Raw genomic sequence first — 72,089 nt, 5'->3', positions numbered from 1 at the left:
TGCACCCTGAGGGGAATACAGGATGTAGAAAAATCTAATGAAATGTTCTGTATTTGGGGTATATGGCCCCTGAAGAGTTAAGAGGCATATCTAAGGAGAATTTCAAGGACCTTAGATGCTTGAATCTTCCCATACATAGAAAAACACTGAAATCGTTAACTTGAGATGTCTAGGGTCTTTGGTGATTAGCAATATCTTTTACCAAGATGTATATTTGACTACATGTATTTCCTAGGCCCCCCAAAATCATATATTCATACACACACATACACATACACACACACACACAAACTGGATCTTAGTAGGGGACTACTTCTTTGGAGCACTTCCTCAGAGCTATCTGACAAACTATGTCCTGGGCTATAATCCTTGGTAAGTCCTTGAATAAAACTGAAACTTGCTGCTGTTATATTGTGCATTTTTTCCAGTCTACAGGTTTTAACATATGAATAGGGGATACACAAAAATTCAAGCCATAACAATGGCGAGTAAAAAAATGGCATGTCAATTGCATATTGATGTAGACAACCTGCTATATAAGAGAAAAGAAAAAGGGTGAAGAAGAAAAGGGATTATCTTTTATATAAGTGTTTAGTTTCAGTATGTTTGATCAACATTACTAATGCAAAATAGCTATTTATGGTGATAAATTTAAATAGGATAAGGTAGTTCTCAAGGGACTCTGTTTATTTATCATCTAACAAGATGTTAGATGGACTTTAATTGATGTGGTCTGTTCCCCTTAATTTTGAGTCTATGAATTTAGCATATATGCCAGAAGATATCAGGGGCTTATTCCATGTGATACGTGCAATACGGCTTCCCCAACCTAGAGATTATTTAAAAAGCAGAGATATCCTTTTGCTGACAAAGGTCTGTATATTCAAAGCTATGGTTTTTCCAGTAGTTGTGTATGGATGTGAGAGTTGGACCATAAAGAAGACTGAGTACCCAAGAAGAGATGCTTTTGAATTGTGGTGCTGGAGAAGACTCTTGAGAGTTCCTTGGACAGAAAGGAGATCAAACCAGTCAATTTCCTAAAGGAAATCGACCCTGAAAATTCATTCAAAGGACTGATACTGAAGCTGAAGCTTCATTATGTTGGCCACCAGATGCGAAGAGCCAACTCCCTGGAAAAGACCCTGATGCTGGGAAAGATTGAAGGCAAGAGGAGAAAGTGGTGACAGAGGATGAGATATTCGGATGGAATCAGTGACTCAATGGACATGAGGTTGAGCAAACTCAGGGAGACAGTGAAGGACGGGCAAGCCTGGCATGCTGCAATTCATGGGACTGCAAAGAGTTGGACATGACTTAGTGACGGAACAGCAACAACAACCACAACCTAGAGATAAAGGGGGCTATCTTTGGTGGAAGTCATAAGCTTTTTTGAAGTTATTGACCCTCTCTCAGAAACAAAGTGTCCCTATCACTATCTCACTTTCAGTTGATCTCATCAGAAAACAGACCCCTGCATCTACATGGCTGACCCAGGCAGTTCAACCACACTCATGATACATTCCACAGACATGTCCCCCCAAAAGAGTGTCCTTGATCTGCCCAAGTTGGAGTCTGGGTTCTGTCTCCTGAGCAGGATGACTAGGTCTGCTTTCACTTTGGAATATGTGCTACCGAGGCTAAGATAATTATAGCAGGCACGATTAGTTTTCAGCTTAACTAAAAATCAGTCATTCAGCCCCTGCCATTCAGTGGAAATTCTATGGGTCAAGGATTCCAAAAGGACCAGGATCTTAGCCTTTATATCAGGCAATAGAATATGAGATAATCTCCTCTCACTGCCATCCACCTTTCCCCCTCAAAGATCACTGTCACTTTCTCATGTGAAGCCAAGAAGTTGACGGGGATAAGTCAGCCATGGTCATCACTAGACCACATGCTGTGGGAACATTTTCTAGATTCTTGGTCATAGACTTCAACTTGACTCACAAACTAAAAGTCACCAGGCTTCTATGGCTGAGGCTCCCAGTTTAACAAGAGTTCATTCACAAGCTGCACGCCATAAAAGAATGTACATAGTAGCTCTTTAAACCCAAGTCCAAATCACTCAAGATTACCTGCCAAGGTGCTTCATCCTTTCATAAATTCTTCCTTTGTGAAAGTCCCCCATCAGCAAAAATGATCACCACAGAAACTTCTCCTATTCGCAACACTCAGAGGGTTCAACAAATTGACTGAAGCTCATATTAAATCCTAACAAAACTATTGGTGGCAAAAGGAAGGTGAGTTTGTCCCATTAACTCAGTCATCTATCCCCAGCTTTCTCCTTGTCTAAAGTGTTCCCTCAGTCGCTTATGAAATGGATAATTTTAGACAGATAATATTCAACATCAAATCTATACATACAGTCAACATACAGTCATTCATAAAAGCAAAAATCAACAGTCATTTCAATCTCTTTTGTTTCTTTCCTGCAAGTCTTGCTCTATTTTATGTGTTAAGTGCAGCATTCTTGAGGTTACATTCATAGTTCCCAGGAAATCCTTTTATATCCTAGACGGGGATTTGAAAGTACTGGAGCTTAGGGGAGAAGGTTTAGAGGCAAATCGTGGGCACAGCTCTAGGAGACTCAGAGAATTTTTTCCTCTTTGCCTAGATACCTGTTCACTTACCAGTACCTAAGCAGTGCCCAGGTTCAAGGGCTCTTTCTACCTCTCACCATGATTTATGTATGATCAGGATTTTGCCCTATATTCCATGGCACCATCATCCATTTCTATGCCCACAAGTGGGCAGAGCCATGAGTTGGCTGTCTGTTTCAACAGAACTATAAACTTTTGAATCCCTCCTATCCCTGAAGTCCCAACATAGCTGGATGACTGTATAGGGCCTTCAGTCTTCCTTGGGTGAACACTTTGGTCTCACCCCCAACCCTTAAATCTCCTGAGATCAGAATAGAAGCAAAACAAAAAATAAAGGGGCACATAGATAATTTCTCCACTTTTGAAAATGAATGGGTTCACCAAAGCCCCACTGGCTCTCAAAACTCCTCGACTTGTTTCCTACTGCTTGGAGAAAAGAGCAAAAAATGAAAGCACTATTCAGCCTCCTTGTTCCAACCCTATCCTCTGTTGCTGGCCTCCAACTGCCTTCCCAATTCTTAACAGACAACAGGATGGACCAAAATGCATTTTCCAATGATGAAACACTTTTCAACATATCAACTGCCTGTTTACGTTGACTCACAGGGTCACTAATCTTTCCTTTTTGAGAAGGTCATATCTGTGCAACTGTATCCTATATTTGTCTTTGAAATTGTAAGTTAATTAATGTATTGATCCTGACAGGGGAATGCACTGTTTCTGGACCATGGGACAAATCAATTACTTGCAAGGTATCTTATTGCCTGTTCCCCATGACCCAGTTCTCTACAGGACAATGTGATGAGGTGTGATGTCAATTCACATGCAAGAGGACTTATACTATAGGACAAGAACCTGGAATAGATGCGTGCATAAGATCAGGAATGAGGTATTAGAATTTAAGGGTAATACATTATTCCCAGTTCTAGGTGAGTGAATCTTGGTACAGGGAAAAGAAAAGGCTTTTTGAAGAAATCTCAGTTTGAACTTGCTTTAGTGAGCCATATCTTGTATTTTCAACATCTTTTCCTCCTTTCCCTTGCCTTTATAACATAAAAATATTGGGCAGAAAATCACTCTCTCTCTAAGCAGCCCACATGGCTCAGAGGTGGCAACCCCAGTTCCAGGGTCAGAGTCAGATAAGCCTCTGATAACCATGTTAATATCTTCTTGATAATATTTATATAAGAAACCAAGGTTTAATTCAAACACAATGTAAGACTTATTTTAAAGACTGTCTTTGCTTTAAGAGTTTACATGTAACCTAAGTAGACACAGTCAGACTCAAAGGAAAGACTTCTGTTAGGATTTGTATTAGGACATGAAAGTACCCTCTTTTATGCACTCCTCATGAAAACAAGAAAAAATTTAATCTATTTCACTATTGATAACTATATTATTATGACAAGATGACCCGGCCTTAGCCAATAGCTGTCACTGTGGACAGCAGACAGGAGAGGAAGCAAGAATCAGAGTTCTTGATGACACGCTGAGTAACTGCTTTCCAGCTTATGATAGATAAAAATATCCTTAATATTTAATCCAGGGTGAATTATATTTGCTGTTATTTGCAGTTGGTATCACATGACAGATACAAAACCTGGTGCAAGGAACTGGGGAAGTAAATCATCAAATCTACTGTTTGAAGACAGCATGGTGGTGCATTTCTGTAAGGATAATGCATTATTTCACTTCACGGAGCGCCACTTTTAAGGAGTATCACGTCAGTCTTGCACCTAGAATTGTGCGCTGAGGTGAATATTTTAACCACTGCTTATCATATCAGTAAAACTACTAGCTTTGATAATATTTAGCATTAGTTAATAATGCATGCCATCAGAAACATTTCACATATGTTATAGCAGTGATTACATCTGAAGACAGATTAAATGTGATTAGCAAATAACCAAATGGATTAAAAAAAAAAAAAAAGATGTGTCCATTCCTGTAGTAGTTTTCTATTGCTATTGTCCCAAATTCCATTCCAAACTTAATGATTTAAAATAACCCTAATTTTTTGCATTACAGTTCTGGGAGACAGAAGTCCAAAACGAGTCTTAAGGGACTAAACTCAATATGTTGGCAAGCTGATCCCTTCTGAAGGTTTCCTGTCTCTTGCAGCTTCTAGAGACTGCTGTCTTTCTTGGCTCTTGGCCATATCACTCTAATCATTGCTCTTATTGGCACTCTGCTTTCTCTTTCACTGACCTTCTTGCCTTCCTGTTCTAAAGTCATTCATGATTACATTTAGGACCCATCAGGAGGATAATCTCCCCATTTCAGGATTCTTAATCACATCTCAAAAGTCCCTCTTGCCATATTAGGTAACATATTCCCAGGTTCTGGGGAAGAGGACAGGAACATCTTTGGCGGCCATTGTTCATCTTACCACAATTGTGTTAGGATATTTTATTAATGATATAGCTTCTTTGCTTTATTTCCTAATGATCTATGGTTTGAAGGAGATAACACAGTGAAGTAAAGCAATACTTAAAGTTTGTTTAGCCTATCAGTATGATCACTGCTGTGTTCTCAAGTGAGAATAAACTGCAAGAATAAAAAAGATACTTGTATAACAGATCATGTTTTTCTAACCATGCTAATAAATAATCAGATATATTTTCAAAACTCATCTTCTATCTTAATTCTAAGAAAAAAGATTATAGTGGTATATTTATAAGCTTTACTTAGACAATATATATTGTAATTTTTTGTTTCAAACATATCATGAACCCGGCCAAGAAAATTCAAATGTTCAGGTTTTTTTTTAAGTGGATATCTACTGTCTATTAACACTTATACTGTTTACTTATTTTAGTTTCTCAATGTAATTTTAATACTCCATGAACTGATAAGACATTCAGTGACATCATGCAGTCAGTACTGTACTCTATCTGCAAGGTTGCTTTCTCTTCATTAGTATGCAAACTCAGAAAACAGGATTCATATGCATGTTGCAGTCCCCATGTAACTTGAAGGATATTAAATATATGATATCCACTATATCATTTTTGGTTGTCAATAAGAAAATTATCATTGTTGAAAGAAATGGTTAAGCAAATTTTCTTCTGGTTTATTAGAGTCCATGGCAATTCAAATTTTAAAACAGACCCCACGTCAAGAAGTACTTTTTTAAATATGTAATGGTTTTAAAACCATGTATAATGATTTTGAATTTCATATTTTTCTCATTACCTCAAATACTTTGCTTGCTTACAAATATAGTACACAGTTGGAACAGACTTTCAGAATTACTAATTGGTAAGATATATTATTGTCAGTATGGTGGCTTCCACTCATCTTCATTTATACAACTTTACTTTGTACTCAAAAATCATAATGTCATTTCATTGTTAATCAGCAAGTTGTATTATAATTTTCTATTATATGTGATGTTCACAATAAAAATCATTTTTGTTTCCTAATTGACATTTTCATGGTAAGAAGTAGGACAAACTAAGATCTAAATTAGATGTGAGGGCATGTTTTTCCTTCTTCTGGCATTAAGATGGTGTGACTATCACTATATACAAAACAATTCTCAACCATATACTAATTCAACGGCAAGTTTAGCTGCAAATTTTCAAAGTCTAACAATATGCTTGTTCTCTATTCATTCAGATAGAAATAACTAATTCTTTTTTGTTTGGAATTAAGATTAATCACTGCTATCAAGAACCTGCTATTTGTAAGTTCAGTAATCATAGACTCTAAACATTGTTAAGTACCAATTTCAACATAAAAGGTGGTTTTATTATAATATATTGCATAGGTAGGCTGTTATGAAGATTTGACAAAAATAAATGACCCCAATGTCACCTCTATTGTGTTATTCTTGATAATTTGTTTTTATACCTTACCCTCTGGCCATAGCTTTATGCCAATTTAGTCTTCCAGTCCTATATGATCTTTCTCTTTCCTTGTATTTGCAAAACTGAAGATGTGGCAAACTTTGGGCATTCTAATGGTAATCATCGCTTGTCCTTAAATGTAAAATCCAAATATAAAAAGAACAATTCAAATGTCAATATCCTGATAGAAAAGTATGTCAGTGGTTTGATAGCCACTGAGTATATTTTGAACTTCAGAAGAACAGTATAAACTTAAATATTTCTTAAAAGCACTATGAACCCTGACAAAGACACTCAGAATTCAAAGAAGGGAATTCTCTGAAATGCAGATTTCCATTGGCTAGGCGGGTTATTTCATCTGTCTCTTCAATAGACTTGGTCATTAAGTACTGTCCACAGTGAATAAAACTCAAAAAGGAGTGACATAATGGTTTCCAAGAGCTACTAAAAAGGAATAAAAATGGGAGGAACACTGCTAAGTAAAATTCTGGTAGGAAGTAGCATTATAAGTCCTAAAAGTACCCCCTAAATTATTTTTAATGCAACATATATGGATATAGTCTAACATTTATATTTTACAAAGATGGTAATTATATCTGAAAAGGAAGTTTGACTTTATTTGAAATACTCACAGAAGCAATAATTAATGTATTTTATTATGTTACTAATTATAATAAATCCACACTTGAAATTTTATATTTCAGTCAGTTATCTTGACTCACTGATGTTTCAATGTACCATAAATTTAATATGAGGTATAAGCAAATCTTCAGAGCAGCAGATTCTTAATGAAATTATATCAGGCAATTAAAAACTTTTCTTTAGAATTTACCCTTAAAATCTTCAGAGTATTCATATGGACTGAATTCTAATCTTCCCTACCCCTATTTGTATGTTGAAATCATAAATCCCAATGGGACTGCATTTGGATATTTGATCTTTAGGGAGATAATGAAAGTTAAAAAAGGTCATAGCATAGGGTCCAAATACAACATAATTGTCTTTATAAGTAGATGAAAAGATAACAATGATCTCTTTATGCATGCACAGAGAAAAGCATATATAAGGACACAAAAAGGAACTGGCCATTTACAAGCCTGGCTAACAGCACCCTGATCTTGAACTTCTTGTGAGAAAATAATTTTCTGTAGTTTAACTCACCCAAACTGTGGTACTTTGTAAGGGCAGCTGAAGCAGACTAATACAGAGTATCCACCATTGAAGATAATAATTTCAAAGTTAACTGTAAGATTTAGTAGGCAAAAGTCTTACAGTTACATGAACTTGGGTATAAATAATTGTAATAATCTCTATTTCTCTGAAATTTTTCTTACTGTAACAAAAAACTCTCATTTTTGTATCTTAAATTGTAAGTTAGCCATTGTAAGGTAAATTCGGTTTTCCCCAATACTTAAGGTATTCAGTTAACTTGTCCTAATTCTCCCTTAGTTGACACAGAATTTTTAGAGGGAGAGCTGTCTATTATATAAGATTAAGTCATAGAGTCCCTTGGTATAAAGACACTCTCTCCCTCCGACAATGGGAACAAACTCATCCTATCTTTTCATCTATGTCTTTTTTATATTTTCACTACTTTTCTGACACATCCAATGACTCTAACCTGGGATGTGCTATGGTAAATTCAGATACTCCATTTGGGAGTAGGGGAAACACAAAGCATTAGAAGTAAAGGTTTTGAAAGGAGATAGTCTCAAAACTCTTGGTTAGACTCCCTTTGCCGCTATTTCTGTGCAATGTTAACATGGAAAATCCCTCTCAAAACTCAACGTATCCACAGCCTTCATACAGATATTGAGGAAAAGTCTTTATCTTCAGTTCCTCCAAACCTATCTAGGGTTTTTATCTTCCACCCTCTTCTCTGAGGAATCAGCTTGTGGCAGAGGAAACTAGAGCACTTATGATCTCACCAAACAACGAAGCATATCTATATTTTTTCTAATAATTCTAGTCACTCCTACAAAACAAGTTATTATAAGTTGACTGGGTTATCTCTTTCTTTACCTACTGTATTCCTTATTTATAAGAATAATCTGTTTTTTGAAACAGAACAGCTCAAGTTCTTACATCTCATACAAAATTTATCCTATCAAGTTAGCCACCTCAACCCAATTTTTATCTCATTTTGAAATTCAGTTAATTTAGTTTATTAACTTTAAACAAAACATCTTTCCACTTTGATTTCTGCTACACTCACTTCTCCATGCCAGTAGAGAATAGAAAATGTCCCTGATAATTACTGAACCAAAAAGGACTTCAGGTAATCTTTGTAAAGTTTTGTATTTTGCAGAGGTTTGGAATTGCATTAATATCTCAGAATTTTACTATGTTTATTTAGTATATATTTATCATCTTGATTTTCATATTTTTGTTTTTGCACATTCAGCATACACACACATATAATACAATTGGAAGAGTGTCTAAAATATTCTAATGGAAAGATCTAGCATGTTTCTCAAGAAAAGCTATGATGATATGAAAAGTAAAGTTTATTGACTATATATTATGATTGCAGCCATGAAATTAAAAGATGCTTACTCTTTGGAAGGAAAGTTATGACCAAACTAGACAGCATATTAAAAAGCAGAGACATTACTTTGCAAACAAAGGTCCGTCTAGTCAAGGCTATGGTTTTTCCAGTGGTCCTGTATGGATGTGAGAGTTGGACTATAAAGAAAGCTGAGCACCAAAGAACTGATGCTTTTGAACTGTGGTGTTGGAGAAGACTCCTGAGAGTCCCTTGGACTGCAAGGAGATCCAACCAGTCCATCCTAAAGGAGATCAGTCCTGGGTGTTCATTGGTAGGACTAATGTTGAAGCTGAAACTCCAATACTTTGGCCACCTGATGTGAAGAGCTGACTCATTTGAAAAGACCCTGATGTTGGGAAAAATTGAGGGCAGGAGGAGAAGGGGAAAACAGAAGATGAGATGGTTGGATGGCATCACCAACCAATGGACATGGGTTTGGGTGGACTCTGGGAGCTGGTGATGGACAAGGAGGTCTGGTGTGCTGCAATTCATGGGGTCGCAAAGAGTTGGACATGACTGAGCAACTTAACTGAACTGAATTATGTATAAAGTCAATTACATAAACTTACAGAATCTTTGCAAGTTAAACACTATGATCTTCACTTTATAGAAAGCGTAACAGTAGCTTAGAGGAGTAAAATAACTTATCCACATTTAGACAGAAGTGCTTTAAGGAAAAAAACCCATTCTCTTTTCATTCTATAATATGTCTTTCAACCTTTACCAAAATCTGAAAATATAACTATTTTATTATCATGTGTATGCTCTCTTCGTGACTCCTTTGTATGCTGTGAGATAGATACCACTTCAAATTTGTAAGTGCATATCATGAAGTTTAGTAAGTTGAAGTTACATGCCTACCATGGGCTATTTATAAAACAGCAGGATTATCTTGACAGCAAATCTGACTCTACTACTTCACAGTGGGAGGTATTATCAATCTCATATGGATTTAAGCTCAAGAATAAATGGGAATTTAAAAATTCAAACTTAAATAATGTTGACAAATTCATTTAGCAATTAAAATAGTCAAAACCTAAAAATATGCATTTTATAAGGCAATTATAAAATATTAATACTTAATTTGAAAATAATATATGGGGAGGGAGTAGGGAGGAGGGTTCAGGATGGGGAGCACGGGTGTACCTGTGGCGGATTCATTTCGATGTTGGGCAAAACTAATACAATATTGTAAAGTTTAAAAATAAAATAAAATTTAAAAAAAAGAAAATAATATATAATTTTTATTACTTCCCTGGTGGTGCTAGTGGTAAAGAATCTGCCTGTCAATGCAAGAAACGTTAAGAGGTGTAGGTTGGATCCCTGTGTTGGAAAGATCCCCTGGAAGAGGGCATGGCAACCCACTCTGGTATTCGTGCCTAGAAAATTCCATGGACAAAGGAGCCTGGCAGGCTACAGTCCATAGGGTTGCACAGAGTCAGACACAACTGAAGCAACTCAGCACACATGCACGCATATGATTTTTAGACTTATAGAAAGATTACTCAAAAGGAAAAACTGTGTTTGATTTTGTCTGTTCAGGGAAGTTGAATAATACTGATGAAATGGGATGAATGTGTACCCCTACATTTATAAGGTAACCTCCAGTAACTCAGAATATGACTTATTTGGAGATAGGTTCTTTAAGGAAGTAATGAAATTAAAATGAGGTTATTAGTGTGGGCCATAATCCAATATGGCCAATGTCCTTATGAGGAGATGAGGATACAGATACAGAGGTTAAGACCTTGTGAAAATACAGGGGAACGATGGCCATGAGCAGTCAAAGAGAGAAGCCTCAGAAGAAACCAACCCTTACAACACTTTGGTCTCAGACTTCTGACCTACAGAATTGTGAGCAAATATACTTTTTGTTTTTTTACCGTCCAGTGTCTCTCTTATGGTATCCCTAGCAAACCAACACAACTAGTTTTAATAAAACATCTGAATTTTTAAAAATTAAAAAAAAAACTGGTATTTATCTCTTAATAAATGGGACAAAACACATTTTCCAAGACCCAATTAAGTATCTTGAATTAGACCAGGCCAATGGATGTTCTGTTCATCAGCTCACCTATATCAACTGGGTACCTATGAGAGACAGAGAATGTCATTTCCCAACCCAAGACATAATGAGTCAGAATCTAGATTTTAAAAAGATCTCCAGAGTGGTTGACTTTCACAGTAAAGTCTGAGCAGCCTTGCTTTAGGCTGAGTTAAGATTGATATTCACAGCCTAACACCAAAATCTAGTTGAGCTGCTACAATTGTGTTTAGTCTATGTTGTCCAACACCTGAATAGGAGGCTTCAAAAAGGGAAAATTGTAACCGTTTGGCATTTCAGAGCTTGTAAACACTGTATTGATGGCCACTGTGAGAACTGTAGGTTCATCCAGATATGTGCGACAGAGGACTGTTGTTCAGAAAGGGACTCTAAGAAGTTCAGACGGACTTAAACAAAAGTCAGAAGGACAGGTTGCCTGGTTTATGTTTCCTTTATAATTTCTATCTTGGCAACAAGTGCCTTTGACTTTTGCCAGCTCTTTCTGCTATGCCATTGCTACTTTTAATATTTCTACCCTACTCAAATTCATCATGAAGATGGATGGAGAGTCATAAGGAGCCAATATATTAGTTTTGTGTAAACCAATATTGAATACTATGATCTTCGAAACATATTTTCTGGGACATACTACAAGTCTTCATTTTCCTACACAAAGATCAATAGTCCTTTTTCTGTCATTACAAGTGGGTAAAAGGTTAAACTATGAATAAACTATACATTAGGAAATTGGAATTGTTGACTGCTCCTGAAATAAAGCAGGCATCAGTAGCCTGAGAAACAATAACGTACTGATGACATCAACAGTAAAAGAGAGGAAGGTGCCTAATTTTACAGATGTCGGTATCTTGGCAACAACCAGCTCTGTTGATGTGGTTTGGACATAGATATTAGCTGCCTACTGAACATCCATTTTCCTCACTTCCTTATTCAAAAGTTCCAGCTTTATCCTGGTTATCATTGTGGCCAGATAAAAACAAAATAAACAAAAATACATTTCTCAGGCTCTCTCACACACACACACAGTTGGTCTAAGAAACACATGGGACAGTTCCTTGGAGCTGTCGTAGATTTTGTAAAGGGAGTCAGTCGATCAGCTGTCATGTGCCTTTTCTCTTCAACCCACCCTTTCCTTTTGAACTACAATTCTGGTACAGTGTTAACTAAAGGACTGTGGGCAGAAGTGAGGCTCAGGAATTCTGTGTCCAAAGCTGGAGGTGACAGCTCCAGGAGGATAAATGATCCCGTGTGTCCAGGTCACCCCTTGAATGAGAACCCTCCAAGAGAATGTATACTGGACATTTGATAAATAAAACATTTCTTGTACTATGTTTCAGCCATGATGTATTTTTTTATACTTCTCTACAGCAGCCACCAAAACTTTAGGAAATGTGGTAAGGATGGGGCAACAGAAAGAGAAGCTCTGATCTCTCATGAATGGTAAAGCCATCAAACCTTCAAGAAAAAAATAATAAATAAAAAATGGCTCTCCCTATTCAAATAATTTCTTCTATTCTACACAACTCATAGGCAAATGGAATTTCTATTTTTATAAAGTCTACACACTCATAGCAGGCAAGTATAAATCAGCCTATAATCATTAGCTTCCTTCTCTATAGAATATGATTTTCATTGACAATAGGAAACTTAAGCAGCTACATCTCCATACACAAAGTGACCTATCATTGCAAACTCATTAAAAATTCTAGTTGTTTGGATATATTTGCCTGAAAAAGGAAAATTTAGTGCATATAATTAAGTCAGATTTTTTTCCATTTTCTTATTTATTTTCATTCTCTAATTTGAGGTGTTAAACACAAGGCAATCTCAATAAAATTAAAATGACTATTTCCATGTATCTGGAAATATTTATTTTTATATAAACAGATAATCCTAGGTCAAAAGCAGTAAAAGGAAGTGCATTTCGACCTGCACATAGAAGCCATTTCAGTGCACTATGACCTAGCCAACCTTCCCTCTCTACCTCACTTATCCAAAAAACCTGATTTATTTGAACAACCAAGAAGTGCAATGTTTCAGTTCAGTTAAGTCACTTAGTCTTGTCTAACTCTTTGTGACCTTATGGACTGCAGCACACAAGGCTTCCCTGTCCATCACCAACTCCCAGAGCTTGCTCAAACTCATGTCAATAGAGTAGATGATGTTATCCAACCATCTCATCCTCTGTCGTCCCCTTCTCCTTCTGCCTCCAATCTTTCCCAACATCAGGGTCTTTTCCAAGGAGTCAGTTCTTTGCATCAGGTGGCCAAAGTTTTGGAGTTTCAGCTTCAACATCAGTCCTTCCAATGAATATTCAGGACTGATTTCCTTCAGGATGGACTGGTTGGATCTCCTTGTAGTCCAAGGGACTCTCAAGAGTCTTCTCCAACACCACAGTTCAAAAGCATCAATTCTTCGGTGCTCAGCTTTCACAATAGTCCAACTCTCACATCCATACATGATTATTGGAAAAACTATAGCTTTGACTAGGCGAACCTTTGTCTGAAAGTAATGTCTCTTTTTTTAATATACTATGTTGTTTCTTCCAAGGAGCAAGCATCTTTTATTTTATTTTTTATTTTATTTTATTTTTTTGATTGCAGTTATTTTTTTTTTTCTTACATGATATTTTACATGTTTCAATGCCATTCTCCCAAATCTTCCCACCCTCTCCCTCTCCCACAGAGTCCATAAGACTGTTCTATACATCAGTGTCTCTTTTGCTGTCTCGTACACCAGGTTATTGTTACCATCTTTCTAAATTCCATATATATGCATTAGTATACTGTATTTATGTTTTTCCTTCTGGCTTACTTCACTCTGTATAATAGGCTCCAGTTTCATCCACCTCATTAGAACTGATTCAAATGTATTCTTTTTAATGGCTGAGTAATACTCCATTGTGTATATGTACCACAGCTTTCTTATCCATTCATCTGCTGATGGACATCTAGGTTGCTTCCATGTCCTGGCTATTATAAACAGTGCTGCGATGAACATTGGGATACACGTGTCTCTTTCCCTTCTGGTTTCCTCAGTGTGTATGCCCAGCAGTGGGGTTGCTGGATCATAAGGCAGTTCTATTTCCAGTTTTTTAAGGAATCTCCACACTGTTCTCCATAGTGGCTGTACTAGTTTGCAAGCATCTTTTAATTTCATGGCTGCAGATACCATCTGAGTGATTTTAGAGCCCCCCAAAATAAAGTCTCTCACTGTTACCATTGTTTCCCCATCTATTTGCCATGAAGTGATGGGACCAGATGTCATCATCTTAGCTTTCTGAAAGTTGAGGGTTTTCTGTTATTTTTTTCCCCAAATACTTTTTAAAATATTTAATTAATTTGTCTGGTTGGGTCTTGGTTGCAGCACACATGCTCTTCATTGTGGCACTCTGGCTTCTCTCTAGTTGTGGTATAAAGGCTGTAGAGCACATGGGCTCAGAAGTTGCAGCCTTAGTTGCCCTGTGACACGTAGGATTTTATTTCCCTGACCAGGGATCAAACCTGGGTCCACTGCATTGGAAGGCAGATTATTATTATTATTTTAGTTTTTAAATTATTTTTTTATTGAAGAATAATTGCTTTACAGAATTTTGTTGTTTTCTGTCAAACCTCAACATGAATCAGCCATAGGTATACATATGTCCCCTCCCTTTTGAATCACCCTCCCATCTGCCTTCCTACCCAACTCCTGTAGGTTGATACAGAGCCCCTGTTTGAGTTTCCTGAGCCACATGGCAAATTCCCATTGGCTATCTATTTTACATATGGTAATGTAAGTTTCCATGTTACTCTTTACATACAACTCACTCTCTTCTCCCCTCTCTCCATGTCCATAAGTCTATTCTCTATGTCTATTTCTCTACTGCTGCCCTGTAAATAAATTATTCAGTACCATTTTTCTAGATTCTATATATTTGTGTTCAGTTCAGTTCAGTTCAGTCGCCTCCGACTCTTTGCAACCCCATGAATCACAGCACGCCAGGCCTCCCTGTCCATCACCAACTCCCAGAGTTCACTCAAACTCATGTCCATTGAGATGCTAGGATACAATATTTATCTTTCTCTTTCTGACTCACTTTACTCTGTACAATAGTTTCTAGGTTTATCCACCTCATCAGAACTGACTCAAATGTATTCCTTTTTATGGCTGAGTAATATTCCATTCTATATATGTACCACCATTCCTTTATCCATTCAAGTGCTGCAATAAACAATGGGATGCATTTGTCTTTTTCAATTTTGGTTTCCTCAGGTTATATGCCTAAGAGTGGGATTGCTGGGTCATATGGTGGTTTTATTCCTAGCTTTTTAAGGAGTCTCCAAACCATCTTCCAGAGTGGCTGTATCAATTACATTCCCATCAACTGTGCAAGAGCATTCCCTTTTCTCCACACCCTCTCCAACATTTATTGTTTGTAGACATTTTGATGATGGCCATTCTGACAGGTGTGAGGTAAGATCTCATTGTGGTTTTGATTTCCTTTTCTCTAATAATGAGCAATGTTGAGCATCTTTTCATGTTTGTTAGCCATCTATATGTCTTCTTTGGAGAAATCTCTGTTTAGGTGTTTTCCCCACTTTTTGATTGTGTTATTTGTTTTTCTGGCATTGAGGTGTATGAGCTGCTTGTATATTTTGGAAATTAATCTGTTGTAACTTGTTTCATTTGTAATTTTTTTCTCCCATTCTGAGGGTTGTCTTTTCACCTTGCTTATAGATTCCTTTGCTGTGAAAAAATGTTTAAGTTTAATTAGGTCCCACTTGTTTACTTTTGTTTTTATTTCGATTACTCTAGGAGATGTTTCATAGAGGATCTTGCTTTGATTTATGTCATCGAGTGTTCTGCCTATGTTTCCTCTAAGAGTTTTATAGTTTCTGGTCTTATATTTAGGTCTTTAATCTATTTTGAGTTTATCTTTATGTATGGTGTATGATGTTCTAATTTCATTATTTTACATGTAGCTGTCTAGTCTTCCCAGCACCATTTATTGAAGAGGGTGTCTTTGCCCCATTGTATATTTTTGCCTGCTTTGTCGAAAATAAGGTACCCATAGGTGCATGGGTTTATTTCTGGGATTTTTATCTTGTTCCATTGGTCTATATTGCTATTTTTGTGCCAGTACCTCATTGTCTTGATGACTGTAGCTTTGTACTATATCTGAAGTCAGGGAAGTTGATTCCTCCAGCTCCATTCTTTCTCAAGACTGCTTTGGTTATTCAGGTCTTTTGTGCTTCCATATGAACTGTGAATTTTTTTGTTCTAGTTCTGTAAGAAATGCCATTGGTAAGTTGATATGGATCCCTTTGAATCTGTAGATTGCATTTGGTAGTACAGTCATTTTCATAATATTGATTCTTCCTACCCAGGAACATGGAATATCTATCTGTTTATGTCATCTTTGACTTCTTTTATTAATGTCTTACGATTTTCTGTGTATAGTTCTTTTGTCTTCTTAGGTAAGTTTATTCCTAGATATTTAATTCTTTTTGTCACAATAGTGAATGGGATTGATTCCTTAAATTTCTCTTTCTTATTTTTCATTGTTAATATATAGAATTGCAAGTAATTTCTGTGTATTGATTTTGTATCCTGCAACTTTGCTAAATTCACTGATTAGCTCTGGTAATTTTCTGATACTATCTGTAGGGTTTTCTACGTACAGTATCATGTCATTTGCAAACAGTGAGAGGTTTACTTCTTTTCCAATCTGTATTTCTTAATGTTGAGTTTTAAGCCAGCTTTTCACTCAAAGTGCAATGTTTAGGGAGCAATTTGTTATTCTGCTTTTTAGTCTTGGGGTGATGACTTTGAAATAACCCCAAAATGCAAATATCTCTTAGCTTCCTCTTTATTCATAACCTTTTCTTACATACAGAAGTGAATTATTGGGGTGTTAAAAATGCTGCCAATGGATATCTCAATAAAATTAAAACTAACATAAAAGTGGACCAAGTGCTAAAAGGAATATTGACTTTCTCTTTATTGCACATTTAACAATATGAAAGATAGTAAAATATAATTTTATGTTAGATAATAATAAGAATGTGTTCTACAACACCATATATTTATAGCATGCTTTCCAGTCCTCTGCTTAAAGTCTGCATATGAGAACTAATAATGCATTTTCTTCATTAGGTGTGTATTTCCTAGGTAAAGTGATATTTATTCATCACTGAAGTATTAGCAATTTTCTTTTGCCAAATTATTACTTGTAACCAAGTACAAAAATATACATAATACATTGTGATCACTACATAAGAAGCTGAGATGAAATCGGATTCTAGAAATGTTCACATACGTTGCTAAAGGCTGTATTTAGGTGTACAGATATAGGATAAGCAGATGAGGTAATTTCCATGTTTAAAGAAGGTAACAGATGATGATTTTATGTAAACCTTTAAAAGATTTAGCTTTAGATAATTAATTTTATATTTAGCTTTAGATACTACTTGTAGGTATTTTCTTTACAGCTTAAAGAAAATCATAGTTTCTACAATTTCTTAATCATTTCACTTTCTTCTCATTAAACTGCACCATATTCATAACACATTAGTATTGTGATGAATCCCATCTCATCATTTAATATGGAAAATATTCTTGGTTAAATACCAGTTGCTCTTCCGAGAAATTATTGATCTTTCTTTTAATCTTGCCAAAGCAATTTGGCTTTAGGATGAAGAAACAGGCTTATAAAACAAAGATGTTGATAGCACCATAAAGTCTGTATAGCACATATTCTCAAATTAGAAGTGTGTTTTAAGAATGATTGCCCTAGGCATATAATAAATACGATTAGTGATATCAACATAAAGAAAAAAACTAATCTCTTTCATTTTATATGTGTGCAATTTGGTTCTTACTCACATTGTTTGCTATACATCTTTTGTGTCATAATCCAAATAGCTTTTGTTTTAAGCAATTGAGAATATTATATTTTATATATTATTTTCCTGTTTGTCAATTTTGTTTTAATAGTGGCTATATTTCTCAGGAGTGAGGATCAGTTTTAAGTTAAATACAGACATAAATATTTGTCTTTCTATAGCTAGCCTAGTGACTTTAACATGAGACTGTGCTTTAGAAGTAGTAGCTCATTACTCAGTAACTTTTCAGCAGCCACTAAAATTGCTGTTAAGCAGGTTTAACACTCTGTATCAGTGTCTGCAGTTTCCAAGAGCAGTGGTTGAGGAAGGCCTGCCATATTATATTTAAACATGTGGTATCACTTTCCTCTTTTTTAAACAAATTCAGAATCTATTTTCAAGAAATAAAGTTAATTTTTGTCAAAATGTGATTATTGAGTTATACTTGCTTAAAGCGATGAATGAGGTGAAAGATCATTTCATCTAACCCTGATACAAATTATAGAGACTGCATAAATTGAAAGCAGTTTTAGAGTTGCTAACTTGTATTCCTGTGAGAAAGAAATTTACCAATTACGGTATAGTGTAGACACATAATATTTTATCTTTAATATTAGAGTTTCCAACAAAAAATAATCTATATATACTGTTGCTAGAGTATTTAAGGTAGTTCTTTCACTCTACCTTTCTAAGACAGCTTGAATTCTCTATTACAACAGAAAGTGAAGAGAAACTAAAGAGCCTCTTGATGAAAATGAAAGAAGAGTATGAAAAAGCTGGCTTAAAACTCAGCATCAAAAAACTAATATCAATGGCATCCAGTCTCATCACTTTATGGCATACTGATGGGGAAACAATGGAAACAGTGACAGGCTTTATTTTCTTGGGCTCCAAATCACTGCAAATGGTAACTGTAGCCATAAAATGAAAAGGCGCTTGTTTCTTGGAAGAAAAGCCATGATCAACCTAGACAGCATAATAAAAAGCTGAGACATCACTTTGCTGACAAAGGTCCATATAGTCAAAGCCATGGTTTTTCCAGTTGTCATGTATGGAGGTGACAGTTGGTGACCATAAAGAAGGTTGAGTACCAAAGAATTGATGCCTTTGAACTGTGGTACTGGAGAAGATTCTTGAGAGTCCCTTGGACAGCAAGGAGATCATACTATATCCTAAAGGAAATCAACCCTGAATATTCATTGGAAGGACTGATTATGAAGCTGAAGCTCCAATATTTTGGCCATCTGATGGGAAGAGCTAACTCATTAGAAAAGACCCTGATGATGAGAGAGACTGAGGGTAGGAGAAGAAGGGGGCTAGAGAGGATGAGATGGTTGGATGGTACGACCAACTCAATGGACATGAGTTTGAGCAAACTCTGGGAGATTGTGAAGAATGGGAAAGCCTGGCATGCTGCAGTCCATGGGATCGCAAAGAGTCAAACATAACTAAGTGACAATAAATTCAAGACCACAAGAGAAGTTGAAAAAAAGGACAATTGGAATGACCAGCAAGAAAATTCTTAATCCACACTGCTTATTGATTTGAGATTGAAATAAAGGAAAACCTAATATTGGAAACTCTTAACATATGTTGCTCATGGATGACATTGTCTGCTATAGTAATTTTAGGTATGATGACTTACAGTAGTGGAATAATATTTACTTTGAAACTGAAAGGGCAAAGCACAACATTATTTCACTATTGTACTAGTATTCTGGATCAGTTTATTTTTTTTCCTTTATTTATTTTGGCATAAAGAAACTTATGAAATGCTAGACACCTTAAATAGTACTATATAAAACAATAAATGTAGCATTTACTTTATTTCATGTCTAAAAGATACACTAAGGTCAATTTTAGGTTTATATTGGCAAGTCGAGTTTTGTAAGAAATAAACTGATTTTAAGAGTATTTCAAATGTTCAGACTTATTCAGTAGAGAGTAATGGCTTAAATGAAATGCTGATGACATTGAAAATTTTGCTTTGTAACTCTGTGCTTAAAATTTAAATAAATTGATGCATCAGACTAACAGAATATCTAAAACAAATTAGATGTCAAATATATACTCGTGTATTTGTATATCATTGGACTTTGAAAGAGAGCTTTGGATCTGGCTATTTTTTAAAAATTATATAAATCAACAGTAAGTTCTGACACGATAGTTTTAATCAGTTCAAAATGCCAACTACACAGATTATCTGATTCCATTAGCACTTGTCTCTTTAAATCTGATTTTTGCTAAATATATGACTTTCTCTTCTGCACGTATGCACTGTCTTATCACCTAGGGAAGTTTGTCAGTTTTCAAGATTATATGAGTTTCTCCTGTAACCTTTTATAGAAAGGTGCCACAAAGCTCCCTTCCTTTTAGTTTCATATTAATTACAGCTATTTCCTTTATATTTGTCTTCATTTCTTGTTATGAGATATAGCCAAATAAATGTATTTTGGATACAACTTGTTAGGTAGCAAACACAAAAGTGAAAGCCACCCAGTCATATCCAACTGTTTGTGACCCCATGGACTGTAGCCCGCCTGTCTTCTCTGTCCATAGAATTATCCAGGACAGAATACTGGAGTGGATAGCTGTTCCTTTCTCCAGGGGAGCTTCCCAATCCAGGGACTAAACCTAGGTCTCCTACACTGCAGGTGTATTCTTTACTGTCTGAGCCACCAAAGACAACTGGACATTAAAGCATACTATTCCTCCATGTATTAGAATCCTCAAAAAAGTTTCCAGAAGCCAGGCAATCCAATTTATTCATATAGGTATATCAATGTTATATTGTCCTGTCCTTTGTACACCTGGCTTCAAAATAAATCTATCAGGAATTAGAATTAAAAGGAACAGTCCTAGTTTTACTTAAACTGCCATGCCTGTGAATATTACATGTCCAGACAATTTTTTTCTGCTTTGTGTGAAACCTTTAAGGACTGTAGCAAATGTTTAGCAGAAAACAAAATGATCTGGTATTTCTCATTTCAAAGCTAGAGCAAAGATGCACTTTCAGAACGAAAACCTCAGTAGGTTCTGTTAGGAAAATAATATGTATTTTTAAAAGACAGACTGCTATTAGGGTCTACTGTGTCAATAAAATATCCTTTGCTCTATATTTACCCAGTGATTTTTAGTGAATTCAGAGAAAATCTTAACATTACGATCAATCAGGTCAATTGCAGGGTTGAGGTGGGGTAAACCACAGTATTATTTGCATGATAAACTTTCTTTCATCCTTTATACTGTTTCAAACCTGCACCTGCTTATGCAGCTGCAAGGGGGGAAAAAAAGGCAACAAAAGGCAGTTTTAGAAATATGGTAAATTATAATGACAGGATGGGGTTAAACAGAACAAGATTCTAGGTTATGAAGTTCATTATATCAACTAGTTATTAGTCTATATTTGCTTCTGTTCAACTTTCTTTTGCCAGAAATGTATGGAGGATGGGTGTGATAACAAATACAAAACAGGTGTTCCATAATACGATAAAATGGAGTCATTACAAAAACTGTGTCCAGAGAAGTATCAAAAGCACATCTCCATGCAGATGAGCAGAACAAATGAGATCACTGAACCAACAGTAATACATTTCAAAAACTGATATGTTTTCTATGAGACAAAGCTTTTATTTCTGATGAAAGGCACTGGTGATCTATTGCTCAAAATATTTCAAACTATAACAGCTTTTAAAAAATCAGACATTTACTAAAATGGAGATTACCTATATAGCCTGTATAAAAAAGAATATATTGTCACACATAGAAGATAACATTCTTACTTATGGTCTATAATAATTCTTAGTTGCATCATCTTAAAAATATTACATGGCTGAAAAAAAATCATTAAACATTTCAAAAAGTAATGGTATCACTGTTCTGATACATACGATAGAAAGTTTTTTGTGTTTTAGATATGTGTGTTTCAGATAAGATACTGTATATTTATATAAAATAAATAAGAATGCAGTTAAATAAGAATACAGTCATTTTCTAATGATAAAATAATTTTAAATGTATTAATGATCAATTTTATTTGACACAAAATAAAGCTATTATTTATAATAATATATATGTTATATATATAATAAAGTATACACACACACACACACACACACACACACTGATATATAGAGATAGATAGATATCTCTGTCTATATATACATCTGTTTCTATCTATGTATATGTATATCTATCCCTGGTGGCTCAGTTGGTAAAGAATCTGCCTGCAATGAGGGAGACCTGGGTTTAGTCCCTGGGTTGGGAAAATTCCCTGGAGGAGGGCATGGCAAGCCACTCTAGTATTCTTGCCTGGAGAGTTCCATGGACAGAGGAGCCTGGCGGGCTACAGTGCACAGGGTAGCAAAGAGTTGGAAACAACTGACCAAATAAGCACATCTATGCAATACACAGTTCCAGCTAAGAAAAAGGAGCAACTGGGATCAAACTTGTCTTCCCATCATAAACAACTATAAACTGAATGAAAGGCAGTGGTTTTTAGATGTTGACAACAAGAGCACAGAATTATAATCTCTGAGAAAAGGAATAACAATTGGAGAACCAGATGATGCCCTGAGCTTCTGCTTAGAGGTACTTTCTGGATTGAGGTGTACCAATCAGAGCATGAGATCTTGCTGAGTTAAGGAGATTGAAAATCAAAGAGGAAACAATGGCCAGAATTTATAGGCAGAGTAGCAAAAAAATAGATTTACACAGAGAAAGCAGCAGAAATCTGCAAAGGGGGTAATCTTGATATATTTGCTGAATGATGATGCATGCATGCACAAGTAAAGAATAATGACAAAGATGTTACAAACTGAAAAATACCCAGAACCCACAGAGAATTGGGCAATAACTTGAGTTCTAGTTGGGCACAGTAACAGTATTCCTCAACTCTACAGACCTGAGTAGATTCACAATTTAGTAGTAGGACTAAAGTGTTCCTGGATTAAAAGCTACTCTAGATTAGTCCTAATAAAGCTTCAAAGCAAGTCTCAAATTGTTAATGTTTCAAAACCCTTTCAAGGAAGATAGTATAACTCAATATTCAATAATACTAAATATCTCATCAAAATTAAGAACCGCCTGTAACTTCATGCTTAAAAGAGATGAAAAGAACAATATTTGGAATTTAAAAAAAGATCTTCATGGAATTAACTGACAGTTTTCACAGAAGAAAGGATCTTGACAACAAAGCAATAGAAATTATCCAAACTGAAATGCAAACGCACAGCACCTACTAGGAAAATAACAGAGATTCTGATTCCATGACTAATGGTAAAATAGAGGACTAATCTAATTAACAGAAATAATTGTGGACCATGAAGGCAATAAAGAACTATAGGACAAGAACAAAGATAACATACTAAGAATCATTTAAATCACATTGCTGAAAATCAGTAATAAAAAAACAAATCTTAAAGGCTGATAAGAGAATACATAGAGACATATAAATAGAACAAATTATGAAAATAATTACTGAATGTAATTTTTATCAGACATATGAAGCCATAGGCAACAGAACAATATCTTTAATGTTCTAATGTTTTTTTATAAAATAAAAAAATCCACATCAAAATGTATACTACAATATTCATGGACGCTTTATACATAATCACTCCAAACTAAAAATAACTCAAAATCATATTCACAGGTAAATGGATAAACAAATTGTGATATTCCCATACTTAGATTATGCATATGATATGAAAGTCACTCAGTCGTGTCTGACTCTTTGCAACCCCATGGACTATACAGTCCATGGAATTCTCCAGGCCAGAATACTGGAGTGGATAGCCTTTCTATTCTCCAGGGGATCTTCCCAACCCATACTTAGATTACATTCTGTAATAATAATAAATCACTACTATGTGAAAACATACAGATTTATCTAAAAAACAACATGATCCCCAAAAATATATGGCCACATGAATGGCCATTTCTATGAAAATCTAAAACAAGAAAAATAATTTATTAGTGATAGATATAATATCAGCATTGCCTTAGTCTGGGGATTGACAGCAAAAGGTGATACAGGAACTTTTTAGGGTGATAGAAACAGTATTAATATTGATTACATGGGAATATGCATTTGCCAAAACTCAACCTCATACATCCCATTACAATAAATACAAGTAAAAATCTATTATCAAAAAAATAAACAGAGGGAACATCTGGGGATCAAGTAATACAATTGAATGTTCCCAATGTAAAAGCAGGGTAATGTAACTAGTTAGCTGAATCTGACATTAGTGATGAGAACTGTCGGCTTACAAAATGCTAATACTACCTTAATACATTTTATTCCCATTTTATAATGCATGCTATGAACTAAGAGTAATGTTTGTGGAATTCGTAAATTCTCATAACTTTACATGAAACTAATTCATAAAATATGCTAATTTGAGTTATTAATGCTGTATCAGTCCTATTGAGTTGCAATAACAAAGTGCCATCAAGTGCACGGGTGGCTTACAACGAACAGAAATTTATTTCTCACAGTTCTGGAGGCTGAGAAGTCAAGATCAAGGTCATAGTCAGTTCAGTGTTTGGTGACAGCCTGCTTCCTGATTCATAGACAACCATTTTCTTTCTTCATTCTCACATGGCAGAAGGGGAGAGAATACTCTGTTCCACGGCTATGATTAAATTACCCCCAAGGTCCCACCTGAAAATAACATCATTCTGATTGTCTGTTTCAACATATGATTGGGGGCATAAAAGTGACATCTATATCAATTCTTTAATATTGCCATTATGCGTTTGCATACATCCCTTTGTTCTGAATTTTATGTTGTGTTGAACAGATCAATCCATTTGTTTAATTCTATTTGGCCTGCTCTTCTGAGCTCTTTCCAAACAGAAACCTGTGCTAGCATTGCATCAATCCCAATCCGTTATAGTCTCTCGGTTAAGAACCTCAAGAAACCTTTGGTGTATACGGCTCATCCAAACTCCTGCACTAAGAGACTTGACCAAACTCTAGCATAACTTCTAATAGCTTAAGACCCTGTCACCAGGAGGAACTCAGCCCCTTTAAAATGCCTGATTGAGAAGGCACAAGGCTGTCCAAAGAATTTGCCGTTTGTTCCAGTCAACATCTTCCTTTCCTAGAGCATATGTTTTAAAAGAAAAGCTTAAAGTTTTAGAAAGATGATAACAATAACCCTGTGTTCGAGACAGCAAAAGAGACACTGATGTATGGAACAGTCTTATGGACTCTGTGGGAGAGGGAGAGGGTGGGAAGATTTGGGAGAATGGCATTGAAACATGTAAAATAGCATGTATGAAACGAGTTGCCAGTCCAGGTTCAATGCATGATACTGGATGCTTGGGGCTAGTGCACTGGGACGACCCAGAGGGATGCTATGGGGATAGAGGAGGGAGGAGGGTTCAGGATGGGGAGCACATGTATACCTGTGATGGATTCATTTTGATATTTGGCAAAACTAATACAATTATGTAAAGTTTAAAAATAAAATAAAATTTAAAAAAATAAAATAAAAATAAAAAATTATATCACTGTTTGAGAGCTCCATGTATTTATTACCAACAAAACAGGATTGTCTTTCTCAAGGACCTGAAAGTCATTCCTTTGAAATATCTATTAAGAAATACCACCACAATATTGTAAAGTTATCAGTTTCCAATTTAAAAAAAAAAAGGATCAGGTCCTGTCTACCAGGCTCTCTGGCAGGATAAAGTCCTAATAGCAACAGAAACAGCTGGCCTAAGTACATGTTTACTGACCAACTCTGACTGAGCACACTGAGCCCTAACTAGCCCCTCTTCACTCCCTTTTTCTCCTTTAAAACACCAGTTACCTCTGCACAAATTGGAGTGAAGCTCAACTCTTTCCCCTATTGTCATCATTGCTGCTGCTACTGCTGCTAAGTCACTTCAGTCGTGTCCGACTCTGTGCGACCCTATAGACAGCAGCCCACCAGGCTCCCCCGTCCCTGGGATTCTCCAGGCAAGAACACTGGAGTGGGTTGCCATTTCCTTCTCCAATGCATGAAAGTGAAAAGTGAAAGTAAAGTCGCTCAGTTGTGTCTGACCCTCAGGGACCCCATGGACTGCAGCCTTCCAGGCTCCTCCGTCCACGGGATTTGCCAGGCAAGAGTACTGGAGTGGGGGTGCCATTGCCTTAGTTGCAGAGTAAAATCTGGTTTCACTGTTCTATCTAATGTCTAGCTTTATTTGTTTCTGACCAAAAAGAGTCAAACTGACGATGCCATATAGTAAGTGGCACAAACAGTCCTTCAGAATGGACAAAATGGGTCAACATTAAGACAGACATCATTTTACAAATTGCTTTCATTTTTAAGCTTAAGTTGTATTTATAAAAGTACTTAAATTAGTGAACAAAATAAAATCAAGGTTTAATTAAAGCTGATAACCTTCAAAATCCACTTAATTGAAAATCTACTTAATAGTTATTGAACATTCAAAAACTTTGAGTTAACCTGCATAATACTTTTTTTTTTCCCCGACTGGAAGCATTTATGAAGCATTATGAATATCTGTTGACTTTATACCATTACTTATTCCCAAGAATCTAGTGACGGCAAACATAACTTTACTAAATATAGAAGAGGAAAACAATCAGTAAAGCACTTCTAACAATTCTAAAAAGCAATGCATTGTATATTACTTAAAAAGCATATTTTTAGAATATTCTTATAAATTGAATCATGTACATGAATTACTTGTTTTATATTAATCAGAAAATTGTCATTAAAAATAGAAATAAAGGTAATTATCTTACAACTTCTGATGAACAAAACATTCTTTAGGAATTTTTAGATACATTAAAAATTATCCCAAGGCTGCTAAACAATCAGAGGTAGTTACCTTGACTCTTCCTTTGTGCTATTTTCATATTTAATTCTAAATCCTAACCCCATCCTATATTGATTATTTTAAATATATTTTTTATTTTTGCATATATTTCATATATATTTCATTTTAAAATGAGTTTAATCAGGTTAGTTTATTGTTTTAGAGTAAATAGTAATCGAGATTTATTTTTTACCTCAAATGACAGCAACTTTTGCATTTACGAGTGAAAATATAGGGAGATGGATAGATCAGATAGATATTGTATAGTATGGATAGCAAGCAATTATGATAAGAGAAAAATAACCTGATTGTACTGATTAAAACATTTCTGCAAGATAGAAATTATAATTGCTTTGCTGAACTTAAGCTGTACTTTATACCCTGAATAAATTAGGCCATTATTATTCTATGTTCAAATTCCTAAGGGTACCTTGCCTTTGGTTTGTATCTATTTAATTCAGATCAGTTAGTGATCACCTTTGGTTAATGTCATGATATTTCCATTATGGAATTCAAACTCTGCTGAAAGAAGTGTGTCAAGTTGCTACCCTTTGGTGAAGGTGCATTCCATTAAAGACTCTTTGATTTTGGAGATTCTTTAGAACGTGTTTCAAGAGCAGAAGTTATTAAAAACCCTGTACAAAGGTACAATTGATTCATAGAATCTCTTTCTTGCTAGCATGTGCTATTTCTGTACATTATCTCTTCTAATAAAGTCTTTCATAATTTTTCTTTTTATTCATTTCAACTGTCCTATTCCAATCCATCTTCCTGCACTCCTCTATCCAATATATTTACCTGTCACATTTTTATTATTTTCCAATGAGTCCTATGAAGAAGAGCTATTTCAGCTGAGTAGAGCTCACAATATTCATTATAGCCAATCAATTGTGTGAGTAGTGGTAATGAATAATCAGAATATGTGAAAAATTATCAAAATAGCAAAGACTAATAAATATAAATGAGACAGGATTAATCATTCCCTGAATATTACCAGAATAACATTGCTCTTGATTTCATACGAAATGAAAATTACAAGACATTTATCAATTTGTTCTATCCTGAATACAAATATCAGATTATATAGGTTGGTCTTGTGGGTACAGAAAATAGAAAATACAAGATAAAGATGGTGTATATAAAGTCTAAGTCATAAATTTAAAGTGTTTGCAGTCAATAGGATTTTTGGTCTCAAACATTTCAGAAATCACACTTAGAAGGTTGCAAACACTTGATGAGCTAGAGAGTTTATTCTTTCTTAGTTTAACTAAACTCATGGGCAGAAATCCCACTGAGAACAAGAGTTATTATTATTCATTAGTTCACTTTGTTGACCTTGAGATGTCAGCACCATGTCAGCACCATAAAAAAAGAAGACAGAGGAAGTACGTAAAATGCATAAATAGGAAGAAATGTTAAGGAAAAAGTTCTTTTCTCTAGGCTTGAGGTAAAAGATTGTAGTTTGCAAAATCAAGGGCACACAGGAATGGCACACAATGATCATGATTTATGGGAGTATTTCAGTAGGCAGAAAATCAATATATATTCTAAAAGTTCGGTTTTGTTCTGAACTGCTCCTTGTCCTCTCACATCACACTGGTTTAGTGATAGTGATTTAAGATACACACACACATAATATCAGAATACTCTATTCTAATTAAAATAAAGATTTTTGTATGCATTTAGTTTCAGGCTTAAATATAAAAATCATCTCTAGAATACTTATATTTAGAGTTGTGAAATTTGAATACCTTAATAATGTTTGGCCCTGGAAATTTTAAGAATTAAAATTGATGAAATACTGGTCTACGTTTAAAATGCTCTGAATTGTTAGGCAGACTACAACCTCAATTCTAACTTCCTGTTGTTTCCTTTTCTCCAAGACTATATGAAATCATTAATTACAGAATGCAAAAGAAAAAGAAAAAGAAAAAATACTGGTTTATGAGGTCACAGGAGCAAAGAAATGATAACATAAATCATCTCATGAATTTGTAAGACATATTCTGAGTCTATTTCATGGCAGAGGGTATCTTATATAATGTTATACGCTATATGTCATTATTTGTATTCCACAAAAATATTTAAATGACTTAATTGTCTTTCTGTTAAGGTATTTTCACTGGGAATGTTTTGAATTATTGTTTTTGTGTGTTTCATTTTCCATGGATCCACAGCCAAACATTTAAAAAAGTAATAGCACTGGCATTTGACCATTCAGAAGTCTCTATCTTCTCAAGAACAAAACAAAACAAACTCAAATTTATAAACATATTTCTTTCTACATTTCCAAATGTCAGTTGTCTTTCAACAATGATGAATTCTTAAAATATTAGCAACTATGCAATTTAGCTGGGTAGATAACAACACTGGCTGTCTACAATCAAGCATTCTAAATGGAATAGGAATTTTTTTTAGAGGGTCATCAGAAAAGAGCTGTCAGCAAAAGAGACACTGATGTATAGAACAGTCTTATGGACTCTGTGGGAGAGGGAGAGGGTGGGAAGATTTGGGAGAATGGCATTGAAACATGTAAAATATCATGTAAGAAACGAGTTGCCAGTCCAGGTTCGATGCACGATACTGGATGCTTGGGGCTAGTGCACTGGGACGACCCAGAGGGATGGTATGGGGAGGGAGGAGGGAGGAGGGTTCAGGATGGGGAACACATGTATACCTGTGGCGGATTCATTTTGATATTTGGCAAAACTAATACAATTATGTAAAGTTTAAAAATAAAATAAAATTAGAAAAAAAAATAAAATAAAATATTAAAAAAAAAAACAAAACCAGAAAGTTGCAATTGAAATATTAGCATGGGCATTATTTAAATTCATTCATGTGGGATACATCATAGGTATAGTTTCTAAAATCCTACGGATCAGTAAACAACATGTTTTCATCTTGATTTGTGAGTAATATTTTATCTAATTAGAAAATTCCTTGGTGTTGCTGCATGAGAAATATAATGTCAAACTAATTCTCCTGTTTTTGATGTTAACTTTTTTTTTTAACCTGTCTGGCAATTTTTAGTTCCATTTTAGAACTATTTTTGCTTCCATTTTAGAGTTCAAACATTTTCACCAGTATTTTTGCTCAACTCTGCTAAAACTAAATTACTTTTTTTGATTCTTTTGACTCAAAATCTTTTTAAGTTAAATACAATGGCTTCTACTATTTCTGAAAAGTCTGTTTCCATCATATATTTTTATAGTAAATGTCCATCCCTCACATTTTAGTTTTTTTGCATTGCTCTTTAATTTTCTTGTCCTTTCTGTATTATTTTTATTTCTTTATATTTTTGTATTATTTATCGCACTTGGTCTTTCAGCATACTAATGTGGGTCATAAGAGTAACATCTACTGAAATGAATTCATGTGGACATATTACATTGCAAAATTATGTCTTTATACCATATAATACATTACAGTGTAGTAATGGAATGCTCAATCTTCTTCCCCCTTTTCCTCTTCCTATTCTTTCTCTTTTCCCTCCTTCTATTAGTCAGTTTGTTACCTGGCTCTTCCAAAGCTTATTCCACTAGAAACCACTTTCCTACTGTTTGTTTAAGTTCCTCCCTGAGCCCTACATGCCACCTTAGGTTTAATACTATTTTCTTTTTGGATATTCATGACACAATTTATGTTTGCTTTCCACATACAGCTCCTGGTTTTAAGTAGTAGCAGTCTCTGATTTGCAAGCCATCAACAGCAGTCTGAGTATTCTTTTCTCTTCTGTGTATGGAGGTAAAAAGTACAGTAATTACTGGGACAGTCTGGGCCTGTTTTGATTCATGCTTACGTGCCAGAACTTTTATTCTGCCTTGCTTTGTACCATCAGTGAAAAAGCCAATATAGTAAAAAAGGCAAAATGTGTCTTGATAGTGTGATAACAACAGTTTTGACTTGGTGAATCCCCGCCAATCTCCCCTATAAAGGACCTTCAAAGATCCAAGGACCACACTGTACCAATCAGTGTTCTTGGAAATGTTATGTGTCACCAGGTGCCGAGACCAGATTAAGGGGGGAGGTTTTGTCCAAAGAAAGGAAAACCAAATCAAAACCAAAAGCAACTCAAAACAGGGAAGCTCAAAGCTGCTAACACATTTCTCTGATAATTAATTTTGCCCTAAATTAGCAGTGGTCATCTAATTAATACTGGATAATTCATAATACATTGAAATAGGAATATCACAGGCATGCTCTAGTTATTATATTTTTAGCAGATTCATTTATAAAAGGTAAGATTCCTAGAGTTTAAATTTTATTTAATATACAATTTTCTTTGATTTCACTGGTGTCCTTAAAGACAACTATTTTCATGAATACTTTATGCTGTACAAATAACAACAATGAAGGTTGAATCCATAAGCACTACTTTCCAAACCACAAAATAAAGCAAATATATTATGTACTATGCTAGCTTTACACTCCTGACCCAGGAAGTAGCTCCAAGTATATCTTTTCATTTACATTGTTTTTCCAATGGTTTCATTATACATCAGCTTGTCAGAAGAAAAAAAAATAATAATTATACATTGTAGAGCTTTTCAAAGATCAGTTGCTGTTGTTGTTTAGTTGCTAAGTCACGTGTGACTCTTTTGTGACCCCATGGATGTTGCCTGCCAGGCTCTGTCCGTGGGATTTCCCAGGCAAAAGTACTGGAGGAGGTTGCCATTTCTTCCTCCAGGGATCTTTGTGACCCAGGGATCGAACCCGCACCCTCTGCACTGCAGGTATATTCTTCACTGCTGAGCCACAGAGGAAGCCCTTCAAAGATTAGTGGTGCTTTCAATTTTCTTAACCATGTTAGTGACCCATCCATCAAGGAAGGGTTTATGTATGCAGATCACCTCTATGCTATGCTATGCTAAGTCACTTCAGTCGTGTCTGACTCTGTGCGACCCCGTAGACGGCAGCCCACCAGGCTCCCCCATCCCTGGGATTCTCCAGGCAAGAACACTGGAGTGGGTTGCCATTTCCTTCTCCAATGCATGAAAGTGAAAAGTGAAAGTGAAGTCGCTCAGTCGTGTCCGACTCTTAGGGACCCCATGGATTGCAGCCTAACAGGCTCCTCCGTCCATGGGATTTTCCAAGCAAGAATACTGGAGTGGGGTGCCATTGCCTTCTCCGCTGCTGCTACTGCTGCTAAGTTGCTTCAGTCGTGTCGGACTCTATGGGACCCCATGGACTGCAGCCTACCAGGCTCCTCCATCCATGGGATTTTCTGGGCAACAGTACTGGAGTGGTGTGCCATTGCCTTCTCCCATGTCTCTAAACTACAGTGCTCTATTGTCTTCTATGCCAGTATTCATGAAATGTTCTCAGAATTAAATGTTATTATACTATCCTCTAATATGTGTTACTGCATGAGAGGTATAATGTTAAACAAATTCTTTTTTTTTTTTTTTTTGGTGTTAATCTTTGTTTTACCTTCTGAAATTCTTTGAAGGTTTTTCTTCTTTTTTAGAGTTTAAATTTTTACCAGTATTTCTCCTCAACCTGGGTAAACCAAATTAGCAATTTATTATTTTTTTAATTATTGTTATTATTTTTAATGGTGTTAAATATTTCTTCTGACTCTCAAATCCACTTTTGACACTTTCTGCTATAATTTTCATTTTAGTTTCTTTTCTTTTAGGTTCTCTACCTTTTTATTAATATTTCTACTTTTTTCATATATTGTTTTCTTGACTTCATTGATGTCTTCCTCTAGTTTTTTTGTGTCTTTAGGATAGTTGTTTAACATCTTTGTCTGACAGACCTGGCATGTCTTTCTTAGAGAAAGCTCCTGTTTTAATTTTCATCTTTGAATAGGAATCAAGTTTTTCTGTTTTACTTGTTATAGGCTATCTTTGTGCCAAATGTCAGCCTGAGGTATAAACCTAAGGTCTTTATTCACCCTTTCCTAATTATGCAGAGTAACTGTTTAATTTCCTCTATGTATATAGTTACTTTTTAATATTCCAGTCTTTAACATTTTGCTCTCAAAAGTGGAAAAAAAGAAAACAAAAATGAAGAGGAAAAAAGGCCTCAGCCTTTAAATTCCCTGGAACTTACATTAGCCAGATGGAGAGAGATTTAAACAATAGTGAAAGACGCAATAACAATGACTTCTGAACCATCAGTTTTGAACACAGATTCTCAATACCGGAAGTATGGGGTCCTAAGGATCCACCCTGGTTCCCACTACCCGCTTGCAAGCTGCTCCAGGAAAACTTGATCTGCTGCTTTCAGAGGGCTGAGGCTCAACGGGGCAAGGGCAGCCATTGCTAAACTAAGAGCTAAAATTGAGCTAAATTAACCATTGTTCAGGAAGACCCCCTGGAGAAGCACATGGCAACCCACTCCAGAAGTCTTACCTAGAGAATCCCATGGTCAAAAGAGCCTGGTGGACCACAGTCCCATAGCGTTGCAAAGAGTCAGACACAACTGAAGCAACTTAGCAGCAGCAGCAGCAGAAACTGCAAGCCTTTAAGACTGTAGAGTTCCAAAACAATGACATAAGACAGATTCTGCCATGTAACTGAGAGGGTAGATGGATTTCTGCTGCTTCCAAAACTGTCAATTTCCTAGAATCCACAAATAATTATTTTCCTTCTAAAAAATAAAATTAAATCAAAAATCTTCACACAAAGAAAACTTCAGTCCTAGTTTGTTTCACTGGAAAATTCTACCAAACATCTAAAGAATTAATAACATCAATAATAAACAAAATCTTTGTAAAAATGGAATAAAAGGAAACACTTTCCAATTAATTTTACAAGCAGCCATAAGCCTGATAGCAAGAGCAGATTAGAGTATTATAAAAAAAGAAAATCAAAGACCATTATCCCTCAGGAAACAATATGCAAAAATAAATAAAATCACCCCAAAATATTAACATACTATTGGCAATTAAATATCAAAATATATAAAGTAATATATTATAACCAAGATGAGTGATTCTTAGAAATAATGATTGGTTTAATGTTTGAAACAGAAAAATGCAACTCACCATATTAATAAACTAAAAAACAACAGTTGAGGGACTTATCTGGGCATCTAGTGGTTAAGACTCTGACTTTCCATGGGAGGGGGCATGGGTTCCATCTCTGGTCAGGTAAATAAGACTCTGTATGCCACATGCCATGGCCAAAAAAAAAAAAAAAACCCTACAGAAAAAGTATTTGACATAATACAATGGCTATTCATGATAAAACCTCACAGAAAACAGAAATAGAAGCATGCATATCCAATCTGATGAAAAAGATATATGGGAAACCTACAATTAATATCATATTTAATGGCAAAACATAATGTTTTCCTAGAAGATCAGCAATCACCTGAAGATTCCTCTTATCATTATTTGTATTCAATAGCTATTGAATGTCTTAGCCATGAAAAAGGAAAGAACAATCCAAATAGTTAATGATTTAGAAGGATGAAAGAAATTCTATTATAATAACTGGTGCAGTTTTACATATAGAAAATCCTAAGACTCTACCCCAAGCTATGAGAACTAATAATAAATTTACAATGTTGCTGCTTATACAGGTTTTTATACAAAAATAAAATAAAGTTCAATATGCTCCACAAAACAAAAATTTAAAAAAATAAAATTGCTTCCAATTATAATAGCACTCAATACTATAAAATGCTTCAGAAGCTTAACAGTATATATCTAGGGTCTCTAAACTATTAAAATTAAAGAACACCTACAAAAATGAAATGCTATTCAATGTATATTAGAATATTCAATATGGTCATCATGCTAATGCTGTCCCAAAAATTTATGTGTTCAACTCATTTTTATACAGATTCTAAAATACCTATGAATATTCAAAAGATCAAAATAATATTGAAATAAACAAAACAGAAGAAACTGGATTTTTAAATTTCAAAGTGTATATACAGTTGTATATATAGCTGGTTTAAACAACAGAAAAAAACTGAAAACTTGAAATTCATTAAGATTAAAACATTTTCCTTATTCAAAAGATACTACTGGAGAAATAAACATGCAAGGCATGGACTAAGAGAATATTTGCCAAATGTGTACTAGATAAAGGACTTATATCCAGAATATATGAATAATTTCTCCAGAAAATAAAATAGCCAAACTCTTGAGTTCCCTCTCTGACACATATACAAGCACATGGAGACACATATATGCACACATACACCCCTATACATAGAAAAATTTCCAAGAACATGAATAACTGCTCAATATTATTTTCCAATGAAACAAAATCAAGTCATAGTAGGATTACTTTATATACCACTAAGAGGGAGAGGTACCAGAGATCAAATTGCCAACATCCACTGGATCATGGAAAAAGCAAGAGAGTTCCAGAAAAACATCTATTTCTGCTTTACTGACTATCCCAAAGCCTTTGACTGTGTGGATCATAAGAAACTGTGGAAAATTCTTCAAGAGATGGGAATACCAGACCACCTGATCTGCCTCTTGAGAAAACTGTATGCAGGTCAGGAAGCAACAGTTAGAACTGGACATGGAACAATAGACTGGTTCCAAATAGGAAAAGGAGTATGTCATGGCTGTATATTATCACCCTGCTTATTTAACTTATATGCAGAGTACATCATGAGAAACGCTGGGCTGGAAGAAGCACAGCTGGAATCAAGATTGCTGGGAGAAATATCAATAACCTCAGATATGCTGATGAAACCACCCTTATGGCAGAAAGTGAAGGGGAACTAAAGAGCCTCTTGATGAAAGTGAAAGTGGAGAGTGAAAAAATGGGCTTAAAGCTCAACATTCAGAAAACAAAGATCATGGCATCCGGTCCCATCACTTCATGGGAAATAGATGGGGAAACAGTGGAAACAATGTCAGACTTTATTTTTTGGGGCTCCCAAATCACTGCAGATGGTGACTGCAGCCATGAAATTAAAAGACGCTTACTCCTTGGAAGGAAAATTATGACCAACCTAGATAGCATACTCAAAAACAGAGACATTACTTTGCCAACAAAGGTTTGTCTAGTCAGGGCTATGGTTTTTCCTGTGGTCATGTATGGATGTGAGAGTTGGACTGTGAAGAAGGCTGAATGCTGAAGAATTGATGCTTTTGAACTGTGGTGTTGGAGAAGACTCTTGAGAGTCCCTTGGACTGCAAGGAGATCCAACCAGTCCATTCTGAAGGAGATCAGCCCTGGGATTTCTTTGGAGGGAATGATGCTGAAGCTGAAACTCCAGTACTTTGACCACCTCATGGGAAGAGTTGACTCATTGGAAAAGACTGTGATGCTGGGAGGGATTGGGGGCAGGAGGAGAAGGGGACGACAGAGGATGAGATGGCTGGATGGCATCACTGACTCGATGGACGTGAGTCTGAGTGAACTCCAGGAGTTGGTGATGGACAGGGAGGCCTGGCATGCTGCGATTCATGGGGTCGCTAAGAGTCGGACACGACTGAGTGACTGAACTGAACTGAACTGAAGAATGACTAACATGAAGAAATAACTACACTAGATATTGACAAGAAAGATGAAGAAATTGGAATATTGTTGGTATTTTTGTATATGACTAAACACCCTGGTGGTTCAGACAGTAATTAATCTGCCTGCAATGCAGGAGACCCGGGTTCGATCCCTGGGTCCAGAAGATTCCCTGGAGAATGGAATGGCTACCCACTCCTGTATTCTTGCCTGGAGAAGTCCATGGACAGAGGAGCCTTTGGGGATACAGTCCACGGTGTCACAAAGAGTCTGACACAACTAAGAACAAAAACATAGCTACTCTGAGACAAAGCAAATGCTATGCCTTGGGTGTTTATTCTAGAAAAATGAAAACATATCTTCATGAAAATCTTACACAAGAATCTTCATAGTGGATTTGTTCAAACCAGCAAGAAACCAGAAATTATAAAATATCCATCAAGAATAATAAAGTGTGATATCTATACAATAGAATACTACCCAGTATTTAAAAGATCAATTACTAACATTTGCATGGACATGCATGAACCTCAAAAGCATTATAAAGAGAAAATGATTGAGTAGATAAAGCCAGACATAAACTGTATATATTGTACAATTACATTTCTATGAAATCCTAGAAGAGGCAAAACTGATTTGTGGTATAAAAATCAGCAGTGATTGATTAGGCATTGGGAAAGGATGTTTTACTGGAAAGGAGAATGAGGGAACTTCTGGTATAATGTAAATATTCCATTTATTGATAAAGATATGGATTACATGGGTGTTATGCATTCTCCAAAATTTAAAATATATTTCATAAATAATGAAAAGGAAATGGTATCAATCTTTTTATTCATCCATCCATTTATCTTTTAATGTATCAAATAGTGTTTTAAAAAACTTTACTTATGTCTGAAATGTCAGAGACCATATCAAAATATTACACATTGATTAAATTAGATCACTCCCTAATCTATATGGTATAGCAAGCAATCTTTCAAATTTTATTTGGAAATAATAAACAGATTTTCCTTTCCTTCAACACTTCTTAGCATACTGAGACCTTCTACCCACCCACCCCCACCCTATTCCTCAGGGTAAGATGTTTAATATAATAAGCCAAATATTTCACTAAAAATGTGTTTTATTTTTTAACCTTAGCATAAGTGAACTTCCTGAGAATAAAATTTTCAAGATTACCCAACATAAAATTATGTATTTGGGAGAGAAATGTTACTGATTTACTAATGGATATGAGTTTCCCAGTTTAAAAAAAGAACAAAGAGTCCAGGAAAACAAAACAAAATATGAGGCTTATTCATAAATGACAAAATTGAGACAATCATCCATGAACCAGTCCTCAACCTAAAAGAAACAATTCAACAGATTTGTAGGAGTGAGACATTTGCAGGTGATTTAACTTGATTTCTGAGTCAAATTCTCTTCTGGTTCAAAGTCTAGGGCAGGTGAAAATGTTCAAGCACTAGATACAACTATAGAATTAATCTGAGAGCTATTAGGAATATTTTCTATTACTCCTTGAGTGTTTCATCAGTGTGTATTAATGACATTTTGTGGACGGCAATTTTTATTCTGGGGTCCATTTTAAATATTCACCTCAGTCACTGCCAACAACAAGAAAGCATTTCTCACATTTCCAAATGCTCCCCTGGGAACATATATTGCTTCCTCCCTTTCACTCTCCACCACCTCAGAAGCTACTAATCTAGAAGTTTTAGGAGTCCACGTTACTTTCAGGGAAACTCTACACTGAGTGTGTGACCAGTGCGGTAGAGAGCTATGTTAGGGAAAGAGAACATGCATGGTCTTAGAGAAGACTGGAAAACACGATGTGATGAGTAGAAGCATCCAAATATTGACTCAGAGTGCAAAAGACAGGCTGAATATGGTCTACCAAAAGACCATGAGAAAAGTAGGATGCCAAAGAACTTGTTAAACTGGTGGCCAAAGATCATGCTGTAATGAAGGGCTTCAACAGTAAAGGCACATAGACAATGACTAGAAACATGCTAAGTGATAGCTCTGTGGATATCAGGATGGACAAAGAATGTTTATAAATTAAGCAGCCCACCAGCTCTGAACAAGGATGATTTATAATTCCAAACATGATCACCTGGTCTTGAAATTCACATCTCTTTCAGAGCTCTCAGAAGAGGAAAGAAGAGATTCATGAAATTATTTACAGTGACTAAGTGGTTAAGAAATATCAGAATTTTAAATACTTTTTTAAAAAAAACTTTACTTAGCAACACTGAGTTCATTTCAACAAGAAGAAATAAAAGTTTCAATTACATTGAGCTAAGTCATAGATAAGCAAATTTGGGGCCTCAAAATCCTGCTTCAATTGAGATAAGAATATGTAGTATAATTTTTCACAAATACTTGAGTGTATATCTTTATCTATAGATGAATAAATCCTCAGATATAAGAAAAAAAGTAAACAGTATCTTGTCAGACTTTAGACCAATTCTATGCTTCAGTAATATGTGAACCGTGAACTTCCTGATGTTCAAGCTGGTTTTAGAAAAGGCAGAGGAACCAGAGATCAAATTGCCAACATCCGCTGGATCATCAAAAAAGCAAGAGAGTTCCAGAAAAACATCTATTTCTGCTTTATTGACTATGCCAAAGCCTTTGACTGTGTGGATTACAGTCAAACTGTGGAAAATTCTGAAAGAGATGGGAATACCAGACCACCTGATCTGCCTCTTGAGAAATTTGTATGCAGGTCAGGAAGCAACAGTTAGAACTGGACATGGAACAACAGACTGGTTCCAAATAGGAAAAGGAGTTCGTCAAGGCTGTATATTGTCACCCTGTTTATTTAACTTATATGCAGAGTACATCATGAGAAATGCTAGACTGGAAGAAACACAAGCTGGAATCAAGATTGCTGGGAGAAATATCAATAACCTCAGATATGCAGATGACACCACCCTTATAGCAGAAAGTGAAGAGGAACTCAAAAGCCTCTTGATGAAAGTGAAAGTGGAGAGTGAAAAAATTGGCTTAAAGCTCAACATTCAGAAAACGAAGATCATGGCATCTGGTCCCACCACTTCATGGGAAATAGATGGGGAAACAGTGGAAACAGTGTCAGACTTAGTTTTCTGGGCTCCCAAATCACTACAGATGGTGACTGCAGCCATGAAGTTAAAAGGCGCTTACTCCTTGGAAGGAAAGTTATGACCAACCTAGATAGCATATTCAAAGGCAGAGACATTACTTTGCCAACAAAGGTCCATCTAGTCAAGACTATGGTTTTTCCTGTGGTTATGTATGGATGTGAGAGTTGGACTGTGAAGAAGGCTGAGCACCAAAGAATTGATGCTTCTGAACTGTGGTGTTGGAGAAGACTCTTGAGAGTCCCTTGGACTGCAAGGAGATCCAACCAGTCCATTCTGAAGGAGATCAGCCCTGGGATTTCTTTGGCAGGAATGATGCTAAAGCTGAAACTCCAGTACTTTGGCCACCTCATGCGAAGAGTTGACTCGTTGGAAAAGAGTCTGATGCTGGGAGGGATTGGGGGCAGGAGGTGAAGGGGACAAGAGAGGATGAGATGGCTGGATGGCATCACTGACTCAATGGACGTGAGTCTCAGTGAACTCCAGGAGTTGGTGATGGACAGGGAGGCCTGACGTGCTGTGATTCATGGGGTTGCAAAGAGTTGGACATGACTGAGTGACTGATCTGATCTGATGTAGAAAAGTTACAAATTCTTCATTGTGAGCTAAGGCGCTGCAGTTGTATCTGACTCTGTGCGACCCCATGGACCACAGCCCACCAGGCTCCTCTGTCCATGGGATTCTCTAGGTAAGAATACTGGATTGGGTTGCCAATTTTAGAGTATTCTTTAAGCTTCAAAGTGTATTCAAAAATGTGTCAAATTTTTAGGCAGATAGTAAAGAGTAGAGAGAGAAAATTAAGGCACATAGAAATATATCTTTAAGCGGCAGTCACTAGACTCTGTAATTTTGAAATAATGAAGTCTCTTCTCAGAGATTTTGTAATAAAATTAGAGCCTAGAGCAGGTTTTAGAAAACTTTATTTTGGAAATGGAGAGGGAGATTTTTGCCAGATGACAAAGCTCAGTCTTAATAAAAGTGGCCAGTCACTGAGAGTTAATATATACATATTATATTCAAGGAGCTTTTTGGCTTTTGCTTATATAAACCTCCAAATTTTAAGTGTTTACTAAACTCTTAAATTTTGAGCATTACTTTACTAGCGTGTGAGAGAGTGCAATAGTGTGGTAGTTTGAGCATTCTTTGGCATTGCCTTTCTTTGGGACTGGAATGAAAACTGACCTTTTCCAGTCCTGTGGCCACTGTTGAGTTTTCCAAATTTGCCGGCATATTGAGTGCAGCACTTTCACAGCATCACCTTTTAGGATTTGAAATAGCTCATCTGGAATCCCATCACCTCCACTAGCTTTGTTCATAGTGATGCTTCCCAAGGCCCACTTGACTTCACATTCCAGGATGTCTGGCTCTTAGGTGAGTGATCACACCATCATGATTATCTGGGTCATGCAGATCTTTCTGTACAGTTCTTCTGTGTATTCTTGCCACCTCTTTGTAATAGCTTCTACTTCTGTTAGGTCCATACCATTTCTGTCTTTTATTGAGCCCATCTTTGCATGAAATGTTCCCTTGGTATCTCCAATTTTCTTGAAGAGATCTCTAGTCTTTTCCATTCTGTTCTTTTCCTCTATTTATTTGCACTGATCACCAAGGAAGGCTTTCTTATCTCTCCTTGCTATTCTTTGGAATTCTGCATTCAGATGCTTATATATTTCCTTTTCTCCTTTGCTTTTTGCTTCTCTTTTCACAGCAATTTGTAGGGCCTCCTCAGCCATTTTGCTTTTTTGCATTTCTTTTTCTTGGGGATGGTCTTGATCCCTGTCTCTTGTACAATGTCACGAACCTCCACACATAGTTCATCAGGCACTCTATTAGATCTAGTCCCTTAAATCTATTTCTCATTTCCACTGTATAATCATAAGGGATTTGATTTAGGTCATACCTGAATGGTCTAGTGGTTTTCCCTACTTTCCTCAATTTAAGTCTGAATTTGGCAATAAGGAGTTCATGATCTGAGCCACGGTCAGCTCCTGGTCTTGTTTTTGCTGACTGTATAGAGCTTCTCCATCTTTGGCTGCAAAGAATATAATCAATCTGATTTCATTGTTGACCACCTGGTATGTCCACATATAGAGTTTTCTCTTGTGTTGTTGGAAGAGGGTATTTGCTATGATCAGTGTGATCTCTTGGCAGAACGCTATTAGCCTTTGCCCTATTTCATTCTGTACTCCAAGGCCAAAGTTGCCTGTTACTCCAGGTGTTTCTTGACTTTCTACTTTTTCATTCCAGCCCCATATAATGAAAAGGGCATCTTTTGGGGGTATTAGTTCTAAACGGTCTTGTAGATCTCCATAGAACTGTTCAACTTCAGTTTCTTCAGCATTACTGGTTGGGGAATAGACTTGGATTATCGTGATATTGAATGGTTTCCCTTGGAGATGAACAAAGATCATTCTGCTGTTTTTGAGATTGCATCCAAGTACTGCATTTCATACTCTCTTGTTGACTATGATGACTACTCCATTTCTTCTAAGGGATTCCTGCCCACAGTAGTAGATATAATGGTTATCTGAGTTAAATTCACCCACTCCATTCCATTTTAGTTCACTGATTCCTAAAATGTTGATGTTCACTCTTGCCATCTCCTGTTTGACCATTTCCAATTTGCTTTGATTCACGGACCTAACATTCCAGGTTCCTATGCAATATTGTTCTTTACAGCATTGGACCTTGCTTTTATCACCAGTCACATCCACAACTGGGTGTTGCTTTTGCTTTGGCTCTGTCTTCATTCTTTCTCCACTGATCTCCAGTAGCATATTGGGCACCTACCCACCTGAGGAATTAATCTTTCAGTGTCCTATCTTTTTGCCTCTTCTTACTTTCCATGGGGTTCTCAAGGCAAGAATATTGAAGTGGTTTGCCATTCCCTTCTCCAGAGAACCACAGTTTTTCAGAACTCTTCACCATGACCCGTCCATCTTGAGCAACCCCACAGGGCATGTCTCACAGTTTCACTGAGTTAGACCTGGCTGTTGTCCATGTGATTAGATTGGTTAGTTATCTGTGACTTTGGTTTCAGTCTGTGTGTCCTCTTACGCCCTCTTTCAGTGCCTACCATCTTACTGGGGTTTCTCTGACCTTGGACGTGGCGTATCTCCTCTTAGCCACTCATCGCTCCAGCACCATGCATAGTTACAGTCAAATTTCACACTTACTGACCTATCTTGAACCATCAAAACACCAAAACGTCTCCCCAGTTGAAGGCCTTTCCTGGACTCCAAGGGCGGAAATAATCATGGTCTTGGAAGTGGTTCCACTGTCCGGCTGCCCTGTAATACTGAGACATGGTGCTGAGCCACTGTTTGTCGTCTAGAAAACCACCGCCATCCAAAGCCTGTACGCACCAGGCGGCAGCACAGCATGGCTGGCGCCCGGAGCATCTGGGGATGGAGATGCGGGGCAAGCCACCCAGGCCCTGGTGGCACAGTCCCACTGGGAGTGGGCCTGAGGCGGTGGCGGGGTCCACCCATGAGATGCTGGCACAACCAGACATGCTCCTGAGCAGTTTCTGTGGCCACCCATGGCTGATGCTCCTCCGGGCACTCAAAATTCTCCAAGCCAGGCTTCAACAGTACGTGAACCGTGAACACCTAGATGTTCAAGCTGGTTTTAGAAAAGCCAGAGGAACCAGAGAACAAATTGCCAACATCTGCTGCATCATCAAAAAAACAAGAGAGTTCCAGAAAAATATCTATTTCTGCTTTAATGACTATGTATGCCAAAGCTTTTGACTGTGTAGACCACAATAAACTGTGGAAAATTCTGAGAGAGATGGGAATACCAGACCACCTAACCTGCCTCTTGAGAAATCTGTATGCAGGTCAGGAAGCAATGATTAGAACTGGACATGGAACAACAGACTGTTTCCAAATAGGGAAAGGAGTACATCAAGGCTGTATATTGTCACCCTGCTTATTTAACTTATATGTAAAGTATATCATGAGAAATGCTAGGCTAGATGAAGCACAAGCTGGAATCAAGATTGCTGGGAGAAATATCAATAACCTCAGGTATGCAGATGACACCACCCTTATGGCAGAAAGTGAAAATGAACTAAAGAGCCTCTTGATGAAAGTGAAAGAAGAGAGTGAAAAAGTTGGCTTAAAGTATAACATTCAGAAAACTAAGATCATGGCATCTGGTCCCATCACTTCATGCAAACAGATGGGGCAACAGTGGAAAGAGTGGCAGACATATTTTTCTGGGCTCCAAAATCACTGCAGGTGGTGACTGCAGTCATGAAATTAAAAGACGCTTACTCCTTGGAAGGAAAGTTATGACCAACCTAGACAGCATATTAAAAAGCAGAAACATTACTTTGCCAACAAAGGTCCATCTAGTCAAGGCTACGGTTTTTCCAATAGTCATGTATGGATGTGAGAGCTGGACTACAAAGAAAGCTGAGCACTGAAGAATTGATGGTTTTGAACTGTGGTGTTGAAGAAGACTCTTGAGAGTCCCTTGGACTGCAAGGAGATCCAACCAGTCCATTTTGAAGGAGATCAGTCCTGGGTGTTCATTAGAAGGACTGAAGTTGAAGCTGAAACTCCAATACTTTGGCCACCTGATGTGAATAACTGGCTCATTTGAAAAGACCCTGATGCTGGGAAAGATTGAAGGTGAGAGGAGAAGGGGACAACAGAGGATGAGATGGTTGGATGTCATCACTGACACTGAGATTGAGTAAATTCTGGGAGTTAGTGATAGACAGGGAGGCCTGGCGTGCTGCAGTTCATGGAATCGTAAAGAGTCTGACATGACTAAGCAACTGAACTGAACTGAAAACTGTTAAAAGAAAGTCAATGGTAAGTAATATGAAAGTTACAGTTCTGAGCTACTGAAAACAGAAACACATTACAAAGTGCAGTCACCTGGTCCCTCAGAAGCCCAGCTTCTAGTGTCTTTAATTTTCCTCTGCAACCTGACATCTCAAGCCTAGATATTCCTGAAAACTCAAGTGCAAATGATCTGTTGTCTTTAAGTAGCACAATGTGGTTGTTGCCAAGTCTACCAATGTGCTTCCCTGACTTAATCAGAAATTTTAATCAGAATCTTAATCAGAAATTTTAAAAACAACCAGGCTGAATTCACTGGGCAGTAGCGGGGTAAGGGGGAACTATTGACAGGGGTTGGTCTTTGGTATTAGGTAGAGTAGCTTGGTGGAGAAGGTGATGGCACCCCACTCTAGTACTCTTGCCTGGAAAATCCCATGGACGGAGGAGCCTGGTAGGCTGCAGTCCATGGGGTGGCGAAGAGTCGGACACGACTGAGCGACTTCACTTTCACTTTTCTCTTTCATGCATTGGAGAAGGAAATGGCAACCCACTCCAGTGTTCTTGCTTGGAGAATCCCAGGGACGGGGCAGCCTGGTGGGCTGCCGTCTATGGGATCGCACAGAGTTGGACACGACTGATGCGACTTAGCAGCAGCAGTAGCAGCAGAGTAGCTTGGGGTATAAAGAGATCATGTTAACATACATCTATAGTTTTTTTTTATTTTTTATTTTTATTTTTATTTTTTAGTGCATATATCATATGTTATACTATTTATATTCCTTAATCCCACAAAGTACTTCTCCCCTCTACTGTCTCACCTCTCCCCCTGTCAGAGAGAGAGAGAAAAATTCTCACCACGGTCTTCTTTTTTTTTTTTTTGAAAATATGTACCATGAGGTACTTTAGTTATTTTCAGTATTCATCCCACTAGCATAATATCTAAGACAGAACTATGTCATACCATATTCTTTTTTTTTTTTTCTGAAAAATTTCACAATATAATGTTGATAGTTTACTATGAAGAAATTAAGAAAAGAGAATAGTTTCTAATGTTTATCCAAGTATTGACTGTTCGTAGTGCTCTTTACTCCTTCCTGTATTTCCCAGTTTTGTTTTGATATTATCATCATTCATAAAGGACTTTATCATTTTTTATAGCTCATGCATGCTTCCTTAGCTTTCATTTCTCTGAAGGTGTTTTCACCCCCATTTCAAAAGATACTTTCAATGAATATCTATTACAGAATTGACAGCTTTAATTTTTCAGCACTTTATTTTTTTTTTTTTATAAATTTAACGCCTTTTATTGCCATACCTCATTTTACTGTGCTTTGCTTTAGTGAGCTTTATAGATACATGTTTTGTTTTTTTTTTTTTTCCTTGTTAATTTTCTGTTTAGTTGATCTATCCATAAGTGTGAGTGGGGTATTAAAGTCTCCCACTATTATTGTGTTATTGTTAATTTCTCCTTTCATACTTGTTAGGATTTGTCTTACATACTGCAGTGCTCCCATGTTGGGTGGATATATATTTATAATTGTTATATCTTCTTCTTGGATTGATCCTTTGATCATTATGTAGTGACCTTCTTTGTCTCTTTTCACAGCCTTTGTTTTAAAGTCTAATTTATCTGATACGAGTATTGTGACTTCTGCTTTCTTTTGGTCCCAATTTACAAGGAAAATCTTTTTCCAGCCCTTCACTTTCAGTCTGTATGTGTCCCCTGTTTTGAGGTGGGTCTCTTGTAGACAACATATGTAGGGGTCTTGTTTTTGTATCCATTCAGCCAGTCTTTGTCTTTTGGTTGGGGCATTCAACCCATTTACGTTTAAGGTACTTACTAATAAGTATGATCCCGTTGCCATTTACTTTATTGTTTTGGGTTCGAGTTTATACACCATTTTTGTGTTTCCAAACACAAAAGGAAAGGAACTGATATTTTAAAGACCAAATTTGTTCTAATTAGCATTTTAACTAGTTTTTCTGCCAGCTGCATCGAGTACACAGAATCTCTCATGCATGTTTGTCCGTTGCTATATAGTTTGGTTCTTCTTGGAGTATTTTTATCATGTAACTGTTAGATTAAAGCTATGAAAAAAAAAAAAAAAAAAGATAGCCATGTGTGAAAGCAAGATGCAAAGGATGGTAATCCTGTGTGTGTGTTTTAGTCATGCAGCCATAACTGACTCTTTGCGACCCCATGGACTACAGCCCAGCAGGCTCCTCTGTCCATGGAATTCTCCAGGCAAGAATACTGGAGTGGGCTGCCATTCCCTTCTACGGGTAATCTTTATGACCCAGGGATCAAACCCCAGTCTCCCTCATTGAAGGCAGATTGTTTACCATTTGAGCTACTAACCATTAGCATTAACAGGGAAGAGGGGTCTCCCTGCTGGTTCAGATGGTAAAGAATCTGCCTTAAATGCAGGAGACCTGGGTTCCATCCCTGGGTCAGGAAGATCCCCTGGAGAAGGGAATGGCTACCGACTCCAGTATTCTTACCTGGAAAATTCCATGGAAAAAGGAGCCTGGTGGCTCCAGGATCCAGTCCACAGGATCCCAAAGAGTTAGAAAGGATTAAGCAACTAACACTTTCAACATTTAAAGAGTACTTGTTAGGCTCTCTTCTAAGAACTTAATGATAATTAAATCATTTACAGTTAGTAGCTGAAATGCAGAGAAGGTGAGAAGTTTGCCTAATTTATAGAACTAGTAAATGGTACAGTCAGGGGATCTGCCTTTAGAAACTTCAGTATCAAGTACTACAAACTACTCATAATTAAGTACATTGCTGCCGCTGCTGCTGCTAATTTGCTTCAGTTGTGTCCTACTCTGTGTGACTCCATAGACGGCAGCCCACCAGGCTCCTCCGTCCATGGGATTTTTCCAGCAAGAACACTGGAGTGGGTTGCCATTTCCTTCTCCAATGCATGAAAGTGAAAAGTGAAAATGAAGTGGCTCAGTCGTGTCCGACTCTTAGCGACCCCATGGACTGCAGCCTACCAGGCTCCTCCGTCCATGGGATTTTCCAGGCAAGAGTACTGGAGTAGGGTGCCATTGCCTTCTTCGAATTAAGTACATTACTCCTCACAAAGAGATGTGGACTTTACTCAGTATAGAGTCTTTACTTTACGCAGAATGTGCAATATGGAAGAATATTTAAGACAAAGATTCATATCCCAAGATCTTAGTATAAGGGAATAGCAGGGAGAAAGTCACCTAAATATTCTTTAACTGGAGATGCATTGACATACTAGAGCAAATTACAAGGCAGAAGGATAATTCCTCCTATGTTTAACTGTAAATATTGCATGTTTATATCCTATTAAAATAATAAACTGTATAAAAGTGCCTTCTATAAGGGTAAAAAAAAATGCCTATTTTTCCAGACTTAGCAACAATTTTATTAGATGTACATACAGGACACTAAAAACATCAGTACTTTGTGTATAACACGAACTATACAAGTGACATTCTATGATATGCCCAAGATGTATTTAAAATAAAAAATAGAGGAATATATGTGCAGAAAATTTTAAAAAATAGAAAATGTAAATAATATTAGAAATAATGTAAGATAGAAATTTAAAATATGAAATAAAAAAGTAAAGCTTATGCATGAATTAATTCACTTTTTCTGCACTCTCAATCAGGAAAAATAATGTTTAGACAGGATAAAGGAAACGAAAATAAAGAAAAAACAATTGTTGCCAGAGTGAATTAGGTAAAGGCAGACCATATTTAGTTTTCCCAAATGAACTCAAGTGTCTAAAGTCAAATTAACTACAAAATCTCAGTGTTAAAATCATTCTTAAAGGTCAAAATATATCTTCAACCTTTTAATCAATTTCTTATTTAAGGCTTCAATGGTAAATATAATCATTTAACTGTTGTTGCTGATGACGTATGTATTTTTGTCTTTACATTAACTTTGTTTAAGTTTTCTTGAAGTATCTTTGTTCCACAAGATAGTAATTCAAATACTGAAATACAGCTAGCATTTGAATTGTTCTCTAAAGTAAAGAATAAAATCCTTCAACTCTTTCTACTTCAACATAATTTTTCATCTAATCTCCAGTTTCATTCATTTCAAAAATAAATTTTATATCTTTTAAAAGTTAAACAGTTTTAAAGAATTCTAATTGTAATTACTTATTTACACAAAGACTCTCTTCAGGTCAAAAGCATTTCCTTGCTTACATGCCTTATTCCTCATATGACTCCTTTCTCAATCTGTTTTCATTTCCTGGCATGATAAATCTCCTTTAGAGTCTACACCTATCCAATATTTAATCATTTTCAAGGTTACGAATTTTCTCCCAAACTTCATCCTGTATTGATTTTTTTTTTTTCTGGAAACTTACGATTTATGTTTAGAATATTCTATTATGCTTTACATTATTTACTCTCACAACAATCTAGACTAGAAAGTATTATTGTTTCTTCCACTTGTTTATATATTTAAATCAAAATGGAAAGTATCTGGCCAAATTAATACACATAATGTTAATATTTTAATTGTAAGCCTATGGAAGAGGCTCATTGCCGGTTAACTTGTTATAGCTGAATGACATACTCACTGCCAGTTAACTTGTCATAGCCAAATGCTCCAGGAAACAAACTCACTCAGCAGGACAGCATGGATAGTGAACTGCAGTTTATTATACTGGCAGGTCCGGGGCAGTTTCGTCTTTAGCCAGGGACCCTGACTGACTTTTGTGAGAGCCTTAAGTACCTTAAGTGTATGTGCCCAAGCCCACCTCCCCAAATTCCTTAAACCTAGCCTGGAAAATGTTAAAAGGAGATACAATCAGGTTACAGCCATGATTCACAATCAGAAGGGTCAGCTGGTTATACATTGTAGCCTATGCCAATGGGTGCCATAAAGATTACAAAAGTGATTGACTACATAGGGGATTATTACATTCTTTTTGGTGATGGGAAATCTTGGTATGGAATCTGGTGTTTATCAGTCTGGAAGGCCTGATAATTATCAATTTTTAAAACATATTTTTTAATGAACTGGAGTTCCTTAGTCTAAGTTGATCATCTCTTATTGTAATTTAAATGCCTTTGAAGCAAAGTCAAGCTTAATTCCTAGTATATTGAAGTAGGAAGATATAGGGAGCTGAGATAAATATCTCACAGATTTTTATAAGCGTATTTAAAAACATCTTTAAAAGCTTACACATTATTTGTGTTTTCCTTGGTGGCTGAGATGGTAAAGAATCCACCAGCAATGAGGGAGACCTGGGTTCGATCCCTGGGTTGGGAAGGTATCCTGGAGAAGGGAATTGCTACCCACTCCAGTAATCCATGGAGTCCCAAAGAGTTGGGCACGACTGAGACACTTTCACTTTCATAGAAAGAGAAGCTTTCTTCCATAGATTAATGATTTTTTTTTAACCTCCAAATCACATGTGTTTATGTACAATTGCTACCTACAGTTCTCCTGCCAATAGACTAGCCTTGACTCAGCTAATTGCATGTAACTGTTATCAATGCTACACTAGCAATAAGGTTGAAAGGTTTCAGAAAAGAGTTTTTGCTCAGAGTGATACTATATTGTGAGATACTTAAACATATAACTTGTAATTTAAAGTAATATTCTTGCTTGGCTACTAACAAAATAGCCATCACCCTCCTTCTACTTCCTTACTAAGAGAATCATTGCTTTATTTGTGCTCTGAGTAAATGGTAGATGCTGATTAGTATAAGGCAAGAATGGCATTTCTGTTTCCTTGCCAATGATTGGATTGACACAATTACATCACATGTCTAGTCAATAACAACTAAGGTTAAACCCAGAGGTGTTTCTGAGAAAACAATTCAAGTAGGACATAGTAGAGAAGCTAATATTGTACTGCCTTTGAATATTGTCGTGTGAAGATGTGATGCTTAGAACTCTAGGAGTTATTGTAAAAGTATCAGTGTGAAGTTGAAAGAACTGGCTAGATGCCAACACTGAAATCATTAAAACATTAAACCAACAAATATTTCTTAGATTGTGTGTAATATAGTACCGTATTAATTTCATTCCCACATTCTGTTTCTTAATGGCATTCTTAACTGATGCATTACAAATGCTTGTGATACTGTTTTACCACTAAGCAACTGGTAAATAGAAAAGTTGAATATTTCAACCATGCAGTGTAAATTAAAAATAATTAAACTGCTGTACCTTCAAAACTTCTGGGCTTCAGAGTTCCTTTTCACTGTTCAACACAACAATGTAAATCCATCCCACATGGCCCTTAGTTTATTTTCTGGGAAGCAGTAACTTTAGCTCTATGGTAATACCATATCAGATGTTCATCAGCAGCAATACTAAAATTATCTTTTGCTTAATATAGTTAAATAGCTTCTGTCTAAAACCTGTCTTTTATACTGCTGTCTGAAAAGAAGAGCCACAACTCTATGAAAACCCATTTTTTAAAGAATCTGTGGCTCCCAGATACTTTATACACTTTAGTTAATAGTTGGCTTTGAGCAATTCATTTAACTTATCTGCTTTTATAGAGCTCCCATATTTTTCTGCTGTTCAGCTCCAAGTAAGCCAGTACTTCCGTTCATATCTACCCCTTGAAAGTTTGTGTTTATTCGTAGATTTCAGACTAGTTGGGTTGCCTTCCAATCTCAGCTCTCTAATGCATTCAAGGTTTCTTAGCTTATCTTTTTCCCCCCTTATTTTTAATGTCAGAGTGACAATCTTTAGCTTTTCATATTCTAAGTAGAAGTCAGAAAATGCTGATCCTTTTAATTAGGCCAGTATAAACTTGATACTGAAAGAACATTAAACAGAAAAGAAATCACACTTTCAATTGTTATAAACAGAGATGCAAAATAACCTCAAAAATTCTTGCAAATGGAATGCAGCAACAAACAAGAAAAAAGAGTCATTTTTAATGACAAAAAGAAAAAAAGCTTAAAAATATATTATGTATAAGAGCTTTATCTTGTAAATTCTAACTAAATGTTGAGATAAGTAAATAAACTGTAAATAAAGGAAGGCTATAATATATTTACTGATTATTGGAACCTATATTGGAAATACATGAATTTTTCCTGATGGGATCTAGAGATTAGGTAGGTAAATGTGCATGTGCAAACTGACACACATGTTTCTAAACATTTTTTTTTTGAAATACAAAAAATCAAAAATAAAAAGACAACATGAAAAAGAGGAAAAGCTATATATTTTAAAATAAGGGTTATCAACATCCATTATAAAGCTACAGTAATTAACATAGTGTGGTATTAGTGTGAATTTGGACATTTTCTAATTTCTATTACAGAAATAGAGCAATGAAAGAGTCCTGTAGACATACACATATGTATGATCACCTGATTATACTGATAACTATGATACTGCCATGCAAAGAGGGTAGGATGGACATTTTAATAAAAGAAGTTCATTAACTGAATTATCACTTGAAAATACATATATTAACTTCTATCACAGTACACAAAAGCACACTTCAGATTGCTTGCATATCTTCATAAAAATGTAAAACTATAAAACTTTGAAAAGAAAACATATGAGACTATTGTCATGACCCTAGAAAGATGTGCATTTCTTAGACACAAAAGTACTAAAGGAATTATTTGGAGATACTGAAAAGAAAAATTGATTTGTTACTAAAAAACAACCCTGAGATTGAGCACAGTTTGTAGAGCAAGAAGAAATCAAGGCAGTATAAATTTCTGACAATGAACTAAAAGTCAAAATACATAAAAAACTTCCATATGCCAATTTTTTTAAATATAAAAGAAAGATAGTCAATACAAATTGCAATACAAATCAGCAAAATATATGAAGAGATCATATACTGGATGCCCAGCTTAGTAATAAGAATAAGAAAAGTGCTCAATATTATTACTAAATAAATGTACACTGAAACCACAATACCATGGCACCCACAACAGCATGGCTATTAATGAAATGAAGAAAGGAATATATGAACTACAGACAAGGATATGAAATACTCTGAGATCTCATTTCCTCGTGGTAGTGGTGACACTGGCGCACACACTTTGGAAAATTAAGTGGCAATACTTTCACTTAAAGGCGAAAGTATGCAGAGCTGTGATGCAGTGCTTCTATTTCCAGGTTTATGCATGCTAGAGTTTTGGCCCTGTGGAGCCAACAGGGAGATGGAGTTTAGGGTGGAAATGAAATTTGTGACTGCATGAAGTTTATGAGAATGGGTACTTACAGAGAAAGTGGAAGGAAGCAGATTAGAACAGAGTCAAAAGTTGAGCTGCAAAGCAAGTTTCAACAAAACCTGAACCAGTTCTGTGGAATGTTCTGGAAGGAGAAGTTGCCTTAAAAAATTGTCTCAACAGTTGAAATGACCCAGGCTTCCATTTCCTCAATTCACTCTGTATGTATTCAGATGTATGTATCCCAGGCAGGGCATGACCACAGGGAAAATATCTCTGTATCTCGGGCAGACCATGAAGGAGGTGACAACCAGGAGCTGTTTGCTACCAAAGACCTTGCAACTGGCAGCCATTATTCCTGGACCTGGGCTGCTATGTCTTACTGTCTGCTACAGTATTCAACAGAAATGCAGACACATATTCACACGTGCACATACACACACAGGTACACAAAGCAGTAAAATAATATAACAGCACTGTGAATAACAGCTAAGAACTAGAGAGAAAAAAATTCACTAACAGGAGAATGTAATAGGTATGGTCCTCACAAATATAATATTGAGATAAACTCCAAAGAGTAAAATATGTGCAAGTCTATCTACATAAAATTTAGACTGAAAAAACTGGTTTTGTAATAAGAAGTTGAGACTGAGGAAATCAGTTACTTAAAGTGAATAGAGGGGGCTTTTATTTGATTCTGGTGATGCTTTATGTCCTGATTTGGGAGCTGGTTATAATAGTGCAATATTTTGTAAAAATGCACCATATTATACACTTATTTTTATTGTACTTCTTTCAAAACATTTCATTATAAAGATTTGCAGACACTCAAAGTAGGTGATGTAATTTTATAATGAACATCAATATGCCCATTGCCTCTATTATCATTTACAGTTTAATTTTATGTGGTTTTTATCATAAAGTATATTCTAAAGAGCAATTTCTATGATATTTTATATTGTATTTGATAAATCATGCATGCAATATATTCTTTAAAATTTAGTATCAGTTATTAATGAAAATTCATAGGAATCTTTGATACTTGGAGTGATTCTTTTGAGGAATATAATAAATCTATATATTCATGTATACATTTAAGAATACATATATTAATATATAATGTGTGCATGCATATATACAAGAAAATATAATATATATATATGAGAATGAGACTCAAACACAAATATGGACACAACATATGTAAATAATTTAAAAGCTTATAAGCATATTTTGCATGCTACCTAACTTATACAGACATAGGTATACACAGACTTTTGAGTCCTGGAATTGTTCTTCATATGACTTCCTGCCTTGGAAATAAAAATTATTTCTTGATGATCTAATTTATCAGAATGATACAAAGCACTGGATAAATAATTCAATTTTTACAGGTACATTAAAAATGCATTTATGATATGATTTTTGTGAGGTGAAAGAAAATGAATGTCTGAAATAATGGAATATGACTAATCAGAAGCATTCTCCCTCAGTGATACCCTATTAAGTCTATTGCAGAATGAGAATCACAATATTATTATATGACTGAAGGACAAATGATTTAAATTTCTATTCCTATTTCCTCTTTCTGTGGAGAAAAGATGTACAAAAAAGAGTATCAGAAAACTTAATACTTAACAACAGTCAAAGGCTTTTAAAATGATGTGTGAATGTGAAGTGAAAGTCACTCAGTCATGTTTGACTCTTTGCAACTCCATGGATAGTTCATGGAAATTCTCCAGGCCAGACTACTGTAGTGGATAGCCATTCCCTTCTCCAGGGGATGTTCCTGACCCAGGGATTGAACCCAGGTCTCCTGCATTGCAGGCGGATTCTTTACCAGCCGAGCCACCAGGTAAGCCCAAGAATACTGTAGTGGGTAGCCTATCACTTCTCCAGGGGATCTTCCCGACCCAGAAATCAAACTTGGGTCTCCTGCATTGCAGGCAGATTCTTTACCAGCTGAGCTACCAGGGAAGCCCAAAATGATGGGTATGATAGTGCTATTCCCTCTCCAGGCATACTGTGAATTTTTCTAAATTGTTTGTGATAGACTTATAAGGAACTTAAAAACAATCCACATAAATAATATAAGTATTAATAATAAATTCCTACTTAGTGAAGGCAATGGTACCCCACTCCAGTACTCTTGCTTGGAAAATCCCATGGATGGAGGGGCCTGTTAGGCTGCAATCCATGGGGTCGCTAAGAGTTGGACACGACTGAGCGACTTCACTTTCATTTTCACTTTCATGCATTGGAGAAGGAAATGGCAGCCCACTCCAGTGTTCTTGCCTGGAGAATCCCAGGGATGGGGGAGCCTGGTGGGCTGCCGTCTATGGGGTCGTACAGAGTCGGACACGACTGAAGTGACTTAGCATAGCATAGCATAGTGAATCATATGTCAGAGACAAGCATTTCCTATAATATATGTATTGTCCCTTTTTTATTCTCTCAATTACCCCATCAGTTTATGTGAACAAGATGATTTAGTTCAAAGCTTCACAGTGTGACTTTCTCTGCTTCAATTGCTACAGACACCCAGCTGTCCCAAACTCTTCAATTATTTACGCATCTTTTATTTATCTATATATCAGCAGACAGTGACTTGCTATCACACATCTTTTCTAAGTTTGAATGATCACAAAGCTCATAATATAACTTCTTGAGGAATGAGGCTAGTCTACTTAAAGGAGTGGAATTTTGCGATCCAATCAGAACATGCTATTGCTTTCAGAAAGTTTTTCAAAAAATACTTTAACTTGAAACTACCATGAACAATTCTGACAATTTACTTGAGGATATAAATGAAAACTGCAAATAAGACCCAATGTTTATTTTTTTCTTTCTTTTCATGGCTTTTTTTTTTTTTAACATACATTCCTGTCAAATGAAGATAAACACTGAAAATCAATAATGTACTTTCATTGTGGTTGTTCAGTCCCTAAGTCATGCCCAACTCTTTGAGACCCCATAAACTGCAGCATGCCAGGCTTCAATGTTCTGCATTACCTCTCAGAGTTTACTCAAATTCATGTCTATTGTTTCAATGATACCATCCCATCGTCTCATCCTCTGTCACCCCTCATTACACATACTAATATGTTTGCTGCTCTGCGAGATATTATCTGTATAATGTCACTTACACTAGCAGGCAACTATAAAGCTGGGAGAATTTATATCTGTTCTTGGTGATTTTAATATTGCATTTATGTTTTCTGTATTTAATATTTCTTACAGGCAAAATATTAAAAACAATTTAAATTGATTTTTGGTACCAAGTTAAAGCAATTGGTGTTGGTTTGTAAGATGAAAATCTATGAGCTTATAGAACAGATGGTGCCTTGAACTGTACAGTATCAATGATATTTCCAAATGTATATATGTGAACAATATGTCTAAAATAGGGTCAACGTGGTCCTTTTAAAATTAATCAATATTTCATAATTCTAACATTCTTAAAGTCAACTGTATACATGATCATTTTCAGCTACCATGCTTTGGGACATGATTACAAATAAATGAATATGAACAGAGAGTTGCTACAATAGTCTGTTTCAAGAGTGAGTATGAATATAGGAATTTCATTTGACTGTCACAATATATGTATTATGGCAACCTTATTTCTATTATTTCATTATAACTGTGAGGGTACTGGATACCAATATACTTAGAAACGAAAAGTCTGTACAGTTTATTGTTAAAATACTTTCAAACTCCTAGAGTGATAGATTTATTTCAATAACTCAATCAGCTTATCTGTTACTGAATAACCTATTAGGTACTTGCTCAAGAATATACATTTTGAGATTTGAGTAAATATTAAATTTAAGAATCTAGCTGGAGTTTTCAATTCCACATCAATTTTCTGGCCTTGAGTATTATATTCCATTAGCAGCAGAGTAAATACCATGGAGTATTGTACAAACCACTCTTTTAGAGAAGTTCAGTTAAAATCACCAGGTAATAAAACAAAAGTAAAACTAATTGAGATATCATAAAAATTGATTACCAATTAAAAGACTATGATATACAGCTTAGAACTGTTATATTTAAAAAATCAATTAAAATATCTTATAAATTTTACTTATTTAATCACAGTTTTATTACTAATTTAAGGTTGTCTATTCATCACTTCATTGGAGAAGGCAATGGCACCCCACCCCTGGTAGACTGCAGTCCATGGGGTCGCTAAGAGTCGGACACGACTGAGCGACTTCACTTTCACTTTTCACTTTCATGCACTGGAGAAGGAAATGGCAACCCACTCCAGTGTTCTTGCCTGGAGAATCCCAGGGACAGGGGAGCCTGGTGGGCTGCCATCTATGGGGTCGCACGGAGTCGGACATGACTGAAGTGACTTAGCAGCATTCATCACTTCATGGGAAATAGATGGGGAAACAGTGGAAACAGTGTCAGATTATTTTTTGGGGCTCTAAAATCACTGCAGATGGTGATCGCAGCTATGAAATTAAAAGATGCTTACTCTTGGAAGGAAAGTTATGACCAACCTAGATAGCATATTAAAAAGCAGAGATGAGATGGATGGATGGCATCACAACTCAATGGACATGAGTTTGGGGGAACTCCAGGAGTTGGTGATGGACAGGGAGGCCTGGTGTGCTGTGATTCATGGGGTCGCAAAGAGTTGGACATGAGTGAGTGATTGAACTGAGCTGAACTGAATTCAGTAACAAGCTTCTGATTCTCTTCACATCCAAACTCTGAATTAATTTTCTTTAATTTGGGCAACTTCCTTGGAAGCATGCAATATGTATGGCTTCCCTGGTGGCTCAGTAGTAAAGAATCTGCCTGCCAATGAGGAAGACTTGAGTTCAATCCCTGGATCAGGAAGATCCCCTGGAGAAGAAAATGGCAACCCACTCCAGTATTCTTGCCTGGGAAACCCCGTGGACAGAGAAGCCTGGGGGAGTACAGTTTTTAGGGTCACAAAGAGTCAGACACAACTGAGACTGAAACACACACACACACACACACCTAATCCTACTAACACTGTTGCAATATTATCGTCTCCAAACTCCTCAGAGTCCTAGGTACGTCAGTTATGCCTCTCACTGATATGTCCTTTAACTCTCCCTTTTAGAATTCTTTCCTCTATCATCATTTAAAGTTTACTCAAGTCTGTACTCTTACAACACACACAGATACATATGAACACACACTTGCACGCCCCCAAGCCCTGACACACACACACTAGTTTCTTCATTCCAACTTCTCCATATCTTAAGCTACAACTGGCCTCCCATAGATCATCCTGTCTTAGGTCACCAGTGGCACCATTATTACTGACTCCAAAGGTAACATTTCATTCCGCATTCTAATTGTCACTGTTGAAATGACTGCAGTATCTTCTTTCCCTTCATTTCTTTTTTTTTTTTTTTTTTTGAAGTAGGTACAGTTTAATTCTCATTTTACACATGGGGGATTGAAATCCAAAAAAGTTAAGGAACTTGTCCAAGTCAGTAAATAATTTACTCAAAGCCAAGCATCTGGCTCCAACATCCATGCTTTCAACTCCTGAGCCAAACATCCCATTTACCAGAAAGGAAACTGAGGCATCATGAGCTAATTAACTTGTCTGCAGTTGCATACATGACATGTGGCAGAACCAGATGCTTGAGTACAAGCCCACCCTCTTAACTGCACCGTACAGATGATAGGCACTATCCTGGTTGGTACTCACAGCCTCTGTTTAGGGTTAAGGTCATTATGCCCAGTTTACAATGTTAAGATTAAGAAGACTAGTTAATTTGCCCAAGTGCAGGTCATAAATAACAAATCCAGGTTATAAATCCAGATTTTCTGTTTCCACGTTCAGTTCCTGTTTATGTTATTTTTTAACTGCCTCTATTACATTCAAATTTTTCAATACAGTTTAAACAAAACACATGAATTGTCTATTTCCTATCTTATTCATTTCACATAATTCAAGAACGAAGACGCTCTTCCTTTGCCTTAAGTGACACTACTCTCCACTCAGGCATTTTTCCATCATAGGGAACAATGTCATTTCTGGAGTCAGAGTAACTGGCTATAAATCCAGGCTTCATCAATTCCTTGCTGTTAAGATCCTGGAAATTCATTAACCTCTCTTTACCTCAGTTTTCTTATTTGCAAATTAAGGGTAACAATTGTATTTGCATCACTGGTTAACTCTGTGGAGTAAATCTTGCTTCTGTGTTTCTGAATTGAGAGAACAGACTGGGGCACAGCAGAGAAGAAGAGCACTTTCCTAGATGCTATTATCCATGGGCATCTTGATATTCCTAGATAAAGAAAGCAAGTGACTACTTGCTCCTAGTGTTAGTGCCTCAGTAGTGTCTGACTCTTTGGGACCAATGGACTGTAGCCTGCCAGGCTCCTCTTTCATGGAATTCTCCAGGCAAGAATATTGGAGTGAGTAGCCATTCCTTTTTTCCAGGAGATCTTCCCCACCCAGGGTTTGAACCCAGGTCTCTTGCATTGCCTGAGAAGGCAATGGCAACCCACTCCAGTAGTCTTGCCTGGAAAATCCCATGGATGGAGGAGCCTGGAGGGCTGTAGTCCATGGGATCGCTAATAGTCGGACATGACTGAATCGACTTAGCAGCAGCAGCTCTTGCATTGCAGGCTGACTCTTTACCATCTGAGCCACCAGGGAAGCCTGGGCATCTTGAAAAGTGACTCCTAATTGACCCAAGGGAGGAAGGAGTCTATTGGGCTGCCTTTTCTTGCTAGGTTGGGGGTTAGAAAACTACAGATCTGGGAGCCTTCTTCCAGTGGGCAGGGTCACACAAGATGCCTTGCTGATGTGCTATTCCTCTGATTCCTGGTGTCTCAGAGTAGTTCACTATCATTTTACCACCTTCCCTTTGTGATGGAATAAGGAAATACAAAGGATATACAAAGAGTTCTCCTTTGTATCTTGTGTCACTTCCAGAATTTATAGTTATGCATGGCAAGAAGGAATAAGAATAAAATGATTCTGGCATACTGCCTAGACCAGGAGTCCATTACGTATTTTATATTGAAACATGCTTTTTCTAGAAGCCATGGTAACTGGTACTTTCTTTGTTTATAATTATAATACTTCTGGTGTCATATTTGAGAACTGGTTCAATCATGATGCTCATATATTGCAGAATAACAATATTTTGCAAATACTACCCTTAATAATCTAATTAAAATTTTTACAAAAGATAAAGAAAATTAAAACCTAATGATACAACAGTCTAAACAATTGCATCATAGTAGTTTTTTATTCACAGCATCTTGAAGTGAATGACAAATTGAAAGGAGATAAACAGGATTTTATTGACTCTGATAAAATATTAAATAATACTTCTATTGTTTATTCTAACTAAATAGTAAATTATGTAGTAATGGTCAAATGTCATGGATTTGTTATTAATGTGTATTAGCACAAATATTTGGATTGTATTTTAATCCTATTTATTGAAGCTCAATTGGCCTATGCAAAATTTATTGATTTTTCTATAGACATTTTGATGAGTTTTACAAATATATATATAGTTTTGTATTCACTGCCAAAACCCACTTATAGAATATTTTCATTATTGTGTAAATTCAGATGTGCTTTGTTTTAATGTAAAGATAACATTAATTACATTTTCTTCTTTATTTAATATGATTATGCAATTCAATTACTCTTTAGTAAGTCTAAAATTGAGTAATTCAAATAACATTGATTCTTCAATTAATTATGCATTATAAATATTTGACTCAACAAATGAACTATATTTCATATGCACTTTCACTCAATAAAGCCAGAATGTTTATAGAGCTGCTTCTGCTTTCTAATTGCATTATATTTTCAGTTCTGTATTTTTGTGTTTAAGGTCTTAAGAACTGAACTTATCATTAGGAAAGAACAATTCATTTAAAGAATTCAACTTATTTCATCAATGTGCTTAACATAGCAGTGGACTTTCAGTTATATATTGTAGTAATAACTCTATAGGTTATGTGAGCCAATAAAAACCTGACATATGTAAATAGGTTCTACCCATTTATTTGAAGGATTGGTTTGAGCAACTTCTGAGCAGAACTTCTAAAGAATTCCTAGAACTCATCAGAACAGTGGCAGAGACAGGAGGGTGCTCCCATTGCCATGACTGGGATGCTGGAGTTTCAGAACACTGCCTTCACAACAACTGGCTCCAATGTCATGCTAATTTTGTTATTTATTCCACAGTTTCAAATGTCATCACATTAATGTAAATTCTAAGCAAAATGTTAGTTCAAATGTTAATAAAGTTCTGTAAGTTAAACATGTGTTTTCATAGAAAATAATATGAAACCATGTTACTTATGCTTCATTGTCCATAAAAAAAGGCTTCCATGAAACCTGCATTAAAAGGCAATGTTTCTTTTTCTTTCACATTTCATAGAAGTTAGGTACAAATTTATGATGCAAATCTCTTTGTTTCCTAACTTTGATGCTGAAGCAGGAAGATTTACATGATAGCATTTCAATTTAATGATATAAACAAAAATTTCCTCTGTTTCTCTCTTTACTGTTGGTCTGAGACATACTCTGGTAGCCTCCATTCATGTCTCTTAGAGGAATACAACACAGTCCATTCTTATACCAGGTCATTGCTTTTTCCCTTTCCTTTTGTGATCTCCCACTTCTTCTCTTCTCTTTGGACTTCGGTGTCCATTTACAATTTTCAATGTACTTATTTTTAGTTGGTGTATCATCTCTGCTCCATACATTACTGATTTATATAGCAGGAAATATATGAGACACTGTTTGCCTTCTCCCTGATGGATCTAGATTGTAATTTTGCCTCTGTATTGAAAATCACAATTGTATCCCCTAGAGAAGATTTTACTTTCCTCAAGAAATGCATTAAATCCAACTACTAAAAAAGGTATTATATTCAACTACTAACCATATATCTTGGATCTCTGTAGCTTATGACTTTCTAGAGTCTTATCTATGGGATTTATCTGCTTCTGATACGGTCTAATTGTTACTTAAATAGAGAGGATACATATAAATGAAGCTGCTATGGTCAGTGAAGTATCACCCAGCTGGTGCAAGTCAACTCAGTCCATATACCCACAAACTCACCCTAAACTTGCATTAATTGCTTGTTTTGTATTTTTCTCTGAGCATCAAGAAACTTCTGCTTCAGCTCCTGGCTCAATGATCATAGCATCTCTGCCATGAACCATGTCTGGAAAAACACTGAATGGCATTAGCCACAAAGCTGGGGACTAGAAACTGGCCGCCTGTTACTGATACCATAGAAAAGAGAAAAGTAAACGGACTTGATACCCTGTCAAAAAAAAAGGAATAGAAAGTCATCTTTCCATCTTACAGAAAGTAGGTCACATGAAAACCTGAGCTGTGAGGGAATACAATGAGAACATATTCTTCAGTTCAGTTCAGTTGCTCGGTCATGTTCAACTCTTTGCAACCCCATGAATCACAGCATGCCAGACCTCCCTGTCCATCACTAACTCCCGGAGTTCACTCAAACTCACGTCTATTGAGTCGGTGATGCCTTCCAGCCATCTCATCCTCTGTCGTCCCCTTCTCCTCCTGCCCCTAATCCCTCCCAGCATCAGGGTCTTTTCCAATGAGTCAACTGTTCACATGAGGTGGCCAAAGTATTGGAGTTTCAGCTTCAGCATCAGTCCTTCCAATGAACACCCAGGACTGATCTCCTTTAGGATGGACTGGTTGGATCTCCTTGCAGTCCAAGGGACTCTCAAGAGCCTTCTCCAACACCACAGTTCAAAGGCATCAATTCTTAGCTTTGCCAAATTGAATAGGTACTTAGACAAAGTACAAGAGACTTGAAATGTATCTGAATAAGCCAATCTGAAATATCTGAACAGTTCCCTCCAGACTAGTCAATATTCATATATCTGCCTTTTCCAAAGTTTAACTTCAAAAGAGTAACATGTTATGATCCTTGCTAATGTAATTCAACTACATCTTCCACAGATTAAAATAAGTTGGTCCTCCCCAAAATAGGTTCTGTGAAGGTCACTCCTCTTTCAGTCCATTCCCAAATATGTCTTAATTTGTTGAAATCAGATAAATGATAAAGTTATTCAAACCAACATACACTAAAAATGATAAGGAAAAATTAGATGGAATAATATAATAAATAAGGGAATATACAACATGGCAGGAAAAAAGAAAAAATGGGAACTTATTACATACTTAGTTCAGTTGGTAAAGTATCCTCCAGCAATGCAGGAGACCCTGGTTTGATTCCTGGGTCAGGAACAGTCGCCAGAGAAGGGATAGACTACCCACTCCAATATTCATGGACTTCCATGGTGGTTCAGCTGCTAAAGAATCCACCTGCACTGCAGGAGACTGGGGTTTGATCCCTGGGTTGGGAAGATCCCCTGGAGAAGGGAAAGGCCACTCACTCCAGTATTCTGGCCTGGAGAATTCCATGGACTGTATAGTCCATGAAGTCACAAAGAGCTGGACATGACTGAATGACTTTCACTTATTTTATATCAGATCATGGAACTTTCTTTGGTATTTATACAAAGCTATAGTAATCAAAAAAAGAAAGAGATCAGCACAAAAACAGATATTACAGTTCAGTTCAGTTGCTTAGTCATGTTCAACTCTTTGCAACCCCATGGACTGCAGCATGCTAGGCTTCCCTGTCCATCACCAACTCCTGGAGTTTACACCACTCATGTCCATTGAATCAGTGATGCCATCCATCTCATCCTCTGTCATCCCCTTTTCCTCCCATCTTCAATCTTTCCCAGCATCAGGGTTTTTTCAAATGAGTCAGTTTTTCACATCAGGTGGCGAGAGTATTGGAATTTCAGCTTCAGCATCAGTTCTTCCAATGAATATTCAGGACTGATTTCCTTTAGGATGTACTTCTTGGATCTCCTTGCAGACCAAGGGACTCTCAAGAGTCTTCTCCAGTACCACAGTTCAAAAACATCAATTTTTCAGTGCTTAGCTTTCTTTATAGTCCAACTCTCACATCCATACATGACTACTGGAAAAATCATAGCTTTGACTAGATGGACTTTTGTTGGCAAAGTGATGTCTCTGCTTTTTAATATTCTGTCTAGGTTGGCTGTAGCTTTTCTTCCAAGGAGCAACTGTCTTTTAATTTCATGGCTGCAGTCACCATCTGCAGTGATTTTGGAGCCAAAAGAATAAAATCAGTTACTGTTTCCATTATTTCCCCATCTATTTGCCACGAAGTGATGGGACAAGATGCCATGATCTTAGTTTTCTGAATGCTGAGTTAAGCCAACTTTTTCACTCTCCTCTTTCACTTTCATCAAGAGGCTCTTTAGTTCTTCTTCACTTTCTGCCATAGGGATGGTGCCATATACATACCTGAGGTTATTGATATTTCTCCATCAATCTTGATTCCAGCTTGTTTTTCATCAAGCCCTGCTTTTCACATGATATACTCTGCATATAAGTTAAATAAGCAGGGTGACAATATACAGCCTTGATGTACTCCTTTCCTGATTTGGAAGCAGTCTGTTGTTCCATGTCCAGTTCTAACTGCTGCTACTTGACCTGCATACAGACTTCTCAGGAAGCAGGTAAGGTAGTCTGGTATTCCCATCTCTTTAAGAATTTTCCATAGTTTGTGGTGATCTACACAGTCAAAGACTTTGGCATAGTCAATAAAGCAGAAATAGATGTTTTTTCTGGAACGTTTATTGCTTTTTCTGTGATCTAACAGATGTTGGTAATTTGATCTCTGGTTCCTCTGCCTTTTCTAAATCCAGGTTGAACATCTGGAAGTTCACTGTTCATGTACTATTGAAAACTGGCTTGGAGAATTTTGAGCTTTATTTTGCTAGCATGTGAGATGAGTTCAATTGTGCAGTAGTTTGAGCATTCTTTGGCATTGCCTTTCTTTGGGATTGAAATGAAAACTGACCTTTTCCAGTCCTGTGGCCACTGCTCAGTTTTCAATATTTTCTGGGATTTTGACTGCAGCACTTTCACAGCATCATCTTTTAGGATTTGAAATAGCTCAACTGGAATTCCACCTGCTTTGTTGTTAGTGATGCTTCCTAAGGCCCACTTGACTTTGCATTCCAGGATGTCTGGCTCTTAGTGATCACACCATCGTGGTTATCTGGGTTATGAAAATCTTTTTTGTATAGTTCTTCTGTGTATCCTTGCCACTTCTTCTTAGCATCTTCTGCTTCTGTTAGGTCCATACCATTTCCGTCCTTAATTGTGCCCGTCTTTGCATGATATGTTCCCTTTGTATCTCTAATTTCCTTGAAGAGATTTCTAGTCTTTCGCATTCACTTGTTTTCCTCTATTTCTTTTCATTGATCACTGATGAAAGATTTTTTATCTCTTTGTGGTATTCTTTGGAACTCTGCAGACATATATATCAATAGGACAGTATAGAAAGTCGAAAAACAAACACACAGACCTACAGTCAATTAATCTTCAACAAAGGGGGCAAGAACACACAATGGAGAAAAAACAGTCTCTTTAGCCAATGGTGTTGGGAAAGCTGAACAACCATATATGAATCAATGAAGTTAGAATACTCCCTCATACCATACACAACAATAAACTCAAAATGGTTTAAAGATTTAAAACTCCTAGAAGAGAACACAGACAAAATATTCTCTGACATCAATTGTACTAATGCTTTCTTAGGCCAGTCTCCCAAGGCAACAGAAATAAAACAAAAATAAACAAATGAGATATAATCAAACTTAAAAGCTTATGCATAACAAAGGAAAACAAACAGACAATCTATGGACTGAGAGAAAATATTTCCAAACAATAAGACCAACAAGAGATTAATTTAGAAAATATACAAACAGCATAGAATTCAATAAATAAAACAAATTTTTTAAAAAGTCAAAAAATGGGCAGAAGACGTAAAAGATATTTCTCCAAACAAGACATACAGATGGCCAAAAGGCACAAGAAAACGTGCTTGACATCACTAATTATTAGAGAAATGCAAATCAAAACTATAACGAAGTATCTCCTCACACTGGTTAACTGGGTCATTATCCAAAAGTCTACCATTAAAAATAGAGGGTGTGGGAAAAAAGAATCCTCCTACAGTGTTGGTGGATATCTAAGTTGGTGCAATCACCATGGAAAACAGTCTGAAGTTGCATTAAAAACTACAAAACAGAGTAACCATATGATCCAGCAATCCCACTCCTAGGCATACACCCTGAAAAGATAAAAGGTCTAATTTGAAAAGATACATGAACCCCAATGTTCATAGCAGTGCTATTTACAATGGCCAAGACATCAAAGCAATCTGAATGCCCATTGACAGATGAATGAATAAAGATGTGGTGAATGTGTGTGTGTGTGTATACACACACAGGTACAATGGAATATTAATCAGGTATAATAAGGAATGAAATAATGCCATTTGCAGCAACATGGATGGTCTCAGAAATTATCAAACTAAGTGATATAAGTAACAGAAAGACAAATACTAATATTATATGGTATCACTTATGTGGAATCTAAAAATAGTACAAATGAAGTTGTTTACAAAATAAAAATGGACTCATATAGAAGAAAAATTATGGATACCAAAGGGGAATTAGGAGAGGGGTAAATTAGGAGTATAGGAATAACAGTTTCATACTACTATATATAAAATAAACAACAAGGTTTTACTGTATACCACAGAAAACTATGGTTAATAGCTTATATAGTCAGTAAACTATAATGGAAACCAGTTATATATACAACATATATATATATATACACACACATATAAAACTGAATCATTTTGCTGTTTACCTGAAACTAACACCATATTATAATTCAACTATACTTCAATAGAGATGTATAAAATAAAAGAGCCAAACAAAATTAGAGGGAAAAATCAGAGAGAAAAGTATGCTACATAAATGCATACATGACATCACAGGAAGGAAGAAAAGGCAGAAATCTTTTAAATACTTGATTTTATTTCTCATCGTGGAATTTTCAACGGTATTTATACCATTCTTGCCACATCACTCATCCTATATTTCTCTATATTGTACTAAATCATCCAGGTTTCCATAACAAGAATTCATTTCTCATGATCTGACTCTTGCCTTGTCAAAATAGAGCTGTTCCAATCCTTCATCAACTTCTAGCACATGTCAGAAACTCTAGGAGATAACTGGAGAGTCCAGCTCTAGATCAATTATCCTCTGTGTTATTTTTCAGACCTGATCATAAGCAATTATAGAGGCTTTATCTAGCAGCTTCACAGAAGAAAGCTACTCCCCTGTCACTAGACTTGATGCACTGCAGTCTCTGGATGGCACTGTAATCAAGGATTCAGGACTCACCCCCTCATCACCACCAGCTTTCCTTTTGTACATGTCAGCCATTCCTAGCTCAGGCCTCTAGGTTGGAGGCCTCCTTATGGAGACCCTTATCATATATCTATGACCAAGTGTCTTTCATCAGACTTCCTTATTAGGATTGGTGAAGGGGCAGAGAGAAAAGGAAAAACCCGATGAAATTTTTCTGCACTCTAACTTGGTACTCAGTACATTTCCACTTCTAGTCCTTCCTCTTCTTCTACCAAATCCCCAGGTCTACAAAACAGAAGGAGCCTTTCATTCATCACTCCTTGGTGGTGAGAAGATCCCACACTGATGCTAATCCACCTGACCCTAGGCTAGAGCTGCTCCATGAGGAAACGTTGAACATGGGGAATCAGCGATTTTGCCTGCTTAGCCTCTTGTACTATCTCAATAAGCAATCAAAAACTTAACTATTACTACTATTATAGCTTGCTGTTTTAACTGACCACTTCAACACTGGGTTGTTCAGTTCTTGACAGGAATCAATAGAGAACTTTGAATGTTTTCACTGATACTATTATTGAATAAGAATTTTATTACTTGAAAATAAGGATTTAATATCTAAGCCACTGTGGCAATACATTTAATTTTCCACTCAGTAGCATGAAAAAATAACATGTATAAAGGAACCCATATTATTACTGTAATTTGGGTCACCTTATATTTACTATGTTGTCTCTCTAGAGTATATTCCCAAATATGCATCTGAGGTGAGAGAAAAATATAAATCTGATTTGTTTATTTCCTATTTTAAATCCCAATAAAGTCTTGTCACTTCCATTAGAATAAATTATAAACACTTTGGATTATCTAAAGTCACTTGTAATTTAGACAAATCTGAGTTCTCTATTCTTATCTCTTGACATGTGCCACCTCCACATACAAAAATTATTTGCAACTCTTCTAGACTATGTACTGTTTCTCACAAACATACCCTGTAAAGTCTACTCTATCTTGCTAGAAGACTTGTCCTTTAACTCTCTTAGTCATAAATGATATTTCAAACTGTTTTCTCTGGAAAGGTTTTACTGATATCATAATTTTGTTTCCTTAATGGAGGCATTAGCAATCTATGGCCTGCAGTGTCTATACTATCTGCAAGGTAAGAATGCTTTCAGAGTTTTAAATAATTTTGAAAATTTTAAAATATTTTGTGATGTAACAAATTTCAGTTTGTCTATAAATAAAATTCTACTGAGGCACAGCCATGATCATTCATTTACATAATTGCTGTGTGAGTGCTGAGTTGCTTGTCATGTCCAGCTCTTTGTGGACCCATGGGCTGTAGCCCGCCCAGTTCCTCTGTCTATGGGATTCTCCAGCCAAGACCACTGGAGTAGGTTGCCATGCCCTCCTACAGGGGATCTTCCTGACCCAGGAATTGAACCCATGTCTCTTAAGTCTCCTGCACTGGCAGACTTTTTTTTTTTTCCCACCAGTAATTCCACCTGGGAATCCCACATAATGTCTATGGATGTTTTATGCTATATTACTGAGCTGAATAGTTGTAACAGAAACCACATGACTGTCAAAGCCTAAAACACTTACTATCTGGCAATCAACAGAAAAATTTCTCTGACACTCTAAAGTATTCCATAAAGGTATATCATTACTGTATTTGATTATAATTTTATATGTATTTATTTGCCTACCAGTTGCAATTTTTATAAAACTGTAGTTTTCTGAAGTTTCATGGCTAGATGAAGCACAAGCTGGAATCAAAATTGCTGGGAGAAATATCAGTAACCTCAGATATGCAGATGACACCACCCTTATGGCAGAAAGTGAAGAAGAACTAAAGAGCCTCTTGATTAAAGTGAAAGAGGAGAGTGAAGATGTTGGCTTAAAGCTCAAAATTCAGATGACTAAGATCATGGCATCTTAGAAGACTAAGATCATGCCATCACTTCATGGCAAATGGATGGGGAAACACTGGAAATAGAGGTAGACTATTTTTCTGGGCTCCAAAATCACTGCAGATGGTGACTGCAGTCATGAAATTAAAAGACACTCCTTGGAAGAAAAGTTATGATAAACCTAGACAGCATATTAAAAAGCAGAGACATTACTTTGCCAACAAAGATCCGTCTAGTCAAGGCTATGGTTTTTCCAGTAGTCATGTATGGATGGGAGAGTTGAGCTATAAAGAAAGCTGAGTGGTGAAGAACTGATGCTTTTGAACTGTGGTGTTGGAGAAGGCTCTTGAGAGTCCCTTGGACTGCAAGGAGATCCAACCAGTCCATCCTAAAAGAAATCAGTCCTGAATGTTCATTGGAAGGACTGGTGTTGAAGCTGAAACTCCAATACTTTGGCCACCTGATGCAAAGAACTGACTCACTGGAAAAGACCCTGATGCTGGGAAAGATTGAAGGCAGCAGAAGAAGGGGATGACAGAGGATGATGTGATGGTTGGATGGCATCACCAACTCAATGGAGATGAGTTTGAGTAAACTCTGGGAGTTGATGATGGACAAGGAGGCCTGGTGTGCTGCAGTCCATGGAGTCACAAAGAATTGGACAAGACTGAGCGACTGAAAGTTGCTGTCATGTCCAACACTTTGTGACTCCATGGACATCCATAGAATTCTCCATGCCAGAATACTGGAGTGGGCAGTCTTTCCTTTCTCCAGGGGATCTTCCCAACACAGGGATTGAACCCAGGTGTCCCACATTGCAGGAAGATTCTTTACCAGCTGAGCTACATTGGAAGGAATGATGCTAAAGCTGAAACTCCAGTGCTTTGGCCACCTCATGCAAAGTGTTGACTCATTGGAAAAGACTCTGATGCTGAGAGGGATTGGGGGCAGGAGGAAGAGGGGATGACAGAGGATGAGATGGCTGGATGGCATCACCGACTCGATGGACATGAGTCTCAGTGAACTCCGGGAGTTGGTGATGGACAGGGAGGCCTGGCATGCTGCGATTCATGGAGTTGCAAAGAGTCGGACATGACTGAGAGACTGAACTGAACTACAGTCTTCTGAAACGATAACATTCATAATTAGTTCTCAAGAACTGGCATGCAGTAAACAAAAAATTAGGAAAAATGGAGTCTCAATTTTTAAGCAAGTGGATAAGAATGATTTTCTATTTTATTAAACCTCTTTGCTTCCAAACCAGGTAGTAACTGACATTCATTTTAATGTTACTGCTCTTGTCATATTAACTTGATGAACAGCAATGAACTAATCGTTGAGCTTCTTAGTAGAGTGATGTTATAAACATGAGCTTTTTTTTTTTTCTAGCCACTAAGAAAATTCAAAGGCGCTCTACATAATAATGAGTCATCTAATTAAGGAGACTGAATTATCCAGTAAATGGACTCTCTGGTTTAAATATCTTCATTAATTTTCTAGCTGCTTTTCAAAATAACATTTCCACATTCATGCAGTTTCATGATGTGTCTTTAATCAGTTATTCAGGGTAAGTTTAGAGTTAATAGTACCGATATTAGTTCAAACTGGAGAAAATCTAGGACTCAAAAAAGTATATTATGAATTCATGTTTTGACAAAAGATATATAAAGTACTTGTTTATTAAAACATTTTTTTAATTTTATTTTTTCCATATTCAAAATTTTGACAACCCCAACACATGTGAGCAATGGATGTGTTTGCTAACATTATTGAGGTAATCATTTTACAACACAAGTGTATGGAATAATCACATTGTACACTTTATAGTGTTACATGTTAATTATATCTCAATAAAACTGAGGGGGTAAAGTAATGGTAAGCTAGAACTTATTAGAGTTATTTGAATCCTGGGATCAGTATTTGCAAGACGAGTATGTTCTTTTTTCACAAACACCAGTTGAGAATTTGAGAGGATGTTGCCAAATTAGGTTATATATGCCTTCAAATTAGAGAAATATGGGGGGAAATTAGGTGTTCTATGTTTAAATTTTTTATTACAATTTCTCATTATGTTGTTTTCACTGTACATTTATTCTTGCTTTTATAAATTAGTCATGAAATGACTTAAATATGAATAAATAAAAGGGATTCAGTGGTAATACCTATTTTTTTCTAGGAATCATAAGACATCATCATAGATAATCTGGGGAAGTACGATCTAATCACATGAATGACCTTTAAAACACAGCCAGAATCCCCTGGAGGAAGAAAATACTCCCTGTGGACAGAGGCTTCAGTGTTTGCACCAGAATTTCAGCTTGCCTTCCACACAGTCTGTGCTAAGGATGACAGACTTCTCTAACAGGAGTATTCCTTAACAATAAACCATACACACACACACAAACACACACACACACGCACACATATAATATATGAATTTTTTCTGGAACACAGATAATTTATTGGAAACAGTTTGATCCTTTCAGATGTTACATTTATGATTTTTTGATGGGTACAGATCAATGCCCAGTGTAAAAGTAATTAATTCCTACTCCAGAAGCAATGCTCAATGTAAAAGTAATTAATTCCTACTCTAAAGCCAAGACTTTACCAAATATCCTCTGAATTAGGAGTTGTGTTTTTGTTGCTGCTGTTTGTTTTCCAGTTTGGCTGGTGAAACCAGGCATAATCCAGGTTTTATGTGAATGTCAGTTACTCTGTATTTAATTCTTTGTAGCATTTGCTTCCCTGGCCTTGACCAGATCATGCAGATGCAATAATCAACATTCTGCTAAATACTCAAAGGAGAATATGAACAGACATCAGATATGATATTTCTCTCTTTGAGTATCTGTCCTCTCAGAACTGCCAGCTTTGAACACCTCAGAACCTGGCTTTGTCTGTTCAACTTCAGGAGTCCACATCCCCTGTCTCACTGCATAGAAACTCTCTAGGCAGTGAGTGCTTGTGCCTGCATGCTCAGCTGTGTCTGACTGTTTGCAACCCTTTGACTGTAGCCCGTTATGTTCCTCTGAGCATGGAACTCTCCAGGCAAGACTACTTGAAAAGGGTTGCCATTTCCTCCTCCAGGGGACCTTCCCCACCCAGGGATCGAACCTGCATCTCCTGTGTCTGCTGCACTGGCAGGTGGATTCTCTACTACTGCACCACTTGGGAAGCCCAGGCAGTAAGTACGCAAGAGCAATTTTAGGGTTTCCTCTTTTATTTTCTCTCTCAGAGATCACTGCCTTTCTTTAAGCAGATCCATGGGCTTCCAAGGTAGTGCAATAGTAAGTAGATGTGGGTTTGATCCCTGGGTCATGAAGATGCCCTGGGATAGGAAAGGGCAACCCACTACAGTGTTATTGTCTAGAAAATTCTATGAACAGAGGAGCCTGGTGGGCTAAAGTCCATGGGGTTGCAAACAGTTAGACATGCCTGAGCACACACACAAGCAACGTCCCTGTGTGTAACTTGTGTGTGTGCTTTTACTGTTTGTTTCAAGCACAGGGATGAAACTGGTTTAAGGTAATCTTTCTTTAATATTTAAAGTATTGTGATACCTCATTATATTGTATCATTT

The sequence above is a fragment of the Bos javanicus genome, chromosome 17 (assembly GCF_032452875.1).
Source record: "Bos javanicus breed banteng chromosome 17, ARS-OSU_banteng_1.0, whole genome shotgun sequence".
NCBI classification, from domain to species: Eukaryota; Metazoa; Chordata; class Mammalia; order Artiodactyla; family Bovidae; genus Bos; species Bos javanicus.
This window is presented reverse-complemented; position numbering follows the sequence as displayed.